Source organism: Maniola jurtina, chromosome 9 (assembly GCF_905333055.1).
Source record: "Maniola jurtina chromosome 9, ilManJurt1.1, whole genome shotgun sequence".
NCBI lineage: Eukaryota > Metazoa > Arthropoda > Insecta > Lepidoptera > Nymphalidae > Maniola > Maniola jurtina.
This window is the reverse complement of record NC_060037.1, coordinates 8,481,116-8,553,204: the sequence shown is the minus strand read 5'-3', so window position 1 is coordinate 8,553,204 and position 72,089 is coordinate 8,481,116. Positions and strand designations below refer to the sequence as shown.

At 34.5% G+C, this 72,089-nt stretch overlaps 1 protein-coding gene and 2 long non-coding RNA genes across 3 annotated transcripts; 2 read left to right on the top strand and 1 right to left on the bottom strand.

Annotated features, from left to right (window-relative positions):
* Positions 1–32,794: 32,794 nt before the first annotated feature.
* LOC123868033 lies at positions 32,795–38,033 on the top strand. Its single transcript, XR_006796567.1, has 2 exons — positions 32,795–32,858; positions 37,859–38,033. It is a non-coding gene; the product is annotated as an uncharacterized LOC123868033 (long non-coding RNA).
* Positions 38,034–41,178: 3,145 nt separating this feature from the next.
* LOC123868032 lies at positions 41,179–42,635 on the bottom strand. Its single transcript, XR_006796566.1, has 3 exons — positions 42,413–42,635; positions 41,707–41,920; positions 41,179–41,454 (listed from the first exon to the last, which is right to left on the bottom strand). It is a non-coding gene; the product is annotated as an uncharacterized LOC123868032 (long non-coding RNA).
* A 9,422-nt stretch (positions 42,636–52,057) lies between these two features.
* On the top strand, positions 52,058–57,423 carry LOC123868181. Its single transcript, XM_045910583.1, has 2 exons — positions 52,058–56,480; positions 57,411–57,423. Exon 1 carries the CDS (start codon positions 52,078–52,080, stop codon positions 55,807–55,809), a length of 3,732 nt encoding a protein of 1,243 aa, XP_045766539.1. The 5' UTR covers positions 52,058–52,077; the 3' UTR covers positions 55,810–56,480; positions 57,411–57,423.
* The last annotated feature ends 14,666 nt before the right edge of the window (positions 57,424–72,089 follow it).

Below are 72,089 nucleotides of genomic sequence, written 5' to 3'. Positions count from 1 at the left end.
GACTATGTGTCTTAGATCTAGTTGCACGACAGGCGGTCAAAGTTAGATTCCTGTTACCATTAAACTATGGCCAACAATGAAAAGCAAAGATGCTTGCACAAGTCAGTTTACACGCTTCTGACATCCGATAAAAAAAACGAGACCTGACAAGTGCAAATGCCCACCATACAACCCATTTTGCTATAATTAACTACTTACGATCACACTAATATTACAAAGTGGAAAGTTTGTGTGTGTGTTTGTGTAAGTATGTCTATTGTCCATGTTTGTAACTTAAGTACTCTTTCAAGCAAAAACTACTGGACGGATTTCACTGTTTGGAATGGAGATATAGTTTATCCCCTGACTTAACACTTAACACATACTTAGGTCTTTTTATTTCTGAATATCAAAGAGCCCCCGAGGGATTTATGAAAACCTATATTCACGTTGTCGAAGTCTCGGATACCATTTTGTTAAGTAAAGGAATGCAATTTTAAACATTATTAGCGTAAGAAATTGCATTTCTTGGTAGGCAGTAAAAAACTCAATGGCGCTATGCGCTAGGCTACCACAAGATACTTTTTTGTAATAGGTAACTAACTACTTAGTTAATTATGTAGCAGTTAAGAGCCGTAACAAAAATTATAAGATAATACATTATTATACAAGTGTAAATTAAAAATTTATAACACCCCCGACAAGTGAAGGTTACAGTAACTAGAAAAAAGCTGATAACTTTCAAACGGCTGAACCGATTTTCTTGGATGATAGCTAAGAACACTATCGATCAAGCCACCTTTCAAACAAAAAAAAACTAAATTAAAATCGGTTCATTCGTTTAGGCGCTACGATGCCACAGACAGATACACAGATACACACGTCAAACTTATAACACCCCTCTTTTTGGGTCGGGGGTTAAAAAGTGATTTTCAACATCCGAATCATAATATTGTAAATCACGCGGCGAAATTATGGCAAGATGAGATTTATGGCTCTTGTTCCGCTAGCAAATTTTCATCGCGCAATAATTTTATCCACAATACAAGTTTATTAATTTATTGTTTTCGGTCCTTTACATCATTTTAAATTTAATTTAATATTAATCGCATAAAGTTCTACATGTGAACCAAAATGTATGAGGACTCCTTACTTCAAAATGTTTTAGGTAGATCTGAACGCAAAATTGAAAAAAAATTTATTCATATACCTAAACTATTACAAGTAGGTACTTTTGAATTGTCAAAAGCATCTACCTACCTTTGGAAAGGGGTTTGGAAAGCCTTTCCTATCGAGAAGAACAGCAAGAAACTCGGCGGTTGCTCTTATAAAAGATTTGATAATATACAATTATGCCATGTAATTGAAGTCCCGCACATTGCTGGAGCGAGCTGCAGGTCAAATCCAGGCTCTTTTATCATTTACACAATCCTCGATTGTTTAATATTCTTTTCTCAGGAGCATTATAGTACTAACACATTCTTGCGAAAACTGTGGCACTAGGCACCTACTCTCCGATAGGTAAGGATTTGACTCAGGACTTGCTTTCAGAGGAAGTATGAACATCAGGCCAGGTTCCGGATAATTTTCCGGATAAAAAGTAGCCTATATCCGTATACGGGATGCAAGTTATCTCTGTACCAAAAAGATTATGCCCGTGACTTTGACCGTGTGGAATTTGGTTTTTTAAAAACTACGAAGGAACTTTTTGGTTTTCCGAGACAAAAAGTAGCCTAGGTAGGTCTACCTATGGTTATCGCCGGGCAACAATCTATCTTCAAATTTCATCAAAACTGGTTAAATCAGGTTAAACGGATGGGCCATGAAAAGCAAGCAGATAGACAGACAGACAGGCATTTATAGTTTTAAATATGGATGAGTCTCAAGCCAGTTAATTAACTCGATGTTCCAAATTTTCTGTCTCATCACAACACAGCCTCGAAAGCAATTTTATTGTTTGCCAAAGGCGGTGTTATTTTAGAAACTTGCCCACTCAAGTTTCTCAATTTGTCACTCTTGTACTTTGTTAGCCTAAAGCGATTGGTTTTGGAAATGATTTTACATTTTTGACTAAACTACTCAGTTACTCACTAATTAGGCAGGTATGTATTCCTGTTAAATAAGGTCTTAAGATAAACTATCGTGTCAAAAAGATCAAAAACAGTTCATTTTTGCATTTTTGTTAATATTCTCTATATGTAGACTTACCTATTATAAATTATGTACGTGTCTATAATAAAAATTTACCACGCAAATGTTCCCATCAGAAAAGATTTACAAAATGCTTAAGTGTCTGTTATTCTTCACCTTTTTCCAGAGAATACCTACTTACTTAATTTTACATATTTATTCATTACATTTACATAATTTAATCTACATAAAAATACCTTTTATATTATATTAAATATCTAGACCCCGTCTAAACAAGTTTTCGTAAACTTAAAAGCTTGTATTGTATACTACATATTATATTGTAACAGAGACTCTGCCATCTAACATCCAAGATGTTGCCGCGAGCAACCACCAACAAGTACACAATGTTGAACAAACTTGAAAGCAATTTGTCTGTAACGCGAATGCTCTGTGTTGACAGCGACCGCAGTTTCATTTCATATTCAAACTAACATACTCGCTGTTTATACACAATTTATCATAAACCTTTTTGTTGCAATGAACAACGCTTTATTGTCCCATCTGTACACGATGAAAAGTAGTTCAATTCAGCGTTTCGTGAACAAAAGATTTCATTTGATAGAATAGGTCTTTAGGCCCTAAGGAAGGATTTAAGAAGTGGAGCCATCAAGATTTGAATTTGAAGTTGAAATACTTATAGAGGAGGAGGAGACCCCTCAGTTTGATCTTAATACCTAGATGCATCAGTTTAAGCTACTAGGTTAAGTTTGGTATCAATTTTGAATAAATCTTTTACACTTTAAAAAAAGTCTTTTGTTCACGTATCGCAGTACAAAGTGTTTTATATATGGGAATACATATTAGAATCATGCAACTTATGCATGTTCTTTCTGTCAATCTTTAACTCTATTTTAATTTGCTGTTTAAACTTGTTAACCCCCGACCCAAAAAGGGGGTGTTATAAGTTTGACGTGTGTATCTGTGTATCTATCTGTGGCATCGTAGCACCTAAACGAATGAACCGATACTTTGGTTTTGTTGTTTGAAAGATGGCTTGATCGAGAGTGTTCTTAGAATCGAATAAAATCGGTTCGGGAAAGTTATCAGCTCTTTTCTAGTTTTCCTATAGAGGTTTTTGTGTCGGGGGTTTTTTAAATTTCAAGTCTTTTTATGTAGTTTTCTAGGTGTATAAGGCCTACACATGTGTTTTCGAGTTTATTTAAGCTAAGTCGAGAGTGTAAACTCAACATTCGTGTGTACATTACAGATTATAGACGAAGCAAAATCCTTTGCCCCCTAAATAGGAGGCTGAAGTATTAACCTGTTTTATATCACCGCTATCACACTAATATTATAAAAGCGAAAGTTTGTATGTGTGTGTGTGTGTGTGTGTGTGTGTGTGTGTGTGTGTGTGTATGTTTGTTACTCCTTCACGCAAAAACTACTGGACGGATTTGGCTGAAATTTGGAATGGAGATAGATAATATCCTGGATTAGCACATAGGCTACTTTTTATCCCGGAAAATCAAAGAGTTCCCACGGGATTTCAAAAAACGTAAATCCACGCGGGCGAAGTCGCGGGCATCGGCTAGTTTAGCATAAAAACTACTTATGTATCAAAATAAACGTACATAATGTATATCGTTGTCAGCAAGATTTGATTCATAGAAAGAGAATTTTAGGAACAAACTTTCTCATTAAGTACATAGAGCAGTTTTTGTTCCATTGATAGCGGAGCCATTCTTTAATTCCTTGAGGATTTCAGCGACGAGTAAAAGCGTTTTCGTGTCTGATTCTAAGAACTCATAGAAACACGGTTAAAAAGGCCGATTCACACCAATTGCGTATGCAGCACGTACACGTGACACGTGTGTAGTGATGCGTGTAAACCCTTAACACACCGGGTTATTCATACGCCCAAACGCTTTACGCAAGCGGTAGGCCATGTTTCATACAGTTCCATACATTACAACGCAATGGTACGCGCTACGTCTACGCTTACGCAGCCTGTGTGAGCGAGCTATAAATGTCAAGTTACTAAACATTACGGGGACAATCTCGTTTGTAGTATCCTACTAATGGAAAAGCAACTTATAGAACTATAAACTCATAGAAACTCGGTTGAATGTTAAGTTACTAAATGTTATACGGACAATCCCGTTTGCAGTGCCATACTGATGGAAAAGCGGGCTATTACTGGTGCTAACGAAATAGCGTTCCTAGAATATCGGTAACTCCAGTTGGAGAAGAGTATTAGCAACACCACTTGTCAACTTAGGATTTATTGTATCTATGTTGCTGCTACCATGATGGCCATGTGGCTTTAATTTATATTGATTATCTAAATACATATATAAAATAAAAGAAAAAGATGACTGAGTGACTGACTAACTGACTGACCTATCAGCGCACAGCTCAAACTAGTAGCTACATACCAATAAGCAAAAAAATTTGCATCACTACCCATATTTTATTATACACGCAAATCCTAAATCTACGTGGACGAAGTCGCGGACCTCAGCTAGTACATAAAAATATTAAATTATAATTAGAAAGGTAGGTACTATTATATATTCTGTGATAATACCTATAGTTTTATCCGAATCCCTATTTCTGTGGGCACGTCTACCTATGCTTTTATGTTTGTGATAAAAGTAAACGACCTGCAAACTTCCCGATATAATAAAAATATATGGATACGATTTTCGATTCCCCGCATGAATCATTAAACTTTAAAAGAACCTTATATGATAGAAAGAAAATGTGGCTTTACAAAACGAAATAGGTATTCCTTTAGTCTATCTACTTCATTATTGCGAATACGTAATTATTAAAACATTTTTCCTTTTGCTTTTGTTTTGAAACCCTCGTAACTTCAGTTTTAAGTATACGTAATTAATTATCACTATTACATCATTATTTTATTTTCATTTTATTAACCTCCGACCCAAAAAGAGGGGTGTTATAAGTTTGACGTGTGTATTTGTGTATCTTTGTACATACACAGATCTGTGTATCTGTCTGTGGCATCGTAGCGCCTAAACGAATGAACCGATTTTAATTTAGTTTTTTGTGTTTGAATGGTGGCTCGATCGAGAGTGTTCTTAGCTATCATCCAAGAAAATCGGTTCAGCCGTTTGAAAGTTATCAGCTCTTTTCTAGTTACTGTAACCTTCACTTGTCGGGGGTGTTATAAATTTTTTATTTACACTTGTTCAGATGCAAGTTAGCCCTTGATTGCATTTTCACCTGGTGGTAAGTGATGATGCAGTCTAAAATGGAAGTGGGCTAACCTGGAAGGGGTATGGCAGTTTTTATTAAACCCCTTTGGTTTCAACACGGCATCGTATCTGAACTGCTTCACTTAGCGGCACGACTTTGCTGGTAGATTATCATACAAATTCCACAACAATTGATACTCAAAAAGTGTTAAATGGTAACCAATTTGTATGATTAATGATTTCAGTTAGAGTTTGAGCTTAGTTTTTATCACAAAGAGAGCCATTATTCTTGTGTTCTTGGAATCGCACTACACTTTTACAACGGCAATTAAAACGAAGCAAATAGGAAAATATTTTCAGTTGCCTATTTTGCAATTCACACTTAATAAAACCCAGACAACTTAATTGAAACTAAATATTTGGAGAACTAAGTTTATAATTTCCCATCGGCCCAGACATTTATTATCAAACAATTAATGTTTTCGGCTCAGTTGACACAAAATGACAATTTAGTACCTCAAGTTAATTAATTGACCCCCCCCCCCTCCCCCCGTCTGCTGCCATCTTTGAGGAGTAGCATGATGGCTCCGTGGGGAGCTCTGCCTTAATTCGCTTTTGTTTGTTAGGAGTTTTGATGATATTGATAATTACTGTGCCTAATTTTGGTAAGCTTTTGAATTTTGTGAAATAAAACACCAAAAAGCTTTTATGAATTTGGCAATAATCAATATCATGTTTTGTACCTAGTAGATCAAACGAAAGATTTATTAATTAATAAAAATTATCTATACATTTCTATCATTATACAGGTCTACCGAAAAACTAGCTTGTGCTCATTTTGTGCTATAATTGTTTTCTGTTTCTTAGTATATTTGTATAGACTTTATAGAAATATAATCCTTAGTTTATTATTCAAAGATAAAATCAATTTAAATAAGAAAAAGCTTCTCTTCTATCGCATTTTCAAACGACAAATTGTCACATTCACCTTGCATTTGAAAGCCTTGAAATATCTATCGAATGTGTCTCGTCCATTATTCAGGAGGCTTGCAAGTGAAGGCTTGACTTGGGTTGGCACTCGTCCAAGTGGAGGATATTTGGCGTCATGTGTCGTCATATTGATACGTAGTATGGTAACATATAACGCGATTTCGTATAATATGCATTATGCAGTCAAAACCTGTTGGTGTTTGGGTAGAGGCAACTGCCCATAGCCGCAAGACTCGTAGAATAGAATAGAATAGAATAGATTTTTATTCAAATAAACTTTTACAAGTGCTTCTGAATCGTCAAATAATAATTTACCACTGGTTCGGAATGCCGTTCCTACCGGGAAGAACCAGCAAGAAACTCGGCGGTTGCTCTTTTGCGGAATCCTCAAGACGCATTTATCAGCATTGAAAATGGGAGTGAAGTCGGCAGCATTATGTGCACTCACTCTCACTCAAAAGGAAAAACCGAACCCTTATAGGATCACTTTGTTGTCTGTCTGTCCGTCGTGTCTGTCAAGAAACCTATAGGGTACTTCCCGTTGACCTAGAATCATGAAATTTGGTAGGTAGGTAGGTCTTATAGCACAAGTACAGGAATAAATCTGAAAACCGCGAATTTGTGGTTATATCATTTAAAAAAAAATTAAATGTGTTTCAATTTTCAAAATAAAGTAACTATACCAAGTGGGGTATCATATCGTAAATTCTAAAACAGATTTTTATCTATTTTTATACATAATGGTTTTTGATTTATCGTGCAAAATGTCGAAAAAAATACGCGAGTACGGAACCCTCGGTGCGCGAGTCCGGCTCGCACTTGGCCTGTGTTTTTTTTAATTAACACAAGAGAGTGTTTCAATTAAAATATATTAAGAAATACCGATATCAAATAAAAGTAAAGTCCCTGCGGGATTATTATCCTACTTCCTAAGGACTGTTACGAGACGAGAGAGGGCCAATTAATTAACTTGAGGTTCTAAATTTTCTACTTCGCTTCTGAGGGTCGAAAAATGTTTCATTGCTTTATGTTACGTAATATGAAAAAGAAATAAAATGAGTTGGATAAACTTAACGTCTTTACTTTTTAACCCCCGACCCAAAAAGAGGGGTGTTATAAGTTTGACGTGTGTATCTGGGTATCTGTCTGTAGCATCGTGGCTCCTAAAGTAATGAACCGATTTTATAGATTAAAAGTTTTTTTTTGTTTGAAAGGTGGCTTGATCGAGAGTGTTATTAGCTATAATCCAAGAAAATCGGTTAAGCCGTTTGAAAGTTATAAGCTCTTTTCTAGTTACTGTTACCTTCACTTGTCGGGGGTGTTATAAATTTTTAATTTACACTTGTTAATACCACACACAAACACACAAACCTTTAACTATTCTTATTTCTTGCTATTCCAAGTGGGTAAGTTTAAAACAATTTTTATTCATAACAATAACTAAGTACTTACATTGTATAAATTTGAAAAGTTTAACTTTCTATTGTCCTAATTTGTGCACGAATTTATCTTAGACCATGTATTATCCCAGAGACAAATTGTTCCATTCACATTTTGGAGTATTAAAATATCCATAGTACAACCTTCTTCCATTATTCAAAAGGCTTGCAGCTGAGGTTGGCTCCCAACCAAATACAGGATATGTGGCGGCGTGTGCAATCATGTTCGTAATTTTGGAAAATAAATCAATTGGGGTGTTCTGGACTTTATTTTTTATTAGGTAGGTAATGCCCACGACGACTTCTTCCGAGTTTTTTATAAATTCTGTGGGAACTTTTTGATTTTCCGTGACAAATAGTACCTACGATGTCCATTTCCGGAACAACATGAGGGTATAAAAAAATCTAACTAGATGATGCGTACAATTTTTAATTCCCGACCCAAAAAGATGGGTGTTATAAGTTTGACGTGTGTATCTGTGTATCTGTCTGTGGCATCGTAGCTCCTAAACTACTGAACCGATTTTAATTTAGTTTTTTTTTTTTTTTTGTTTGAAAGGTGGCTTGATCGAGAGTGTTCTTAGCTATATTTCAAGAAAATCGGTTCAGCCGTTTGAAAGTTATCAGCTCTTTTCTAGTTACTCTAACCTTTACTTGTCGGGGGTGTTATAAATTTTTAATTTACACTTGTTTTCACGTAAATTTAGATTTTTAACTATCTCGTAGGAAATCTTGATTTTCCGGGATAAAAAGTAACTTATGTCTCTTTTCAAGTTGCAAGATCTCTGAAAATCAATGAAAAATAGGCCTACTTTAGAACTACCTGTGTCAAATGTACTAACATTTGACGCCTGCCAGGTCACATCGAAGCCTCGACGTTTTGTTAGAAGTTCCCTATGTCGTGAACACACAGTTATCTAACATTAACTTGAAAAGTTACACTCAAACAGGTTTGCAATGTCACACAATGAAATACTATTCCGAAAATTTAATTTCAGTTCCCAGTAAAATATTATTACAATGAAACATAGCTCTCCGCTGACACCGGTTGTCCATGACACCGCTCGCTTCACTATTTGATTACCCGACAGAGGCAGATGCCGTGCCATTGCAGCTTCATATCTCCTAGCTCGCCAAGATTTAATTAGAGGCTGAATGCTCACCTTTATATAACACAGTTCCTGTCACACTCCGAACGTAGTTTAAGAGTGTAGGAGAATCTTTAATTAAATCTTTTGTTTATTTTGCAAAAACAAATAGGCATCTTCTAGGTACTATGCTATTTATAAGTGTGTGTTTTTTGTGGTCTTATTGGTTTGTTTTTCTATCATGTTGCAATAGAGCAACGGATCATCGTGATTTTTTCTATAAATATAGTTAAAGATGGAAGAAATTGACATACTTTTTATTCCGGAAAATTAAAGAGTTCACGGGATGTTTATAAAACTAAATCTTCGTCGAATTAGTCGTGGGTATCAGCTATTATTATATAACAAGAAACGTCCAGTCTCACTGACCGACTCAGCACCGCCCAAACCAAAACTTCGAACCTAGAAAACTGAAATTTGGCACAGTTGTTTCCTTGATATTGTAGACATGGAATAAGGCCGCATTTTTCAAAATTCCCACGAAATCGAAGCCCCAGGCAGTCGCTGGTTAGACAAACTGCATCATTGCTTTCTACAAGTGGTGGTGAAACGCTAGTAAATAATACAATGAAAATAAACTCGGTCTGTCTAGACAGAACTATATAAATGGTTTTGTTTATTTGTTATAACAGTACTCTCCCAGCTCAGTAACTACCTATGTCTATTACGATAGCAACATGAAAAACAATGACAAAAACCATTGATGAGGTCAAAGTATTAAGTACAAAAATATGTATTTTCTATTTTCAAGACACTTTAGTTTTTAAATTCTTATTTATGTAAGTAATTTATTTTACACACTTTAATGCATACAAGGAGACAGTTAAACGCTTCTGTTCAGTCACAAAACGACCATGCCACAGTTTAGGACAGATAAACAAAACGTTGGGGCTACCTAGCGTCAAATGTTCCTACATTTGACGCTAGGTAGCTTATGAATTGTTTATTTTTCTTTGATTTCACGTCACCCATATCCTAATGTTTGACATATCAAACCGAGAGTTCCCTCACTCTAGTTCTCTCTGACCATGCTGCCGTCGTCCACGTGATGTAAATAGGTATTTCAACAATGTGGAATCTGTAAGTGTGAGGTATTAATTCTTTGCTATTTAATAAAATATTTCAAGACTTTTCTCGTTTTATTGAAGTTTACTTCATAATATATAACATACCTACACCACGCTATAAGACTATCATAACAATTTTAAGAATAATTTTAAAAACAATAGCCTTATAAGGTGTTTCTATTATACTGCAAGGTATATATTATGCCCATCTCTGTACTAATTTCGCCTTAGTTCTGTTACCACGAGGTAACAAATCCATTTCAAATATCTTTACAGACCATATGGAATTTCTAGGATGCGAAAAATGCTAACCACTATCTGGAATGCTGCAGCCGCAGCGTGTCATGTTATCGGAAAAGTATTTTCATGCCTTTTAAATCGCTTTGCACTTGCAGGCTGATACATACCTACAGAATAAGTATGGACTCGTCCATACTTATTTTTAAACGATTTAAAAGGCGAAAATTCAGTTTGTTGGCGTTATGATTTCATATAGGCCTATAGACATAATTATACACATAATACTTAATAATAGGTAATAGGTACACTAGATACGATAGAGCATTAATTTATAAAAAGCTCGTGATAGCCTAGTGGTTAGAATATCTGCCTCCTAATCTGAGGTCGGGGGTTCAATCCCGGGCACGCACCACTAACTTTTCAGTTATGTGCGTCTTAAGCGATTAGAATATCACTTGCTTTAACGGTGAAGGAAAACATCGTGAGGAAACCTGCATGCCTGAAGGTTTTCCATATTCTCAAAGGTGTGTGAAGTCTGCCAATCCGCACTAGGCCAGCGTGGCAAACTATGGCCTAAACCCTTCTCATTCTGAGAGGAGACCCGTACTCAGTAGTGGGGCGGAAATGGGTTGATCAGATTATAAAAGTTTAACTCCTATACTCTATTGCTATGCCGTCTATGTACTCGTATCATTTATCAACACGTCTAGTCTTGCTCCTGAAACGGCAGGCGGCAGCATACATCGTTAGCACCTGCATCAATTTGTTAAAGTGATCATTAATTTGATTCGAGACGTAGCCTGTCCTGGCTATCTTGTTCTCAAAGTATCTTGCCTATATAATAATCTAGCTTATAATATATTATGCACGTTATTTATCCACGTGAATTTAGATTTTTAAAAGATATGCCGTTGGAAATTCTCAAAATGCTTACTAAGTGGGTTATTATTATACAAAATCTTAAGTTTCTAGTAGTTTGAGCTGTAAGTCTTTCCTTACAGCGTGTTCGATAAACATATAACATAAAAAATGAGGTAAGTAGTACCATAGATTCTTTCGCTGTAGTGTATGTTTGTATGTATATCGTACCCGTAAGAATCATGTTTTTGGCAGAACAAGAAGTCCATAAAATTCCTTCTGAAACATGAATAATAACACGCTTACATTACATACAAAATAAAATATAAAGCTCTTTAGATGTTAGACGAGCGTATTACATTTTCTTTTTAACATTTGCAAAGTAAGCTAATATTGTTCTTAACGATCAAAGACTCAGAATAAAATTCTTTCATATTATTTTGCAAGCTTTCTTACACAGAATTTTTTATTACAAACAGTTACCAAACGTACAAAAAATTAAATGGATACTTTATAAAGCAGATCTTTTAGATAATTAGGCACTTACTTGATCAGGCTCAGTAGTCAGTATCTTGACTTTTAACAGCAAACGCTGCCCTTTGCTGTACTATCCAGCTATACCTGAATTACCTAGGGTATCCAAAAGATCGATTTACTGCTGGACGGCCCAAGTATGGTCTTCACTGCACGATCCTTTAAACTTCTTTTGACGACCTTCCTAGCGCTGTGAAGCAGCTGTGCCTGACTCTCTAGTTCATCGGGAAGTTAGTTTAAAATCGATTGCAAAAAAGAGAATGACCAGCACTCTATGGAGTTTGGGCCACTTACAAATATTTTTGTGTCTCAATGAAAGTTTACATATCATAAAGTTTGATATCCCTACTTTCATATAAAAAAAGAATTTTTAATTTATTCCTCCCAGTTTCTGAGAAAAACAGTTTTATGTAAAAGGTTAGGTTAGGTTTGGTAAGTAGGTTTTATTAGGTAAAGTAAAGTAGGTAGTAGTTTCCACATATCACCAGGACGATTTTAGTGCTGCCTATATGGTGCAAGTACATAGTTATTCCCAATGAATCACTATTTGAAGATGTACAAGGTGCCATTGCATTTACCTATACCTATATTTTTATGATGAAGTTATAGCATATACGGAGCTTAATACGAAGGAAATATAGTTCTCAACTCGACGTACAAGGCAACGCGCAACGGTCAACGATATGGGATTAAAATATCTAAATTCGAACCACCCTGAAAACTGCATTCAAAGAGTATGTGAACACCACGACTGCAATTATCGAAATTGACAGAAATCAAAAACCATAGACCTGCAACTAGCACTTATCGTGTTGATTCGATTCGATCAAGATGGTTTGTAAAAAAATATCGATTTTTTTTAATATTACTATGAAAATAATAGTTTTTAATCGATTATAACTCGACCACCACCGATTTTGATCATCGATTTCGTAAAATAACATCACTATGGTATGTTTACCGATAAAAATGGAGACTGGATTTCTGTTTAGTAACAATTGAAGTACTTTTAAAATGAGGAAAAAATCTCGGGATAGTCAGCACTTTATTTTTTATGCCAAACTGAATTATAAAATAAAACATAAATTATGAAAATAATTATCTTCTGACACAAGCGTGGCCCGTGTGTGCATACAGACATAATGAAAAACATGTTTAAAAGAAAGTTGTACCGATTTAGCCTCTTAATTTTACTTCCTCGCCCACAAGTTCTTCAATCTCTTCGATACCTATCTAAATAATTTCCCTAGTGTCTTCAGCTCTACTAAATAATTAAAAAGAATTGTTCACCCTCTTCAAGGATAATTGAGACGCAAAGCTATCAAATAAAACACAAAACTAACTTGTTTCCAAGTTGCATCTTGGATTAGAAACTTGCATCTTATGAATTATTCTGTATGCAATAGTGTGAAAGCACAAGTTAGTAGTTGACAATGTATTTTCTTGGTTCAGCCACACAGAGAATAGGTACCCATCTTACTTGTAATACGTATGCAATATTTACGAGTATTGTACGTATTTACGAGTATAATACTCATAGTCATAAATATTTTTCATCAAGTCCACCTGTCTTATTATTTGTATTTGTTTTTCGAAAAATTGTACGCTTATTAGTACCTACGGTATAATATTCTAAAACTCTTATTTTTTTAACGATACACACAGTATATGGTATTGTTCGATTGTTATAAACAATTTCTAACAATCTATGCCTTTCTTCTTCTTCCGACTATTCTCTTTCTCTCAATTTTGATGGTCTAAAAGAGACGGCACCGGTCATTTCTGATTTTTAAGAACATGTGAAGGTATATAGTATTAGTATGTTATAGTATTAGATAACTTAACTTCCTACGTTACTCCGGCGTTTCGTGGACAAATATAATATTTTGATCATATCAAAATTATTATAAGTACGAGTACATGTCCTATATAAGGTCGCTACAGCTTTAGACGGTTTCGTACCTTACTCTTTTCAGCTCTACGTGCAACAACGGGATGCTTGGCAATGTTTTTTGAAGAACGTATAAGCCTGATCATTGTTATCTTGCAAGCTTTAGGGGTATTTTTACGTTTATGACTATCGAAAAAACATTACCGCGACCTGCGTGAACTACAACATACGCGTTAACATGGCGTTAACGCATAAAAGCTGAAACACACTACTTATACTATATGGACCGCTAAGCTACGGTACAGTTTTTTCGTCTTATAGTATTCATCCTTACTGTGAATTATTTTTTGATGTACCCACGGTACAAAATACTTTTTTAGGGTACCGTACCTCAAAAGGAAAAACGGAATCCTTATAGAATCACTTTGTTATCTGTCTGTCTGTCCGTCCGTCCGTCGTGTCTGTCAAGAAAACCTATAGGGTACTTCCTGTTGACCTAGAATCATGAAATTTGGCAGGTAGGGTGGCTCTTATAGCACAAGTAAAGGAATAAATCTGAAAACCATGAATTTGTAGTTACATCACAGAAAAAAATGTGTTTTAATTTTCAAAGTAAGATAACTATATATATACCAAGTGGGGTATCATAATATGAAAGGGCTTTACTTGTACATTCTAAAACAGATTTTTATTTATTTTTAAGCATAATAGTTTTTGATTTATCGTGCAAAATGTTGGAAAAATACCCGAGTACGGAACCCTCGGTGTGCACTTGGCCGGTTTTTATTTCATGTTCACATTATTTTAATTTGAGTTTTGTGATGGTACGGTGTGATCATCTATACTAGTGGTTAAGATTAGGCATTATGAAGAGATAAAAATAAGAAATAAACTCAGCTGAATTGTAGAAACACCTAGGTATTTAAGTCATGAGTTATTTACAAGTAATTAATTGGTACAGTACGTTGGGTGAACACGTAGACTTCTCGACCAGCTAACAGGTTTACACGGATTGAATTATAAAAAAAATTAATGTAATATTTCAGTTCCTCAAAATAGATATAATGAGTGGAGAGATTTGCTAATTTAGAACGTCCTGTTAGTGTGGAAAATCAGTTGATACGTGTATTTGCCTTATTTAGGCCATCGGTTTGAGACCAACCGGCATTCCTTAAGCACGGGGGAAATACCTACGCTGAAACTTCAGCCTTGATCCATGTTATGCGGGGCACAGCAATTGGACTCTCCTATTTTCGCTGCGAAGCGTTTTCAATTGCCTATTATCTCTTCATAATGCCTAATCTTAACCACTAGTATAGACGATCACACCGTACCATCACAGTTTCACTTTATTTTCACTTCATTTTCATCACTTTTCATTCACAACGTGCAAAGTAGCTTCACGGCGACCTCTCACTACAATCCGCAAAGATGATGACAGCAGCATAGGTCTTACTCTCCTCTATGGGTAATCCTTCATGTAGTTCCTTGTGTATTATAAACTAGTTTGCCGTGTAGAGATGCTAACATCGAGCGTTGTGTGCTTGTGTGTTGTAGGCTTAACAGTTCACGCAGAGTGAACTACCAATTATGGTACGTGTAAACTACCATAATGCCAATATTATACTTTTTTATAGATCACTTACAGATCTGAATTTCATAAGATTTGGGATCGAGAATTTAATGACTCGGCAACTTGCATAATTTAGCAGTTCAAGTTAATAGCAACCGTTTGGTTTTCACCATATAAGTATAATAATGATTTTCTTTCCCCGTAACTTAGTACAGCTTACAGTGACCGGCAAAATCCTGAAAAATGCGTCTCTTTGGTAGACCGAAGGAGGCGCGCGGGGATTTCTACCCCGCGAAAGCAAGCGATTGGTTGATCAGCCGGGCCTTTGTTTTGTGCGTTGAGCCAACTTTCTTCCATTTTGCCACTTAATTCCTAAAATAATTTGCCGGTCACTTTTACAACTACGTAAGGTTCGCAAAAAACAAAAGTTTTGAAAAAAAAGATGAAACAAACTGTTGTGGTTGTTTTTAAGAGGGCTCTCTCCGTCACTCGTTTCATATCATTTCATACAATCGTAGTTCCAATTTCATTTGAATATTAAGCAACCAAAGTCCATGAATTTTTGCAGACATATTCTAGAAACTAATATCTATGTCTGTGGTTTTCCAGATTTCTGTTAAAATATTCGGTTTCATAGTTTCAATAAAAAAAATATTTTAGGTGGCTATTAGTGGTCCTTAAAAAGTCTTGTGGATCCATGAGTATGTCAAAGCATTTGCCAAAGACTATATTATGTTTAACGGAAGAATAAAAAGTCCCAACTCTCAATCATTATCATAGTTGCCAGCAATTGCCAGCGAACAAGGTGCAATTTATATAGCCCGGTGACTAGCCACTTTACAATGTTCAAGTGGTATTCCATTTTCATTAACAGTTTCCTGTGTTAGGAAACTCGGCGAGCTAGTTACTGATTGATATACGATTCCCTTTGCAATGGTCGACTGATGAAAAAGGAGCTGCCTGTGTGTGTCAACTATCACTATTGTTAGTGTAACATAGTTATTTCAAGAAGAAATAGTTACTTCTTAAAGAATATTTAGTAGGTACGTATATTATCAGCATCATCTATACTAATAAATAAAATTGGAGTGTCTGTCTGTAATTTCGAAATAACTACCTCATATTAAGCTCATATGGTTATTTGAACGATACCATAACTGAATCACACGTTTTTAAAATTTTTGTCTGTCTGTCTGTCTGTCTGTCTGTCTGTCTGTCTGTCTGTCTGTTTGAAAAGGCTAATCTTTGGAACGGCTGAACCGATTTTGACGGGACTTTCACAGGCAAGTAGAGGATTGACCAGGGCGTAACATAGGCTACTTTTTTAACCGACTTTTAAAAAGGGAGTTGTGTTTTTCTACCTATGTACACCGAAATCTCCGAGATTTCTGAACCGATTTGCGTCATTTCTTTTTTAATCGATAGAGGAACTTTGTGACATTGTTTCATAAAAAATTTGGAGTCCAACTCCTCAATCCTGATGCTGCAGGGGATCTGACCAATCCACGCGGGCGAAGCTGCGGGCATCAGCTAGTTATCAATAAATAGAAGTCTACTGCTGGACATAGGTCACGTGTACGGACTGCCACGTGCCACAGTCTTTTGAAATTGACACCATAATTAGGAACTCATGTGAAGAAGATGCTGAAGGTAAAGAACCAGCTTCAATAGTTTACAAAAGACTAGTTGAACTAGTGGGAATTCTTATTCCCACTAGTTCAACTCTTAAGAGGACTAAAACGCAGTTGAACTAGTGGGAATAAAAATTCCCACTAGTTCAACGGTTGAACTAATCAGTTGAACTAGTGGGAACGAGCGTTCACCGATTGAAACCAGCGGCTACCTGCGACTAGTTTGATGTCGTTCCATTTCAACCCTTTGCCACTTCAGCTTTGCAACCCGTAAGAGTCATGTCCGTTACTCTAGTACTCCTACGCATCTCTTCATTTCTGATTATACAATATACATACTCGTAAATATTAACGACAAATGTAATACTACAGTTAAAACGATAATCGAGTAAAAATGTATTGCCGATGCAATCGATCTCTGGCATAAGCAATTTAACTTCCAGCGGAACTGCAAAGTTTTGCAGCGACCGACACAAAGCAAAATATTCCTTTGAGCCGCTGTCTGCCTGCCTGTTCTCAAACCGGCATCATTAGGAAATATTTCAAAACTTTTTATATAGTTTGCTGTGTAGAAGTTTTGTTTTATGCCCTGTCTGTCCCGTCAAATCTAGTTCTATGAATCTAGAACTAAAACTATACGCGTAATTTAAACGGTCGTGTCGTGGGCATTGTATCCTCCACAGATTTGATGGACGTACCTACCATACTTTAAGCAGATACGCTTAAAGCTTAGGAAGCGAAAGTAAGAAGGTCTAGATTAGCCTCGCTAACTATAATGATCTGACTGATGAAGCGATCATATCGCGAGCAAATAGGCTAATGGCCAATATTTATAATTATGTAATATGTTGATAAGATTCTTAGCAACATTGTTATCTATCAAAAATTTCATAGTATTTTTTGACAAATAACAAGTAACTTACGCATAGATTGATTAATTATTATATAGCGATACCTGACTCCGAATTTTTCTCATAGAACGATCGTGACAATCTTCTTTCATAAAGACACACAATTCAAATCAACTAACAATTAAATCTTAACATTTAAAAGTTACTAATACCTATCAAGTATAATAAAATCATTTGATTTATATTCACAGTCATTGTGTTTCCGTATTCACCAGAAATTAATTTGGCCAAATTGCTTTGAATGTTCACCTCTGTTCAATTTCGCTCTCCTATCTGTCTATAACCTCTACAATGACGTTAAACTTGTGCGAATTTAGAAGATTAATTTTCATTGAATCTATATAAGTGCCTAACTCGAGTAAGTTTTCATAAAGGCTAATAGAAAATAGGGGTAGTTTGAACTTCTAAAGTTTTAGATCGAATTTTATGTGTTTGTTTGAATCAGGAATATTTTGAGTGTGAATCACACATTATCATCAATCATCATAACATTACCTTAATTAAAATCTAAATAAGTATATAAAAGGAAAAGCTGACTGGCTGATCTATTAACGCACAGTTTAAACTACTGGACGGATCGGGTTGATATTTGGCATGTAGATAGCTATTATGACGTAGACATCCGTTAGGAAAGAATTTTTAAAAATTCGACCTCTAAAGGGCAAAGTAGGGATTTGAAATTTGTGTAGTCCACGCGGACAAAGTCACGAGCTTAAGCTAGTAAACACATGATACGTTAGTAAACAGAGCTCTGTTGGCCCGATCTGCGTTCTATTAAATTACTGCTACGATATTTCAGTAAGAAGATACAATATTTTTGAAAAATTTTATCTCTGTAGCAGCGAAACAAAATATTGAAACACGAGTAGGTAAACAATATTTTTGAAAATTTTTATCTCTCTAGCAGCGAAAAAAAATATTGAAACACGAGTAGGTAAATGCCTACATAAAAAGTTCTAGTAAATAGAGGAAAACTACAAGTTGTTCTATTCTTAGAATTATTAATTGCATCGTTATTATGGTATCCTTTTGCAGGTGAATCTTTTTTTCTCAGAGGTTCTCTAAAAGCTTTGATGGGCGTTATTTTTGTACCGAGAAAACATTTTAATTACAGGAATTTGTAGTTTCATTTCTTAGAAATGAATTGAAGTATTTTTACTGTGTAGTACAAAAGAAGTATTTTCATTAGTAGCACAAAAAATAATCGTAATCTCATTTCTCCAAAGCAAACCACTTATTTAAAAAAAAAATTAAAACGAAATTCACGACCTATTCGGGGTTTAAGTTATAATAGACATTCTCCATAAAATAGGAAGGAATTCTAATAAATAATTATGTGTGTCCGTACACACTATATTGGTACACATATTATTTTAGGAAGATAGGTATACAATATTTTCACTTTTTGAAATTGTGTATATCATCATATTAATCGTATCATGTACCCAGTGGCATGCGCAGGATTTGAAGCTAGGGTAGGCATTACTTAGGTTACCTATTTAAGAGAGATCTCTCCGTCACTCGCTCCATACAAACGTAGTTCCAGTTTCATTTGAATATTAAGCAACCAAAGTCCATGAAATTTTGCAGACATATTTCTAACTAATATCTATGTCTGTGGTTTTCCAGATTCCTGTTAAAATATTCGGTTTCAAAGTTACGCGGTCTTAAAAATTTAAAAAAAAAGAAAAAACTTGGGTAAACAGTGTTTTTACGTCTCTATGAATTGCACGTGAGGTACCTACCCGTTATTTACATTGTAATAATACGCCTTTGTAAAAATTGTTGGCGAGACGACATATTTATTATTATGATTCTGTGTCGCATGCAAATAAACCTCGCTGTAACAATACAGTTTGTTAGTCCCAATACGTAGGGTACGATTGTAGGTGCGGTGCGATTTAAAAATTTGCATGAAAAGAACTTTTGCGGGAATCTGACACGTAGCTGCGGCTGCAGTATTGTTCCAGATAGCGGTGTGCATTTTTCCGCAACGTTGCATTGCATGCAAATTGGTAACCTGTCGAGGCAGAAATAAATGAACTTGATTAAAAATGAAACACGGTGACAGTATGTTGGGTAGAAGCACAAAGGTAAAGAAACATCGGAACGTGTTTTAGCAGAACGGAGACCAATTTTTACTAACCCCCGACCCAAAAAGAGGGGTGTAATAAGTTGAAGTGTGTATCTGAGCATCTGTTTGTGGCACCGTAGCTCCTAAACTAATAAACCGATTTTAATTTAGTTTTTTTTTTGTTTGAATGGTGACTTGATCGAGAGTGTTCTTCTATAAACCAAGAAAATCGGTTCAGCCGTTTCAAAGTTATCAGCTCTTTTCTAGTTACTGTAACCTTAACTTGTCGGGGGTGTTATAAATTTTTAATTTACACTTGTCGGACAACGCCTGATACAGACCTAGAATAGTGTAGAATACAATAGAATAGAATTTTTTTTTTTCATGTAAACTTTCACAAGTGCTTTTAAATCGTCAAAATGATTTACCACTGGTTAGGAATGCTGTTCTTACCGAGACCTAGTGGCTAGTCTTCACTCTGCCTAGATGGTGACAGTCAGTGTCACAGGTAGTAATATTTTTGTCACATATGGTGCAAAGGTATAAGGTTCGTAATAATATTGATTAACTGGCGTCGGTTGGGTTCTGAAAATCTTGTTTTTTTCTGATTTGGTCCCGTATCAAAATCAAAGTCAAATCAATTATTCAAAATAGGTATAATTGTACACTTTTTGATATTTCACTTATAACTGAAGCTACGACGGTTCCCAATGTGGCCAGGGTTCTCACTAAATATCTAGAGTAACTCCATCGCCCGTTGAGTGAATTTGAGTACACTGTCGCGTACTACAGTACGCGACAGGTTGAGATTGCAATTGGGGTATGAGGTGGGGGGACGCCCTGCACATCCGCACGTCACCCGTGCTCACCCGCAGCGGGTTAGCGTCTCCACCCCGGCTGCCACTCAATTCTCAACATATCGCGCACTTTAGTTAGCGACCATGTCTCAGATATACTTATATTATATTATCATACTAGCCGATGCCCGCGACTTCGTCCGCGTGGATTTAGGTTTTTCAAAATCCCGTGGGAACTCTTTGATTTTCCGGGATAAAAAGTAGCCTATGTGCTAATCCAGGATATTATCTATCTCCATTCTTTTCAGCCAAATCCGTTCAGTAGTTTTTGCGTGAAGGAGTAACAAACATACACACACACACACACACACACACACACACATACAAACTTTCGCCTTTATAATATTAGTGTGATTATTATACTTAGCTTTATATTATATTATTATACTATATATAGCTCAATTACCACTCACTGACTCACTGACTCATTGACATAATTGTTCTCCTAGAAGGAGACGGAAAATGATATAGTGATGTAAGGGAGTTGTGTTCGGTTTCGGGAACCCTCTGGGGAAAAATTATGACATTTCAGAAAAACAAGATGGCGGCCGGTGTGATTTTTGCAGCTCCTTTGTTTTTTAAGGGACTCCGTTCAAATTCGCAACTATTAAAGAATGTAGTAAACGGTTAACAAAAAATGTGGAAAAAATTGGAAAAACAAGATGGCGGCCGAGCCGTAGCGTTTTAAAATTTTAGATTTTTCGACCCCGAACCGCGGCGCCACAGATCCGAAACGGGGTAATCGAGGATAATTATTTTTTCTGGTTTCGCCCACGATTATCCTGTATTTTGACAGAACGGGAGTGGTTTTTAAAAATTCAAGATGGCGGCTGTCATGGAGGCCGTTTTGTTCGAGGTACGAAAAAACGCAATTTTAAAAGTTAAATATCTCAAAGTTGGCAACATCGGAGCGATTCGGTTTCTATGAAGCGATTGTACGTATAGACTCGGGGTATAGATTGGAGGAAAAAAATTACCCCACTTTTAGGGAAATTTCAAGATTTTCGGGAAATTGTAAAAAATCGAAATACGCACTTTTAGCAAAATCCGAGTATGAGCGATTACGTGTTTTGCTCGTACAAATGACATTTGGGTAATTTTGTCGCCGGAGACTGGCAACACTGGAATTTATCAAAGAAAAAGTGATTTTCGACACGGTCTTTTTCACGGTATCCCCTTTCGCGTGGGTGCGAGCGAGAGGAAAGATTGAAACGTCATCGGTAGCGGTATATCCTGTAGTTAATAGGAAAATTATGAAACCGTGTAAAATTTTTCTGTGAAACGAGTTGGCGGCCATTTTGTATTTTTTTTTATTTTTCGAAATTTTGACCACGTTTTTGAGGCAGTTGGCAACATTTTGGAAAGTCGACATATATCAATCGATTGTGTGACTCAACCAGCAGTATCGAAATATGTAAACAGTGTTGCCACTTTTGGGGAGATTTTCGAGATTTTCCCCAAAATCTCCTCCTGTAAAATTTTGTATGAAATTATTTTTTTTCACTGATGGTTTCGTATAGAAAACAAAAAAAAAATCGAGGAAAAATTTGGAAATATCTGATGATCGAGGATGTCGGAGACGGGTGAAGGGTCCGCTCAAGGTATTGAAGATAGGTAGGGGGTGCTCGACCAAATGTCATTCATGACGTCATCCAATTGCCAAAAAGCTGAAAAAAAATTCAAAATGGCGAAGAAAAGATGGCCGCCATACAAATTTCGCCGGCGTCCAGCTCGGAGGGTATAAAAGATGGAGGTGCGGTTTCGTGGCAAAAGGTGATCAGGATCCGAAGGTCTACTCGATGAATAGAAAAAAAATTCAAAATGGCGGATTTTTTTTTCCCATACATTTTGTATGGCGAATATTGAATGTCTCATTCTCCTAGAAAGAGACGGAAAACGATACGATAATGTAGGGGAGATGTGTTCGGGTGGGGGAGGCGAGTAGGGAAAAATTATGACATTTCAGAAAAACAAGATGGCGACCGACGTGATTTTTGCAACTCTTTTGTTTTCCAACCGATTTCGTTGAAACTCACAATCTTTGAAGAATGTAGTAAACGATTAATAGAAAAAGTGGAAAATTTTGGAAAAACAAGATGGCCGCCGTACAAATTTCGTCGGTGTCTATCTCGGAGGCTATAAAAGATGGAAGAGTGGTTTCTTGGCAAAAGATGATCAGAGTCCGAAGGTCTACTCGGTGGAACAAACCCCGCATGCTCGCGGACCACTTTAGTGGTCCGCGCACCCACGCAACCTACTTTATTAACCTCAACCACCCCGTTTTTACAAAAAATGATATGGATGTCGTTTTCAGGGTTTTCCAGGGTGCTGATTTTGATAATGACATTTATTTTGAAATCCAAGATGGCGGACATGCACTTTTTAAGAAAAAAATCGATATGGGTATCGTTTTATGGTGTTTTTGGGGTGAATTTTGTATCTTAATAAAAAAAATCGGTTTAATACAACTCATAAACCTAACCACGTCACGCGAGCTGCTTTAGCAGCTCGCGCACCGAGCAAAACACTAGTTATACTATATATAGCTCGATTACCACTCACTCACTGACTGACTCATTGACATAATTGTTCTCCTAGAAAGAGACGGAAAATGATATAATGATGTAGGGGAATTGTGTTCGGATTCGGGAACCCTCTGGGGAAAAATTATGACATTTCAGAAAAACAAGATGGCGGCCGAGGAGATTTTTGCAGCTCCGTTGTTTTCCAACCGATTTCGTTGAATTTTGCAACCTTTGAAGAAAATAGTAAACGATTAATGGGCAATGTCGAAAAAATTGAAAAAACAAGATGGCGGCCGAGCTGGAGCGTTTTCAAAATTTTCATTTTTCGACCCCTAACCGCGGCGCCACAGATCCGAAACGGGAAATTGAAACTAATAATTTTTTTCTGGTTTCGTCTACGATTATCCTGAATTTTGACGGAATGAAAGTGGTTTTTAAAAATTCAAGATGGCGGCTGTTGTGGCGGCCATTATGTTAGAGGTACGAAAAAACGCAATTTTAAAAGTTAAATATCTCAAAGTTGGCAACATCGGAGCGATTCGGCTTCTATGAAGCGATTGTACGTATAGTTTCGAGGTATAGATTGAAGGAAAAAAATTACCCCATTTTTTGGGGAAATTTCAAGATTTTCGGGAAATTGTAAAAAATCGAAATACGCACTTTTAGCAAAATTCGAGTATGAGCGATTACGTGTTTTGCTCGTGCAAATGACATTTAGGTATTTCCTTCGCCGAGAACTGGCAACACTGGAATTTATCGAAGAAAAAGTGATTTTCGACATTGTCTTTTTTCAGGGACGATCATTTCGCGTGGGTGCGAGCGAGATGAAAGATTGAAACATCATCGGGAGCGGTATATCCTGTAGTTAATGGGAAAGTTGTACAACGATGTAATTTATTTCTGCAAAACGAGTTGGCGGCCATTTTGTAATTTTTTGAATTTTTCGAAATTTTGATCACGTTTTTGAGGCAGTTGGCAACATTTTGGAAAGTCAATATGTATGAATCGATTGTGTATCTCGGCTGGCAGTATGGAGATATGCAACCGGTGTTGCCACTTTTGGGGAGATTTTCGAGAATTTCAACTAAGAAACTCCTGTAAAATTTTGTATGAAAAATTTTTTTTTCACTGATGGTATCGTATAGAGAACAAAAACTTAGTAAGCCAAAATTATGGAGAGAGCTGATGATTGAGGGTTTCGGAGACGGGTGGAGGGCCCGCTTAAGGTATTGAAGATAGGTGGGGGGTGCTCGAGCAAATGTCATTCGTGACGTCATCCAATTGCCAAAAAGCTGAAAAAAAATTCAAAATGGCGAAGAAAAGATGGCCGCCATACAAATTTCGCCGGTGTCCAGCTCGGAGGGTATAAAAGATGGAAGTGTGGTTTCTTGGAAAAAGAGGATCAGGATCCAAAGGTCTACTCGATGAACAAAAAAAAAATTCAAAACGGCGGAATTTATTTTTCCATACATTTTGTATGGCGAATATTGAATCTCTCATTCTCCTGAAAAGAGACAGAAAACGATACATTGATGTATGGGAGATATGTTTGGATGCAATATGAGTAGGGGAAAATTATGACATTTCAGAAAGACAAGATGGCGGCCTATATGATTTTTGCAACTCTTTTGTTTTCCAACCGATTTCGTTGAAACTCGCAATCTTTGAAGAATGTAGTAAACGATTAATAAAAGAAGTGGAAAATTTTGGAAAAACAAGATGGCCGCCGTATAAATTTCGTTGATGTCTATCTCGGAGGCTATAAAAGATGGAAGAGTGGTTTCTTGGCAAAAGATGATCAGGGTCCGAAGGTCTACTCGGTGAAACAAACTCTGCATGCTCGCGGACCACTTTAGTGGTCTGCGCACCCACGCACCCTACTAAATTATTATCCTAATTTACAAAAAAATGATATGGATGTCGTTTTCGGAGTTTTCCAGGGCGCTAATTTTGATAACGATATTTATTTTGAAATCCAAGATGGCGGACATGCACTTTTTAAGAAAAAAATTGATATGGGTGTCGTTTTGTGGGTTTTTGTGGTGAATTGTGTAAATTAATAAATAAATTCGGTTTAATACAATATAGTAAAACCTAACCACGTCACGCGAGCTGCTTTAGCAGCTCGCGCACCGAGCAAAACACTAGTTATACTATATATAGCTCAATTACCACTGACTCATTGACATAATTGTTCTCCTAGAAAGAGACGGAAAATGATATAATGATGTTGGGGAGATGTGTTCGGTTTCGGGAACCCTCTAGGGAAAAATTATGACATTTCAGAAAAACAAGATGGCGGCCGACGTGAGTTTTGCAGCTCTGTTGTTTTTCAACCGATTTTGTTTAAACTCGCAACTATTTAGGAAAGTAGTAAACGGTTAACAGAAAATGTAAAAAAAATTGGAAAAACAAGATGGCGGCCGAGCCGTAGCGTTTTGAAAATTTTCATTTTTCGACCCCGAACCGCGGCGCCACAGATCCGAGACGGGGTAATCGAGGATAATAATTTTTTTTTGGTTTCACCCACGATTATCCTTAATTTTGACAGAATGGGAGTGGTTTTTAAAAATTCAAGATGGCGGCTGTCATGGCGGCCGTTTTGTTTGAGGTACGAAAAAACGCAATTTTAAAAGTTAAATATCTCAAAGTTGGCAACATCGGAGCGATTCGGTTTCTATGAAGCGATTGTACGTATAGGCTTGAGGTATAGATTGAAGGAAAAAAATTACCCCATTTTTAGGGAAATTTCAAGATTTTCGGGAAATTGTAAAAAATCGAAATACGGACTTTTCGCAAAATCCGAGTATGAGCGATTACGTGTTTTGATTGTACAAATGACATTTGGGTATTTTTGTCGCCGGAGACTGGCAACACTGGAATTTATCAAAGAAAAAGTGATTTTCGACGTGGTCTTTTTTTAGGGCCGATCGTTTCGCGTAGGTGCAAGCGAGAGGAGAGATTGAAACGTCATCGGGAGCGGTATATCCTGTAGTTATTGGAAAAGTTGTACAACGATGTAATTTATTTCTGCAAAACGAGTTGGCAGCCATTTTGTATTTTTTTTAATTTTTCGAAATTTTGATCACGTTTTTGAGGCAGTTGGCAACATTTTGGAAAGTCAATATGGATGAATAGATTGTGTATCTGGGCTGGCAGTATGGAGATATGCAACCGGTGTTGCCACTTTTGGGGAGATTTTCGAGATTTTCAACTAGAAAACTCCTGTAAAATTTTGTATGAAAATTTTTTTTTTCACTGATGGTGTCAGATAGAAAACAAAAACTTAGTAAGCGAAAATTATGGAGAGAGCTGATGATTGAGGATATCGGAGACGGGTGAAGGGCCCGCTTAAGGTATTGAAGATAGGTGGGGGGTGCTCGAGCAAATGTCATTCATGACGTCATCCAATTGCCAAAAAGCTGAAAAAAAATTCAAAATGGCGAAAAAAAGATGGCCGCCATACAAATTTCGCCGGCGTCCAGCTCGGAGGGTATAAAAGATGGAGGTGCGGTTTCTTAGCAAAAGAGGATCAGGATCCAAAGGTCTACTCGATGAATAAAAAAAAAATTCAAAATGGCGGAATTTTTTTTCCCATACATTTTGTATGGCGAATATTGAATGTCTCATTCTCCTAGAAAGAGACAGAAAACGATACGATAATGTATGGGAGATATGTTCGGATGCGCAATATGAGTAGGGGAAAATTATGACATTTCAGAAAAACAAGATGGCGACTGACGTGATTCTTGCAACTCTTTTGTTTTCCAACCGATTTCGTTGAAATTCGCAATCTTTGAAGAATGTAGTAAACGATTAATAGAAAAAGTGGAAAATTTTGAAAAAACAAGATGGCCGCCGTATAAATTTCATCGATGTCTATCTCGGAGGCTATAAAAGATGGAAGAGTGGTTTCTTGGCAAAAGATGATCAGGGTCCGAAGGTCTACTCGGTGGAACAAACTCTGCATGCTCGCGGACCACTTTAGTGGTCCGCGCACCCACGCACCCTACTAAATTATTATCCTAATCTACAAAAAATAATATGGATGTCGTTTTCAGGGTTTTCCAGGGTGCTGATTTTGATAATGACATTTATTTTCAAATCCAAGATGGCGGACTTACATTTTCTACAAAAAAATAGAAATGCCTGTCATTTTATGGGTTTTTTCGGGGTGAATATCTTAATAAATCAATTTGGTTTTATAAAAAAGTTAACCTTACCACGTCACGCGAGCTGCTTTAGCAGCTCGCGCACCGAGCAAAAGCTATACTATATATAGCTCAATTACCACTGACTCATTGACATAATTGTTCTCCTAGAAAGAGACGGAAAATGATATAATGATGTAGGGCAGTTGTGTTTGGTTTCGGGAACCCTCTGGGGAAAAATTATGACATTTCAGAAAAACAAGATGGCGGCTGAGGTGATTTTTGCAGCTCCGTTGTTTTCCAACCGATTTCGTTGAATTTTGCAAACTTTGAAGAAAGTAGGAAACGATTAATGGGAAATGTGGAAAAAATCTGAAAATCAAGATGGCGGCCGAGCCGTAGCGTTTTCAAAATTTTTATTTTTCGACCCCGAACCGCGGCGCCACAGATCCCAAACGGGGTAGTCGAGGATAATTATTTTTTCGTGATTCGCCCACGATTATCCTGAATTTTGACAGAACGGGAGTGGTTTAAAAAAATTCAAGATGGCGGCTGTCATGGCGGCCGTTTTGTTCGAGGTACGAAAAAACGCAATTTTAAAAGTTAAATATCTCAAAGTTGGCAACATCGGAGCGATTCGGCTTCTATGAAGCGATTGTACGTATAGACTCGAGGTATAGATCGGTGGGAAAAAATTACCCCATTTTTAGGGAAGTTTCAAGATTTTCGGGAAATTGTAAAAAAATGAAATAAGGACTTTGTGCAAAATCCGAGTATGAGCGATTATGTGGTTTGGCCGTACAAATGACATTTGGGTATTTTTGTCGCCGGAGACTGGCAACACTGGAGTTTATCAAAGAAAAAGTGATTTTCGACATGGTCTTTTTCCAGGGGCGATCGTTTCGCGTGGGTGCGAGCGAGATGAGAGATTGAAACGTCATCGGGAGTGGTATATCCTGTAGTTATTGGAAAAGTTGTACAACGATGTAATTTATTTCTGCGAAACGAGTTGGCGGCCATTTTGTAATTTTTTGAATTTTTCGAAATTTTGACCACGTTTTTGAGGCAGTTGGCAACATTTTGGAAAGTCAATATGTATGAATCGATTGTGTATCTCGGCTGGCAGTATGGAGATATGCAACCGGTGTTGCCACTTTTGGGGAGATTTTCAAGATTCGAGACTAAGAAACTCCTGTAAAATTTTGTATGAAAATTTTTTTTTTCACTGATGGTGTCGTATAGAAAACAAAAACTTAGTAAGCCAAAATTATGGAGAGAGCTGATGATTGAGGGTTTCGGAGACGGGTGGAGCGCCCGCTTAAGGTATTGAAGATAGGTGGGGGGTGCTCGACCAAATGTCATTCATGACGTCATCCAATTGCCAAAAAGCTGAAAAAAAATTCAAAATGGCGAAAAAAAGATGGCCGCCATACAAATTTCGCCGGCGTCCAGCTCGGAGGGTATAAAAGATGGAGGTGCGGTTTCTTGGCAAAAGAGGATCAGGATCCGAAGGTCTACTCGATGAATAGAAAAAAAATTCAAAATGGCGGAATTTATTTTTCTATACATTTTGTATGGCGAATATTGAATGTCTCATTCTCCTAGAAAGAGACAGAAAACGATAAAATGATGTATGGGAGATATGTTTGGATGCGCGATATGAGTAGGGAAAAATTATGACATTTCAGAAAAACAAGATGGCGGCCTATATGATTTTTGCAACTCTTTTGTTTTCCAACCGATTTCGTTGAAACTCGCAATCTTTGAAGAATGTAGTAAACGATTAATAGAAAAAGTGGGAAATTTTGGAAAAACAAGATGGCCGCCGTACAAATTTGGTCGGTGTCTATCTCGGAGGCTATAAAAGTTGGAAGAGTGGTTTCTTGGCAAAAGATGATCAGGGTCCGAAGGTCTACTCGGTGGAACAAACTCTGCATGCTCGCGGACCACTTTAGTGGTCCGCGCACCCACGCACCCTACTTTATTAACCTCAACTACCCCGTTTTTACAAAAAATGATATGGATGTCGTTTTCAGAGTTTTCCAGGGTGCTGATTTTGATAACGACATTTATTTTGAAATCCAAGATGACGGTCATGCATTTTTTAAGAAAAAAATCGATATGGGTGTCGTTTTATGGTGTTTTTGGGGTGAATTTTGAATCTTAATAAATAAATTCGTTTTAATACTTATCAACCTAACCACGTCACGCGAGCTGCTTTAGCAGCTCGCGCACCGAGCAAAACACTAGTTATTATTATACTATATATAGCTCGATTACCACTCACTCACTCACTGACTCATTGACATAATTGTTCTCCTAGAAAGAGACGGAAAATGATATAATGATGTAGGGGAAATGTGTTCGGGTGGGGGATTCGACTGGGGAAAAATTATGACATTTCGGAAAAACAAGATGGCGGCCGACGTGATTTTTGCAGCTCTTTTGTATTCCAACCGATTTTGTTGAATTTTGCAATCTTTGAAGAAAATAGTAAACGATTAATGGGAAATGTGGAAAAAATTGGAAAAACAAGATGGCGGCCGAGCCGTAGCGTTTTGAAAATTTCGATTTTTCGACCCCGAACCGCGGCGCCACAGATCCAAAACGGGAAATTGAAACTAATAATTTTTTTCTGGTTTTGTCTACGATTATCCTGAATTTTGACGGAATGGGAGTGGTTTTTAACAATTCAAGATGGCGGCTGTTGTGGCGGCCATTATGTTAGAGGTACGAAAAAACGCAATTTTTAAAGTTAAATATCTCAAAGTTGGCAACATCGGAGCGATTCGGCTTCTATGAAGCGATTGTACGTATAGTTTCGAGGTATAGATTGAAGGAAAAAAATTACCCCATTTTTTGGGGAAATTTCAAGATTTTCGGGAAATTATAAAAAATCGAAATACGCACTTTTAGCAAAATTCGAGTATGAGCGATTACGTGTTTTGCTCGTGCAAATGACATTTAGGTATTTTCGTCGCCGAGGACTGGCAACACTGGAATTTATCGAAGCAAAAGTGATTTTCGATATTGTCTTTTTTCAGGGACGATCATTTCGCGTGGGTGCGAGCGAGATGAAAGATTGAAACGTCATCGGGAGCGGTATATCCTGTAGTTAATGGGAAAGTTGTACAACGATGTAATTTATTTCTGCAAAACGAGTTGGCGGCCATTTTGTAATTTTTTGAATTTTTCGAAATTTTGATCACGTTTTTGAGGCAGTTGGCAACATTTTGGAAAGTCAATATGTATGAATCGATTGTGTATCTCGGCTGGCAGTATCGAGATGTGCAACCGGTGTTGCCACTTTTGGGGAGATTTTCGAGATTTTCAACTAAGAAACTCCTGTAAAATTTTGTATGAAAAATTTTTTTTTCACTGATGGTGTCGTATAGAAAACAAAAAGTTAGTAAGCCAAAATTATGGAGAGAGCTGATGATTGAGGATATCTGAGACGGGTGAAGGGCCCGCTTAAGGTATTGCAGATAGGTGGGGGGTGCTCGAGCAAATGTCATTCATGACGTCATCCAATTGCCAAAAAGCTGAAAAAAAATTCAAAATGGCGAAGAAAAGATGGCCGCCATACAAATTTCGCCGGCGTCCAGCTCGGAGGGTATAAAAGATGGAGGTGCGGTTTCTTGGCAAAAGAGGATCAGGATCCAAAGGTCTAATTGATGAATAGAAAAAAAATTCAAAATGGCGGAATTTATTTTTCCATACATTTTGTATGGCGATTATGAATGTCTCATTCTCCTAGAAAGAGACGGAAAACGATACATTGATGTATGGAAGATATGTTCGGATGCGCGATATGAGTAGGGGAAAATTATGACATTTCAGAAAAACAAGATGGCGGCCTATATGATTTTTATAACTCTTTTCTTTTCCAACCGATTTCGTTGAAACTCGCAATCTTTGAAGAATGTAGTAAATGATTAATAGAAAAAGTGGAAAATTTTGGAAAAACAAGATGGCCGCCGTACAAATTTCGTCGGTGTCTATCTCGGAGGCTATAAAAGATGGAAGAGTGGTTTCTTGGCAAAATATGATCAGGATCCGGAGGTCTACTCAGTGAAACAAACTCTACATGCTCGCGGACCACTTTAGTGGTCCGCGCACCCACGCACCCTACTTTATTAACCTCAACTACCCCGTTTTTACAAAAAATGATATGGATGTCGTTTTCAGAGTTTTCCAGGGTGCTGATTTTGATAATGACATTCATTTTTAGATCCAAGCTGGTGGACATGCACTTTTTAAGAAAAAATTGATATGGGTGTGGGTTTTATGTGTTTTTGTGGTGAATTGTGTATCTTAATAAATAAATTTGGTTAAATATAATAAAGTCAACATAACCACGTCACGCGAGCTGCTTTAGCAGCTCGCGCACCGAGCAAAACACTAGTTATACTATATATAGCTCAATTACCACTCACTGACTCACTCACTCATTGACATAATTGTTCTCCTAGAAGGAGACGGAAAATGATATAGTGATGTGAGGGAGTTGCGTTCGGTTTCGGGAACCCTCTGGGGAAAAATTATGACATTTCAGAAAAACAAGATGGCGGCCGGTGTGATTTTTGCAGCTCCGTTGTTTTCCAACCGATTTCGTTGAATTTTGCAAACTTTGAAGAAAATAGTAAACGATTAACAGAAAATGTAGAAAAAATTGGAAAAACAAGATGGCGGCCGAGCTGTAGTGTTTTCAAAATTTTGATTTTTCGACCCCAAACCGCGGCGTCACAGATCCAAAACGGGGTAGTCAAGGATAATTATTTTTTCGTGTTTCGCCCACGATCATCCTGTATTTTGACAAAACGGGAATGGTTTTTAAAAATTCAAGATGGCGGCTGTCATAGCGGCCATTTTGTTCGAGGTACGAAAAAACGCAATTTTAAAATTCGAATATCTCAAAGTTGGCAACATCGGAGCGATTCGGCTTCTATGAAGCGATTGTACGTATAGACTCGGGGTATAGATTGGAGGAAAAAAATTACCCCACTTTTAGGGAAATTTCAAGATTTTCGGGAAATTGTAAAAAATAGAAATACGCACTTTAAGCAAAATCCGAGTATGAGTGATTACGTGTTTTGCTCGTACAAATGACATTTGGGTATTTTTGTCACCGAAGACTGGCAACACTGGAATTTATCAAAGTAAAAGTGATTTTCGACACGGTCTTTTTCACGGTATCCCCTTTCGCGTGGGTGCGAGCGAGAGGAAAGATTGAAACGTCATCGGGCGCGGTATATCATGTAGTTAATAGGAAAATTATGAAACCGTGTAAAATTTTTCTATGAAACGAGTTGGCGGCCATTTTGTATTTTTTTTCATTTTTCGAAATTTTGATCACGTTTTTGAGGCAGTTGGCAACATTTTGGAAAGTCAATATGTATGAATCGATTGTGTATCTCGGCTGGCAGTATAGAAATATGCAACCGGTGTTGCCACTTTTGCGGAGATTTTCGAGATTTTCAACTAAGAAACTCCTGTAAAATTTTGTATGAAAATTTTTTTTTTCACTGATGGTGTTATGTAAAAAACAAAAACTTAGTAAGCCAAAATTATGGAGAGAGCTGATGATTGAGGATATCGGAGACGGGTGAAGGGCCCGCTTAAGGTATTGAAGATAGGTGGGGGGTGCTCGAGCAAATGTCATTCATGACGTCATCCAATTGCCAAAAAGCTGAAAAAAAATTCAAAATGGCGAAGAAAAGATGGCCGCCATACAAATTTCGCCGGTGTCCAGCTCGGAGGGTATAAAAGATGGAAGTGTGGTTTCGTGGCAAAAGAGGATCAGGATCCGAAGGTCTACTCGATGAATAGAAAAAAAATTCAAAATGGCGGAATTTATTTTCCCATAGAAAATGTATGGTGAATATTGGATGTCTCATTCTCATAGAAAGAGACAGAAAACGATACGATAATGTAGGGGAGATGTGTTTGGGTGGAGGAGGCGAGTAGGGAAAAATAATTATGACATTTCAGAAAAACAAGATGGCGACCGACGTGATTTTTGCAACTCTTTTGTTTTCCAACCGATTTCGTTGAAACTCGCAATCTTTGAAGAATGTAGTAAACGATTATTAGAAAAAGTGGAAAATTTTGGAAAAACAAGATGGCCGCCGTACAAATTTCGTCGGTGTCTATCTCGGAAGCTTTAAAAGATGGAAGAGTGGTTTCTTGGCAAAAGGTGATCAGGGTCCGAAGGTCTACTCGGTGGAACAAACTCTGCATGCTCGCGGACCACTTTAGTGGTCCGCGCACCCACGCACCCTACTTTATTTACCTCAACTACCCCGTTTTTGCAAAAAATGATATGGATGTCGTTTTCAGGGTTCTCTAGGGTGCTGATTTTGATAACGACATTTATTTTGAAATCCAAGATGGTGGCTATGCACTTTTTAAGAAAAAAATTGATATGGGTGTCGTTTTGTGGGTTTTTGTGGTGAATTGTGTATCTTAATAAACAAATTTGGTTAAATTTAATAAAGTTAACATAACCACGTCACGCGAGCTGCTTTAGCGGCTCGCGCACCGAGCGAAACACTAGTTATACTATATATAGCTCGATTACCACTCACTGACTGACTCATTGACATAATTGTTCTCCTAGAAAGAGACGGAAAATGATATAATGATGTAGGGGAGTTGTGTTCGGTTTCGGGAACCCTCTGGGGAAAAATTATGACATTTCGGAAAAACAAGATGGCGGCCGACGTCATTTTTGCAGCTCCTTTGTTTTTTAAGGGACTCCGTTCAAACTCGCAATTATTAAAGAATGTAGTAAACAGTTAATAGAAAATGTGAAAAAAATTGGAAAAACAAGATGGCGGCCGAACCGTAGCGTTTTGAAAATTTTGATTTTTCGACCCCGAACCGCGGCGCCACAGTTCCGAAACGAAGTAATCGAGGATAAATATTTTTTTTGGTTTCGCCCACGATTATCCTGTATTTTGACATAACGGGAGTGGTTTTTAAAAATTCAAGATGGCGGCTGTCATGGCGGCCGTTATGTTAGAGGTACGAAAAAACGCAATTTTAAAAGTTAAATATCCCAAAGTTGGCAACATCGGAGCGATTCGGCTTCTATGAAGCAATTGTACGTATAGGCTCGAGGTATAGATTGGAGGAAAAAAATTACCCCATTTTTTTGGGAAATTTCAAGATTTTCGGGAAATTGAAAAAAATCGAAATACGGACTTTTCGCAAAATCCGAGTATGAGCGATTATGTGTTTTGATCATACAAATGACATTTCGGTATTTTTGTCGCCGGAGACTGGCAACACTGGAATTTATCAAAGAAAAAGTGATTTTCGACACGGTCTTTTTCACGGTATCCCCTTTCGCGTGGGTGCGAGCGAGATGAGAGATTGAAACGTCATCGGGAGCGGTATATCCTGTAGTTAATAGGAAAATTATGAAACAGTGTAAAATCTTTCTGTGAAACGAGTTGGCGGCCATTTTGTATTTTTTTTAATTTTTCGAAATTTTGACCACGTTTTTGAAGCAGTTGGCAACATTTTGGAAAGTCGACATGTATCAATCGATTGTGTGACTCAACCAGCAGTATCGAAATATGTAAACGGTGTTGCCACATTTGGGGAGTTTTTCGAAATTTTCCCCAAAAACTCCTCCTGTAAAATTTTGTATGAAAATTTTTTTTCCACTGATGGTTTCGTATAGAAAATAAAAAAAAAATCGAGGAAAAATTTGGAAATAGCTGATGATCGAGGATGTCGGAGACGGGTGAAGGGTCCGCTCAAGGTATTGAAGATAGGTGGGGGGTGCTCGACCAAATGTCATTCATGACATCACCCAATTGCCAAAAAGCTGAAAAAAAATTCAAAATGGCGAAGAAAAGATGGCCGCCATACAAATTTCGCCGGCGTCCAGCTCGGAGGGTATAAAAGATGGAGGTGCGGTTTCTTGGCAAAAGAGGATCAGGATCCAAAGGTCTACTCGATGAATAGAAAAAAAATTCAAAATGGCGGAATTTATTTTCCCATACATTTTGTATGGCGAATTTTGAATTTCTCATTCTCGTAGAAAGAGAGAGAAAACGATACAATGATATTCGGGAGATATGTTTTGGTGCGCGATATGAGTAGGGAAAAATTATGACATTTCAGAAAAACAAGATGGCGACCGACGTGATTTTTGCAACTCTTTTGTTTTCCAACCGATTTCGTTAAAACTCGCAATCTTAGAAGAATGTAGTAAACGATTAATAGAAAAAGTGGAAAATTTTGGAAAAACAAGATGGCCGCCGTACAAATTTCGTCGGTGTCTATCTCGGAGGCTATAAAAGATGGAAGAGTGGTTTCTTGGCAAAAGATGATCAGGGTCCGAAGGTCTAATCGATGAATAGAAAAAAAAATCAAAATGGCGGAATTTATTTTTCCATACAATATTTTGTACGGCAAATATTGAACGTCTCATTCTCTTAGAAAGAGACAGAAAACGATACGATGGTGTTCGGGAGATATGTTTGGGTGCAGGATAGGAGTTGGGAAAAATTATGACATTTCAGAAAAACAAGATGGCGGTTGACGTGATTTTTGCAACTCTTTTGTTTTCCAACCGATTTTGTTGAACTTCGCAACATTTGAAGAAAGTAATAAACGATTAATAGAAAAAGTGGAAAAAATCGGAAAAACAAGATGGCGGCCGCACAAATTTCGTCGGTGTCCATCTCGGAGGGTATAAAAGATGAAAGAGTAGTTTCTTGGCAAAAGAAGATCAGGATTCGAAGGTCTACTCGATGAATAGAAAAAAACATTCAAAATGGCGGGATTTAGTTTCCCGTAGAAAATGTATGGCGAAGATTAAATGTCTCATTGATGATTAGGATCCGAAGGTTTACTCGGTGAAACAAATTCTGCATGCTCGTGGATCACTTTAGTGGTTCGCTCACCCACGCATCTTACTAAATTAATATCCTCAACTACCTCGTTTGTACAAAAAGTAATATGGACATCGTTTTCAGGGTTTTCCAGGGTGCTGATTTTGATAATGACATACATTTTCAAATCCAAAATGGCGGACTTACACTTTTTACAAAAAAAAATTGGTTGTCTGTAAAGTCGGTTTACTGACGATAGTTGAACGTGACAACAAAGGCCGATTGTGCTTCTTTGTCGCTCGATCCGCGCTCTCGCTTGCACTTCAAGCCTTACATGGAACGCCTCAGAGCGAGGTAACGCTGCATGAGTCATGTTTTTTCGTGCGTGCAGCCGGCTCTATCGAATTATAAGACGTTGTCACGTCAATAGATATTGGTATCGTTTTCAGGATTTCCAGGGTGCTGATTTTGATGATGACATTCATTTTCGAATTCAAGATGGCGGACATGCATTTTTTGGAAAATTATATATGGGTATTGTTTTCAGCGTTTCGTGTTGATTTTGATGGTGGCATTTATTTTCAAATTAAAGACGACGAACACGCATTTTTTATAAAAAATAGATATGGGTATCGATTTCTGGGTTTTCCGGCAAGCTGATTTTGTTTATGACATTTATTTTGAAATCCAAGATGGTGGTCATACACTTTTATCAAAAATGGATATCGGTGTCGTTTACTTGGTTTTGTGGGGAGCTGATTTTGATTAAGAAATTTATTTTGGAATCCAACATGGCGGACATGCACTTTTTACAGCAAAAAAAATATATATGGGTATTGTTTTATGGGGTTTCCAGGGTGAATTGTGTTTCTTAATAAATAAATTCAGTTTAATACAGAAATTTTGAATTTTTTTTAGAATTTTTTGAAATTTTGATCATGTTTTTGAGGCAGTAGGCAACATTTTGGAAGGTCGACATGTATGAATCAATTGTGTGACTCAGCTGACAGTATCGAAATATGCAAACAGAGTTGCCACATTTTGGGGTGATTTTCGAGATTTTCTCCAAAATTTCCTTCTGTAAAATATTGTATGAAATTTGTTTTTTTTCAATTGGAAAATTATATATGGGTATTGTTTTCAGCGTTTCGTGTTGATTTTGATGGTGGCATTTATTTTCAAATTAAAGACGACGAACACGCATTTTTTATAAAAAATAGATATGGGTATCGATTTCTGGGTTTTCCGGCAAGCTGATTTTGTTTATGACATTTATTTTGAAATCCAAGATGGTGGTCATACACTTTTATCAAAAATGGATATCGGTGTCGTTTACTTGGTTTTGTGGGGAGCTGATTTTGATTAAGAAATTTATTTTGGAATCCAACATGGCGGACATGCACTTTTTACAGCAAAAAAAAAATATATGGGTATTGTTTTATGGGGTTTCCAGGGTGAATTGTGTTTCTTAATAAATAAATTCAGTTTAATACAGAAATTTTGAATTTTTTTTAGAATTTTTTGAAATTTTGATCATGTTTTTGAGGCAGTAGGCAACATTTTGGAAGGTCGACATGTATGAATCAATTGTGTGACTCAGCTGACAGTATCGAAATATGCAAACAGAGTTGCCACATTTTGGGGTGATTTTCGAGATTTTCTCCAAAATTTCCTTCTGTAAAATATTGTATGAAATTTGTTTTTTTTCAATAATGGTTCCGTATAGAAAAAAAAAATCTTTCGGTGAAAAATATGGAGAGAGGGCACGCTTAAGGTATTTAAGATAGGTGAGGGGTGCTCGAGCAAATGTTACTCAAAACGTCATCCGATTGGCAGTGAGCTGAAAAAAAAAAACAAACAAAATAGCGAAAAAAAGATAGCCGCCATTTCGAAGGGTTTAAAAGATCGAAGACTGGTTTCTTATCAAAAGATGATCAGGATCTGAAGGTCTACTCGATGAATAGAAAAAAAAATCAAAATGGCGGAATTTATTTTTCCATAGAAAATGTCACTATAGAGATTAGACTGATCAAATAAAAATTACATTTTGAAGCGTCAATTTTCACTGCATATAACAGTTACTCTACAGTCTATACCAGGCTGTTTTTTTAGAGTTCCGTACCTCAAAAGGAAAAACGGAACCCTTATAGAATCATTTTGTTGTCTATCCGTCTGTCTGTCTGTCCGTCCGTCCGTCCGTCCCTCCGTCCGTCCATCGTGTCTCTCAAGAAAATCTATAGGGTACTCGTAGCATAAGTAAAAGAATAAATCTGAAAACCGTAAATTAGTGGTAGGTACATTAAAAAAAAATCAATTTTCAAAGTAATATAACTATACCAAGTGGGGTATCATATAAAAGGGCTTTACCTGTACATTCTAAAACAGATTTTTATTTATTTTTATGCATAATAATTTTTAATTTATCGTATAAAATGTCCGAAAAAATACCCGAGTACGGAACCCTCGGTGCGCAAGTCTGATTCACACCTAACCGGTTTTTTTAATTTTTAATTATGACATTAAAGGAGTGATATCCAGGGCCGAAAAAAATATTTAATTAGATGCAGTAAAGTGACGTTTCGTATTTTACTTAGTTCCAATAAATCTCCTATTTTTTCTTGGATGGATCTTTAGAAATCCCGTGCGACCTCTTTGATTTTTCAGGACAAAAAGTAGTCTATGTCCATCCACGGGATATAAGGTAAATCTATACCCAATTTCGTCCGAATCTGTTAAACTATTGGGTCGTGAAAAGGTAGCAGACTGACAGACAAACAGACACACTTTCACATTTATAATATTAGTACTTATAGATGTGAGAGTAAGTAATCCAAGACAAAAACCTTGCAGTCCTATGTTTCTCGGAGAATAAAAGGACCTAATCAATCATCATTATCAATAATTTTAAATTATTTAAACGAACTTACTAGATTACATAATATTATAATATATCTTTTGATTTAATAAACCAATTTAAATAGGTAAGTAATTATTTCTAAAAGGTTTCCAAGGTTTCATTCCATTCGTAGTCATGAATGAGTCATGGCGTTGCGTTCTGTACCCTCGTGCAAGATGAACCGATATAAAAAGGGTGGCAAGATGAGAAAGGTAGAGGACGAGACTGAAGAAATAGAACTAAACTATGACAAACAGAATGAAAAAAGCATCCCATGTACCTACCTATACTGAAAAGTGAAGTGACACGAGCTATCCTATCTCAAAAAACCGGCCAAGTGCGAGTTAAACTCGCGCACTAAGGGTTCCGTACTCGGGGTTTTTTCCAACATTTTGCACAATAGCTCAAAAACTACTATAAGTACATAAAAATAAATAAGAATCTGTTTTAGAATGTACAGCTAAAGCTCTTTCATATAATACCTACTCCACTTGGTATAGTTCTTACTTTGAAAATTGAAACACACAGTTTTCAAATTTATTCCTTTACTTGTGAAATCAGACCTACCTACCTGCCAAATTTCATGATTCTAGGTCAATGGGAAGTACCCTATAGGTTTCTCGACAGACACGACGAACGGACAGACGGACAGACAGATGGACAAACAACAAAGTGATCATATAAAGGTTCCGTTTTTCTGTTTGAGGTGCGGAACCCTAAAAATGACAAATCCCCAGGAGACGATGGCATAACAAACAAGCTTCTTAAAGGTACTAGGTAGGTACCTACCAGATGTTCTTACTTCTCTCCTCGCCACACTTTTTAAGAAAATTTTAAATACGGAAGAAGTTCCAATACAGTGGACACAAACAAAAATAATTCTAATTCATAAAAAAGTATGTAGAGACCAAATTAATAACTATAAATTCACCTATAAGTCTTACATCTATCTAATATATATCTATAAAGTCTTTACAAAAATCCAATAATCTTGATAAAAATCAGCCAAGAGAACAAGGTTTCCACATTGAATACTCAACCATTGATCATATTCATGTCTTATAGATGGTAGAAAAGTATAATGAGTAGGTCGAGTAGGTATAGTATACCATTTTATATAACCTTTATAGATTACAACAAATTTGACTCAATAAAATACAACAAGATATGTGAACAATTCTATTAGAACAAGGTATTGCCAAAAAATACATACAAATCATAAAAGAAATATACAAAAACAATACGGCAAAAATAATACAACTTGAGCAGCCGGGAAGAAAGTTTAGGATTCTAAAAAGCATGAAACAAGGAGGACCCATTATCATCAAAGCTTTTCTCGAAAGTACTTGAAAATAATTATATCCAGATTTATTTGGGGCAACTATAGTTTAAACATAAATGGAGAAAAACTGAATCACCTAAGGTTTGCTGATGACCTGATCCTATTATCAAATAATGCACAATCGCTCCAGATTATGGATAAAAAAATAAGACACAGAAAGTGAAAAGGATAGGTTATCCATGAATAAAAACTAAACCAAGATTAGGTATGACAAACTCCCAAAAAGAAACTATCAAACTAAGATCTTGCTAAGATCAAATATACTGGAATATATTGATGAATACATATCTAAGATATCTAGAACAAACAATATCACCAACAGATCAAACATCAAAAAAATTAAACAGGAGTTAAATTATGCAATACATGGAAAAAATACTGGGCTCTAAAGGAAATTATGAAAAACAAAGATATTCCCATATCTAAAAAAATCAAAGTACTCAACATATGCATCCTTCCATGTCTGACTTATGGTTGCCAGACAGAGTCTAACTGATAAAAACCTTAGCTTAGGATTTGTCAAAATAGTATAGAGAAGTATGCTTCAAATTAAAACAAAACAGGCTCTCTACTATTAGAAACAGAACAAAAGTGAGAGATTTGTCAGTCATCATTTAAAAACTGAAGTGAAAATGAACAGAGCACTTTATGAGAGACAAGAGAAATAAGTGGACAAAAGCAGTTACAGAATCGTACCCAAGAACGAGAAAAAGAAGTCATCCTTGTCATGAAATGGGAGGTTGACATACGGAACATAAGGAAATACATGGCGAAGAAAAACCAACGATAGACATGGAGAACCCTGGAGGAGGCCTATCCCATGGGCACACTAAATAAAGAGAAAAAGAAAAACAAATAAAACACCAGTGTCAAAAACTAAAATATTATTTATTTGTTTGAAATATAATATTATGTACATAGCATTAATGTAATTTAATTCAGTTCATAAAGGCTTATCTTATCTAATAATAATCTTTCCAGTGAGTTAGTCTAGAAAAAAATAATGGCCTTGGGTATCTGATCTTCTTTTCCAGTTCGGTAAAACAATAACTGGTAAGTAACTGTTGAAGTGATTCAAGAGCATGTGCTCTCAATCGATCACTTCTTTGTCAACAGGGGTGGCAGATTTCATCAGATCCATGCAGCTAAAATAAACAGATAAGCTTAGAATACCATATCATGTAATGTACAAAAATAAAAGTATTTATTTATTATGATAACAGAATGAAGTTAGGCTTTTTAACTATATTAAATGAATCCTCTCAACCTTATGGCTGCTTACTGAGCATGTCTCTTCTCAGAATAAGATAAGGTTTGGCCATAGCTCACATAAATGCCCAAATATAATAAACATTTGTTTACTTTTTAATTAATACTAAATATAATAATATATCTACCTGTTATGGCATAATCATCTCTATTATTATGATTTATATGCATATTTCCCGTTTTAGGTCAGTACGTAGCCTGTGAGATCTTGTTCTCATCAAAGAGCATCCACAGCTAATACAAAGACGACAACGGTGACCATCATTAGTAGGTTAATCATCATTAGTCCCATTGGAGTGACTAGGAGTCCAGCAAAAAAGGCACACTGGTGGTCTCAGTCACCTGTTAACAACGAAATTTTGTCACACTAAAAAAATAAGAATAACCTAAGTAGGTACCTACTATCTTTATTATGAAATATGAATAACTAGCTGATGCCCGCGACTTCGCCCGCGTGGATTAAGGTTTTTAGAAATCCTGTGGGAACTGTTTGATTTTCCGGGATAAAAAGTAGCCTATGTGCTAATCCAGGATATTATCTATCTTCAATCCAAATTCCAGCCAAATCCGTCCAGTAGTTTTTGCGTGAAGGAGTAACAAACATACACACACACACACACACACATACAAACTTTCGCCTTTATAATATTAGTCTGATGAAGTCGATGTTACTACACACGTATAATATGCATTTGCCTTCAATTGAAAATGTTAGTAGGTATCATCCCCTGACAATAACCATGTATTCATTCACAACTTATTCAGCGACGTAACTGCGACTTTATCCTAAATAAACATTTGTGTAAAATAGAAATAGCTGCACTGTACACTTACCACTTGAGGTGCAATCCAGTGTTATATTACTAACATAATCTCTATTAATTCAAGGCTACTATGCCTACTCCTTTGATTTACATTGATGCCACAATTAACACATCTCAATTCAGAGGGATTCATGGGTTTCGTATTCAATTCATGGTCAATAGTAAAACTTCGATTACCTACTACCAGTAGGAATACCAGGATCTTCGTAAATAGCGTTATCGATGTTCCATTATTAATAGCAGTCGAGATAAAAAAGTCCGTTCCGATTGAATTCATGAATTGATCCAAAACATAAACAAACACACCTTTTCGCCAACACGTAACTTCGTTAACACTTCTTCAGATGATAAAACAGTTAAAAATACGCACAAACGCCTTGCGGTCCACGAACAACATCTTAAGTAAATTATAAACATAACATTCATTCAATTTATCCATGATTTTATCAATTTTTTTTAATAAAAACTAGATGAAAACAAAAATTTAGATCCACAGAGAAAACTAAAATGCTAATTTTGACGTTTCGCATTCTTTAATTTCTTAAGTGTTGTGCAGAAATGATATTGCGACCACAGACTAAAAATAAAAATGAATGAATGTGAGGGACTGTATACATCGATAGTTCGTTTAGAATCGAAAACTAATCGAATTATCTAAATAAAGTTATTTTAAGTTAGCGTTGTTTGCTAACCCATCAATAAATATATTATAATGCTGTTTTATACTGCATTTACGTTATAATATTTTATTTTAATCTGGTTAACATTGGCTAATTTGTATTAACAAAAAAGTTTTGACATGATAGTTGACACCTAGAGCTAAAATGACGTATAAGTTCTCATTTTCAGGGTTCCGTACTTCAAAAAGAAAAATGAAAGCCTTATAGAATCACTTTGTTGTCTGTCTGTCTGTCTGTCAAGAAACCTATAGGGTACTTCCCGTTGACCTATAACCATGAAATTTGGCAGATAGGTAGGTCTCATAGCCCAAATAAAGGAATAAATGTGAAAACAAGCGCGAAATCTAAAAATCATGACCAACTCGTCACCAGCTCATTATTGAGCACGGCTCTTTTCTCAGAATGAGAAGAGTTTAACCATAGTCCGTTACGCTGAGCAAGTGCGGTTTCGCAGATTTCATATAACTTAGAAAATACTATGCGCAAGTTAAAACGTGTTATTTAATTAAAAATTCAAAATAAAACTGTTTCTTTATTTTAAATTCAATGTAAAGATATTTTTGAATCGATGATTTGTTAATAAATAATTGTTTTTTTAAGCTGGCAACGATACATATAATTAAAAATCACCAACCAGAAATAAACCGGAACTAAATAATTAATGGATTAAAATACTTAAAAACTAAAACTTTTATCAGTTTATACTGATACAACTGAAAATCGCAAATAATCATGATTTGTTTTACGATAGTTTTTGATATAATCGTTTTTAGGAAAATCGTTTTTCACTCAAAAGGAAAAACGGAACCCTTATAGGATCACTTTGTTGTCTGTCTGTCTGTCTATCCGTCCGTCCGTCGTGTCTGTCAAAAAACCTATAGGGTACTTTCCGTTGACCTAGAATCATGACATTTGGCAAATAGATCTTATACAAGTAAAGAAATAAATCCGAAAATCACGAATTTGTAATTAAATTTTAAATTTAAATATTAATATTTAAATTTTCAAAGTAAGATAACTAACTATACCAAATGGGGTATCATATGAAAGGACTTTACCTGTACATTCTAAAAAAGATTTTTATTTATTTTTATGCATTATAATTTTTGATTTATCGTGCAAAATGTTGAAAAAAATACTCAAGTACGGAACCCTCGGTGCACGAAACCAACTCGCACTTGGCCGGGTTTTTTTGTATAAATTCTATTCACGCCTAGCTAATATTGTACAATTCCCTTTATGACTGTTAACGTAACAAATTAAATCTCGATTTTCTAGCGGAAGTTTTTGATCGATTTTTCGATTAATCGATTTTAAGTAGGAAAGTTCCCGTCTCTAGATAGCGTCCTTTATTTAAAATTTTTTGTGGTTGGTGAAGATTTCATTTTTATAAAAAATGCAAAATTCGTCAGTAAAGAAACCGGTTAACAAAACCATCCAATCCGTAAGTGCGACGGCGACTTTGGCCATTGTAAAAGGTATCTAATTAAATAACTTATTAACTTTGCATTCAGACATTTTAAAGTTTACATCTGAAGATGCTCATGCTATGCTCCCGTGTCAGGACGAAACGTACGTCGAATGGTTTTGGGATCTGTATGGTGTTGCGTGGTACCATATAAATCTGTCTGGTTTAGCCGATTATAGCAAACTAAGCTTTTGGTTCCTTGTAACTTATATGTAATTAAACACATTCACAGATTATTTTGAGTTTTGATGATTCAAAAGCACTTTGAAATGTATAACTGAATAAAAATATTCTGAATTTGAATTTGAAGTCATATCTACTTTACTATGAAATACTACTGAAATAGATAATACTTGTATAATATGAAATAATAAAACAATACTTGTATAAATCATTTAAATCTAAACACTACTCACAGAATAATAATATAATAATAATATACTTAGAACCATGATATCTTAATGGTTAAAAGTTAAAACGTCCGCCTCTTATTTGAGAGGTAAGTGCAACCCCAGACATGCACCTCTAACTTTATGGAGTAAGTTAAGTAAGTTTGTTAAGCAATTAAATATTACTTAGGTATTTTTCTTTTAATGAAAACATTGTGAGGAAGTCTACATACATAAGAATTTTCCTTACATTAGATCCTAACAACTCACTCTGGCTTCGAATGGGTGCAATGCTGATACTAAATATACAACAAAATATCTTTATATACCTACAATTAGTGTGATGTTCACAGCTTGTTTGTCATTAAACAATACAAAGATGTTTTTTAGAGGTTACTTAGAGATTGGATGAAGATTAATACTATATTGCATAAAACTGCTTCATAAATAAACACTTATTTTTTGTAAAAAGTAAAGGATAAAAAATGATGATTGTGGATTATTTCTAAGAGATACACATATACCATCGCAGACTTTTTGTAGACCTTTTTAAGGTGTACAATATTGAACTACCTAAATTGTTTTGATCTATCTCCTAGGGTTCAGCCAGCGTTTGCATGTAAGCGCAAAAAAATGATTTTATTTACAATAATCACATGAATAACCTCTAAAATTACCAATGTTTCTTTAATATATTATAGTGTAGTGATATGTGTGAAGTCTGCCAATCCACACTTGGCCACTGTGCTGAACTGTGACCAAACCCTTTCTCATTCCGAGTGGAGATCTATGCTCAGCAGTGAACAGTGGAAGTCGGGGGTTTTTTTAATAAATATTTTTTAATTTTAATCTTTTTAGTGTTGTAGTAGTCGAAGTAGTCATTACTTGGTACACCTAAAATATCTATTTATCAGCAAAACATTACAAATCCATACAGTTTAGAAGTTCAATAACTTGCAGCATTAGGATTGAAGAGTTGGAACTTGAAATTCAATAACAGAGAATATGTTCAGCATTTACAATATTATTTCACCAGGATGAATTCCTAAATCTATGTTGTTTAGGAGTAATGTACCTTGCATCATCAAGTTTAAGGAATTCAGACACTTACTCTAAATTAAACCTCCCCCTTTTTTTTTCTTTAGTCCCACCCTGCTAAATAATGAAAAAAGAAGAAAAATGTTAACATTTAATTTTGCAGAGTTACATACTGCTATACCTATACAAAATTTTAAACTAACAGATTAGAGTTACCATAACTACAGTGAAAAGGAAACTTTGTTGTCTGTCTGTCTGTATGTTTATCCATCTGTCTGTCTGTTGTATCTGTCAAGAAAACCTATAGAATACTTCCCATTGATCTACAATCATAAAATTTTGTAGGTAGGTAAGTCTTATAGCACAAGTAAATGGAAAAATCTAAAAATCGTGAATATTTTACATTATATTAATTATAAATTACATGACAAAAAAAAAATTAATGTGTTTTAATTTTCAAATTAAGATGACTATACTAAGAAGGGTATCATATGAAAGAACTTTACTTGTACATTCTAAAACTGATTTTTTTAATTTTTATACATAATAGTTTTTGATTTATAAATACCTAAGTATGGAATCCTCAGTGCAGAAGTCTGACTCGCTCTTGGCCAGTTTTTAGGGTTCCATACCTCCAAAGGAAAAACGGAACCCTTATAGGATCACTTTGTTGTCTGTCTGTCTGTCTGTCTATCTGTCTGTCTATCTATCCGTCTATCTATCTGTCTGTCTGTCTATCTGTCTGTCTATCTATCTGTCTATCTATCTGTCTGTCTGTCTGTCTATCTGTCAAGAAACCTATAGGGTACTTTCCGTTACCTAGAATCATGAAATTCGTTAGATAAGTAGGTCTTATAACACAAGTACAGGAATAAATCTGAAAACTGCAAATTTGTGGTTACCTCATTAAAAAACAAATTAAAATGTATTTTAATTTTCAAAATAAAATAACTATACCATAAAATAACAATATTTAGAGTTCCCTGTGATCCTAAAAGAGAAAACTTTTGTCAAAATAAAAAAAAAGTAGTTTTTTTTGTTGTTGGACCGGTTTGTTTAAAAATCGATATCTAGGGTTCCCGTACAAGAGAAAACTTTTATCAAAATCAAAAAAAAATGCCAACTATTTTGTTTTTTTTTTTTTGTTATTGGACCGATTTCTTTCAAAATCGGTATTTAGCGTTCCCTGTGATCTTAAAAGAAAAAACTTTTGTTAAAATCAGAAAAAATTGTAGCTTTTTGTTTTTTTTTATTGTTAGACCAGTTTCTTTAAAAATCGATGTCTAGGGTTCCCAGTGATCGTACAAGAGGAAACTTTTATCAAAATCAGAAAAAATGCCAACTACTTTTTTTTTTGTTATTGGACCAATTTCTTTCAAAATCGATGTTTAGCGTTCTATGTGACCTTAAAAGAGAAAACTTTTGTCAAAATCAAAAAAAATGACATCTATTTTGTTTTTTTTTTTTGTTATTGGACCGGTTTCTTTTAAAATCGATATTTAGAGCTCCTTATGATCATACAAGAAAAATCTTTTATCAAAATCGAAAAAAAAGACGGCCATTTTGTTTTTGTTTGTTTTATTGGACCGATTTCTATCAAAATCGATATATTATTTTATTTGCTTTAGAACCGCCCATAGAATTACACATTTAAATTATACATGTTATTTCTTACATTCTATAACTCTTATATAACTCCACTTATGGGCAACTAACCGATGCCCACGACTTCGCCTACGTGGATTTAGGGTTTTCGAAACCCCGTGAGATCTCTTCGATTTTCCGGGATAAAAAGTAGCCTGTGTCCAGGATATTATCTATCTCCATTCCAAATTTCAACCAAATCCGTCCAGTAGTTTTTGCGTGAAGAAGTATCATGCGACGATTTTTTTCGTACAAAAATCGTCGCATGATTTTTGTACGGCGTTGCGGATCCCCCCCGGTTAATCACCCCTCGGACCACGGAAAGAAAGAGGGTTGCAACCCCCGATTTTTTCCCCTTGTCGCATAATTTTTGTACAGCGTTGCGGAATAATGGATTAGAAGCTGTATTGAAACAGTATGAAACTAATGCCGTACAGAATGAAATAACCAAATTTACCCTGGGAATTGTCAGAAAATCAAAAAATTTACAGACTTTGTGGCGCATCATTTTTTTACGGCCCTACGCGCTTTCTTATTATTTTTCATGGATTTATCGATGGTGAAAATGCCGTACAAAAATATATGACCAAAATGTACTCACTCTACCTGCACTTTTAAATTCTCACCAGCACTCAGTTGGACACCTTACAAGTGACGGCATAGTGCTGAATCTTATTATTTTATGCTCTTATATCGTCCTATATACGTCACCTGGTGGTTCATATGACCCATAAATTTTTTGGGCATGGGCCAGTAGTCTAATATATTGGATGCCGTAGTTTGAAATGAGCTTTATAGGATCACTTTGTTATCTGTTTATCAGTCCATCTATCGTGTCTGTCAAGAAAATCTATAGGGTGCCTCCCATTGACCTAGAATCATGAAATTTGACAAGTAAGTAGGTCTTATGCCAAAAATAAAAGAAAAATCTGAAAACCGTGAATTTTTGACTATTTATTTTTGATGTATTCACAAACAAACACTTAGTACTTTCAAATTAAGATAAACTATACCAAGTGGAATATTATATAAAAGGGCTTTACGTGTACATTCTAAAACAAATTTTTATATATTTTTTGAATAATAATTTTTGATTTATCGTACAAAATGTCGGAAAAATATCCGATTATGGAACCCTGTGAGTCTGATTCGCACTTGCCCATTTTTTCAAAAATCGTTTGAATTTTCAGTTTATCCGTTACAAATAAACAATCAAATTTTTTCTGTTTATAATATTAGTTTATTTCTACTCTCAGTTCTTTCGACATTTTTAACCGTATTCCAAAAAGAAAGGTACACAAATTTTCTCAAAGTTTCTTGACAGTTTTGCAATTTAAAAAAAAAATGAACAGTAGAAGTTCCGTAGTGATCCCATAAAAATTCTGGATCCAACTCCTTAATTCTGATGCTGCAAGATTACTTCCCGCCTAAGTTATCAAAATTCAGGAAGCACTCATAGTGAATTAATATTGTAGGCACCAGAAAACGACTTGATGCTTGGACTCCAAGTTCCAACTCCTCAACCCTGATAATGCAGGATTCAGTACTCCTAAACTATAGTAATTCAAAAACTACGGATAGTGCAATATTATTTTAAGTTCCCAACTCATCAATCCTTATACTGCAAGATACTGAACTCTTAAACCGTGAGGATTCGGGAATATCTGACGGTAAACTGATATTTTAGTTATCAAACAACAGCTTCATGACTACACTCGAAGTCCGTCAAACTTGATGATACAAGATATAGCACTCCTAAACCAATGAAAATCAGGAACTATTCCTGATGAAATAATAGTGTAAATGCGGAGCATAGACTTAGTTATTGAATTCCAAGTTCCAACTCTTCAATCCTGATGCTGCAAGGTACTGAACTCCTAAGCCATGTATATTTGGGGTTAAGGTGCCAAACAATGACTACTTACATTAAAAAGATTAAAATAAAAAATATGTAAAAGAACCGACTTTCAAAACAACTACAAATTATAAAAATAATTTTTGTTTCTACACGTGTTATATTATTGTACTAGCGACCCGCCCCGGCTTCGCACGGGTGGACACTACCACGAAAAATCCTATCTATTTTCCGGGATAAAATATAGCCTATACGGATTCGGAAGAATCCCTCTAAGTAATGGTAAAAAAAATTTGAAATCGGTCCAGTAGTTTTTGAGCCTATTCAGTACAAACATACAAAAATACAAAGGTTTCCTCTTTATAATATCAGTATAGATGTATAAAGTCGGGCGAGCATAATAAAAGAAACTAAAAATCTAAGCATGAAGCTAGCCCGACTTCATACATACATACACGTGTAAAAAATATTTTTTCTTCGCAGTAGTTTTGAAAGTCAGTTTTTTAAATATTTTATTTTGAACAATTATCGTCATATTTCAACAAATTAATACAAAACAACATACATTTGAAACTTCTTCTTGAATAATTGCATTTATTTGTGAAAACCGTATTAAAATTTGTTGTGTAATTTAAAGGATACGCTTACATAAATACAGACAGCGGGAATCGATTTTATTTTATATACTATGTAAACATCTCACATTTATGACGACAAAATTTCAAAACCTGTGGCTTCCTATCATAAATAAAATATGAAAATTATTACCATTCACGCAATACACCTTTGTAGTAATTGCATGCATCACAACATTTATTTTAATTTATAGGTTCGATGCATCAGGCACAATTGCGTTATGATTCATCAACTGGCAGAATGGTCAACGCGCAATGTGTTGCTATCTCAACATATGCGGCCATTTATTCAAGTCTCAAAAGGAGACTCAATTTTACCTCCAATGAAATTGATTTAATTTTACGTTGCGGAGATGAACTGTACGCGCGCATCATTGACGATTTGAAGAATACAAATAGATTTCAAAGCATTTACTTAGATCCTGAATCAGATTTGCCTTCTGATATCCGCGTCGGAAATTTTTTGGCTCACATAAGCAACAATTGGGTTGCAAATAGTTTATTTCCAATAAATGGAAATAATTTAAACGTTAGAAATTCGATACTTACGTTAAAAAACCTTTTAACTGATGAGATTTTTAACGAAACTCACATTGACGCCACGGATAATTATTTGATAACAGGCCAATTAAAAACAATGTCGTTTTGGCGTCAAAACGGCAATTATTACTTATTTAACAGCCACGGAGTAGACGAGACAAACAAAAGAAACAACGTCGAAAATTTGAACGTCGCACGGCTTTTTTGTTCAGAAAATGTAGAAGCATTGGCTACATTAATAATTAAAAGTTACTCGTACTCAAATGATCAATATCAGATCAATAAAATTCGCGTACAAAATCTATCCGATTTTACTGAAAATTTACCTACAAGACAGTTAGAGTCAATGCTTAATCACCCTAAATTTACAGTTTTAAAACCAGTCGTAGTTCTAGAAAAATTAGATACGCATAAAATTAATATTTCCAAATCTCTTAAACGAAAGGCGTCAACCGAGATACCCGCGAAAAAAATTACAGTTGACAAAATAAATGACATAAAATTAAATATGAACCCAGTTGTTGTTTTAAACAAAATTGAAAATGTTGATTGCAAAAAACAAGTCGGTAGACCTAAAAAAGAACAACGGAAACCCGCGAAAAAATTGACAGTTGAGAAATTAAATGACGTTAAATTAAAAATGAACCCAGTTGTCGTTTTAAACAAAATTGAAAGTGTTGATTGCAAAAAACAAATCGGTAGATCTAAAAAACAACAACGGGGACGTAAAACAACCAAACAAAATGCGCATTTAGATGCATCAAAAAAGTATAACAAAAACAACCCAGCAACAAATAAAACCGCAGTCAAAATTTATACGACTAAAAAACCACAAATACATCAAAAAGCCGTGAAAATTTACACAGAAAAAAACCCCGAAATACACCAAAAGGCCGTTAAAATATATAACACTAAAAAACCAGAAATAAATCGCAAAGCTGTGAAAAATTACTCGATAAATAATCCGGAAATAAACACAGCTTCCGTTCAGCGGTATAATACAACAAACAGAAACGTCGAGCATGAGTTGCGAGGATTAAATTTAATTGCCCAAAAACGCGATGAAGAACTTAATATAATTAAATTGTTTTCGTTGAGAAATTCGTCACTGTTGGGTCCTGATATATACGTGTGTTCAATCTGTCAAACTCGACTCTTTTTTGAAGAGAAAACTCGCACAAAATGGTGCTGCGGACAAGGCGCCTACAATGTCCAAAATTTAGAACCCCTTACCGAAGAATTTTATAGCCATACGTCATTTTTAAATAGACCGCGCGCTTACAATAACTTATTCGCTTTCTCTGCGTTAGGCGTCTCTCATGGATACCAGCAACCTAACACCGGAATAACATTTTTAAAAATTCAAGGTCGTATTTATCACAGAGTATTCGATTTAGGTTATTCGGACAGTACTAATCCTATCGGAATGTATGTGCACGACGATAATGAAACTCGCGAACGACAAGCCCAAAATCTAAATCTAGATATGCAAGTGATTCGTTCAATAACAAATTTTATGCACAATGTAAATCCATACATTGAATGTTTCAAACGGTTAAATCGCGAAACATCCGAAAATGCTCACATTATTTTTGAACAAACGTCACGTAGCTCGCATGGAAATATTCTAGGAGATTTGCCATTAGGCAGGGAAGTGGCCGCCATTATTAGAACAGAAGTAGAACAATTCACTCCTCATTGTATCGCTATTTGGAAAGAAGGCCACCGTAGCCCCCACACAGTTGATATTTTACATCCGTGTTATGAAAGTTTTCAATATCCTTTACTGTATCCATATGGTAACCCCGGTTGGTACCCAAATAAATTAGACAACAAAGGCAGTAAGCTGACACAATTAAAGTACATTAGGTGCTTATTACTTTCAGAATCGCGATTTTCGGAATTTAATCGTCTCTCAGAGGAGTGGATTATAGATATGTTTAATAGGATTTCTGATGAACGCTTACGCTATATTAGCAATATGCAGACTAAAAATTCCGATTCTGCTTTAAGGTCAGCGCCTCTTCATGAAATTGAAGCATTAAATAATGACGAAACTATTCAAGGCGAAGGTGGTGTTGTCCCTGGAAAAATATATCTCCCGTATAGTTTTACTGGGAGCCCCAGATACATGAAATTAAAGTATCTGGATTCCATCGCTTTAGTGAATAGATTAGGACAACCTTCTTATTTTATTACAATTACTTGCAATCCGAATTGGGTTGAAATTAAACAGTCGGTCCCTTCAGGACAAAAAGCTAACCCATTAATTTGTGCCAGAGTTTTTAATTTAAAATTAGCACAATTAATTAAAGATATCCGTTCCGGAAAATGGTTCGGAAACTTTGTATATCTCATGCACGTCATTGAGTTTCAGAAAAGAGGCCTACCTCACGCACATATTTGTTTCCGAGTTGAAGGCGGAGGCCCGGTACATAATACCGATATTGACAAATTTGTCAGGGCTGATATACCTAATCCATCTGAAGCCGAAGGGAGGTTGCGCAAAGCTGTACTTGATCACATGATCCACGGCCCTTGTGGCCCTTCTAATAGAACTGATCTTCCTTGTTGGAATGATGAAAAAAAAAAATGCTCAAAATTTTTTCCAAAATGTGAAACAAACACTACCTTCTGTGATGATAGAGGCTTCATCAATTTAAAACGCAATAGTAAAAACGAAGCCGAAATAACATACAGAGGTAGAAAAATTAAAATTAATGATCGTTGGGTAGTTCCATATAACGCCGCCTTACTCCTTAAGTACGATTGTCATCTTAATGTCGAAGTGTCCACAGCTACTGCCGTTGTCAAGTACTTATTTAAATATATTACGAAAGGCGCTGATCATTCTCGCGTAGCAGTTGTTTTGGATGAAAATCGAAATGACGAAATCGAAAACTACGTCACTAAAAGATATTTAGGTTCCTGCGAAGCGACGTGGCGTATTTTAGAATTTGATTTGGTTTGCCGCGAACCGAATATAAAACAACTCGCTGTTCATCTGGAAGGGCAACAATACGTTTATTTCAAACCCGGGACTGAAACGGAAGCTGCAAATAGAACGACGTCAGATTTGATAACATATTTTAATCGACCTGCTGGGTTAAATTTTGACAATTTAACGTACCAAGATTTTTACGAAAAATATATTATTCACGCCACACGTCCCCGAACTAAAAACGTCGAAATTTTAGAAACTTCAAATAACCGGTTCGTAACCCGGCGACAACGAGGCGAACTCGTGGCGCGATTATTTTTCGTTGCACCAAATAGAGGTGAACAATTTTATTTGCGTCTTTTATTAGCTTCATATCCCTGTCGTAGTTACAGAGACCTTTTAAATTTGGGTGGTCCAGATTGCATGACGTTCCAGGAAGCTGCCAAAACGGTCGGGCTCGCGAACGATGAAGCTGAGTACGAAAAAGCTATGACTGAGGCTTGTGCTTTTTTCACTGGACCGCGTCTGCGTAACTTTTTCGTTCTTTTGGCTGTGAACGGTATTCCAGTCGCGTCTCTCTGGTCAAAATTCCGCAATCAAATCAGTGAAGATTTCATCCATCGTCAACCCGATGATATTGACCGCGCGTATCATTCATGTCTTGTAATAATCGATCGCCTTTTGAGAAGACACGGTACGTGTCTAATCGAGCAGGGTTTGCCAGACGTCGCCGACGAAACGACCGAGTTAGGGCGCGAGCAAACAGAATATAACAGGAATGTTTTGAAAAACTTTGTCAATGATTGGTTACCTAAATTATCACCGGAACAAAATGAAATATTCGAGTATGTAAATAAACTGGTAACCAATCAAAACTTTCGGGAAAGTCATAACAGCGCAATTTTCATTGACGGCCCCGGCGGCACCGGTAAAACATTACTTTTAAACGTTATTACTGCACATGTTAGGGGTAATTTAAACGGTATTGTTTTATGCACTGCATCGTCGGGTATCGCCGCGCAAAATCATGAAAATGGTACAACCGCACATAGCATGTTCCGGTTTCCACTAAATCTTGTAGACGATCTTGGGTATTGGAATATTACAAACGGTTCGCAAAGGGCAGAACTAATACTCAATGCGAATCTAATAATTTTTGACGAAGCTCCGATGGCTCACAAATGGCTAATTCATTTATTAGAACGATCTTTACGCGATCTAACAAAAATCGACAAAATTTTTGGTGGAAAAATTATTATTTTTGCAGGTGATTACCGCCAAATTCCACCAGTAGTAGTTGACGCAAAACACAATTCGGACGTTTTCAATGCATCAGTTAAATCATCACCTATTTGGCAAAAATTAAAAACATTCTCTTTGGTAACGTCACAAAGATGTAGAGATGACTCCGAATTTTCTGAATTTTTACTAAAATTGGGATCAAATCAATTAACTTCTGTAACTTTGCATACAAACCGAACTGTTGAAAATTTAGTAAATCTCTCAATGATTTCATTTGTTTCTAAATTAGATGATTTGATTGATTTTGTTTATCCAAATGTCATATTAACTGAACCTGATGTTTGCGTTCACAGGGCTATATTATCAACTCATAATGCAAGCGTATACGAAATTAATGCTAAAATATTAGAACTTTTACCTGAAGACCCTTTGCATTTTTACTCGATAGATGAAGTAGTAAGTGACAACGCGGACCAAATCTTTCTAGGTGTCGACGCTTTAAACCGAATGCAGCCAAAAGGAATACCGGAACATGATTTAACTTTAAAAGTAGGATGTGTGTGCATGGTTATACGAAATTTAAATTTTTCCGATAAATTAGTGAACGGGACCAAAGTCATTGTAGTAAATACGTCTCCTCGCCTAATAACCGTTCGCAAGCCAGGACTATCCGATGATTATTTAATACCAAGAATTATTTTTAAAGCGCCCGTCGAGCCAGGTAGCCCTATCGAAATGTGCCGCCGTCAATTTCCATTACAAGTTTGTTACGCAATGACTATTCATAAATCTCAGGGTCAAACAATATGCCGTGTTGGGGTAGACTTGCGTTCGGATGTTTTCAGTCACGGCCAACTTTATGTCGCTCTTAGCCGCGCTCAACATCGACAAAATATCAAAATACTTGTAAATGAAGAACGCGTTATAAACGGCAACCCGCTCGCAAATAATGTAGTTTATCCGCCGTTATTGTAAATACAGACAGCTTTCTGAAAATTGTTCACCACGTCAGATGGCAAATCAAGAATCATGATTATATTTTTTAAATTTAGTTATAAAATCAAAATCATGTTGAAATAGCAACTATATTGCGCGTTTTTTATATTTTATTTTTTGCATAAGTAGTTAGTTTATAGTTTACATTTACACACATGCACTGTGTTACTATTCACCGAAATGAAATTAAAGATTTGAAATTGGATCAATTACTGAAGTAAATTACTTTGCTTGTGTATTTATGATCTGTTTGTAAATGATGGACAATATAGTGAGGACAGTACTGAAATTTATCATAGCACATGTTGGGTATGGGAATAACAATATTCGTTAATCTTTGTGTTAAACAATATTATTAATATTTGCAATGCAACTGACTTGTGAACTCCTTTGAATCGGAACTGATGAGGTTAGAATTGCTGTAAAAGGATCCGAAAGATGATAGAAGGCTGTGTACAGTGTGGATGAGTGATTGTCCAGTGAGAACGCGTGGTCAGTACTTTCCAGGACGCAGCAGACCGGGAAATGAGGAAGATGAGTTAAAGTGACGGGGAACTTACCATTTTTGAACTCAGGATTCGCAAACGCGAATGTGATGTTGTATTCAAGAGTAACTACTTATAGACTTGGAGCCGAGAAGTTTATTCCATGTAACTTCGGGGGCCAATAGACAAAAGTTATTTCCCACTTTGAATTCTCCCTAATAGACTACTGGCCCATGTCCACAAAAATTATGGGTCATATGAACCACCAGGTGACGTATATAAGACGATATAAGAACATACAATAATAAGATTCAGCACTACGCCGTCTCTTGTAAGCTGTCCGAGTGCTGGTGAGAATTCAAAAGTGCAGGTAGAGTGAGTACATTTTAGCCATATATTTTTGTTTAGATTTGAAAAAGTACGACTTTGGTTCCAAAACATTATCTAACACACAAAAGTACTATTAAAAATAATGCCGTCAAAAAATTATTGTTCATTTGAATGTTTATCGATAATCTTAATTTCATGGTATACTTGATTTTTAAAGCTGTAAATTCATTTGACTCTGTACAGCAACTTCTTTTTTAACATGATATTGTAAAATACTATTGTTTTATAGTGTTGCCCTTCAAAAGAAACTGTTCTAAAAAAAAAATAGAGAATTACAAAAACTGTTTTTTTTTTTTAAATTATTGCAAAAGTTTAAATATTCATAGATTAATAAAATATAGCAATTTTCTACACTTTTCCCTTGTTTTAAATAGTAGTAAGATAAATAAATTTGAAAAAAATTATGTCGTACATTTTAATGTAGACTTTTAATAATATCTTAACTTTTTTTAATATCTTTTAGGCTAATTAATGAAAATGACGCTACCATTTTAAGAGTGTAATACCATTACACTCTTTACCATAATTATGGCCATCTGATACTGTACGGCATTAACATATTTTTGAAGAGAACAATTGATAATATGATAAAATCATTATAACGTCTAACTGACGTTAAAGGGTGTGTATATAATATCCACAAACCCTACAAACCTTTGGACCAACGAAAATGTATGACATATAAAAAAAATATTATTTATGCAGGTATGTATTTTAATACTTTCAAAATAAATTAATTTTATGTTGTTTCAAATCACCCCCCGGACCACGGAAAGAGAGGGGATTGCAATCCTCGATTTTTCCCCCTTGTCGCATAATTTTTGGACAGCGTTGCAGAATAATAGATTAGAAGCTATATTGAAACAGTATAAAACTAATGCCGTCCAAAATGAAATGCCCAAATTTACCCTGTAAATTGTCAAAAAATCAAAAAAAAATTACCGACTTTGTGGCGCATCATTTTTTTGCGGCACTACGAGCTTTCTTATTATTTTTCATGAATCTATCAATAGTAAAAATGCCATACAAAAATATATGACCAAAATGTACTCACTCTACCTGCACTTTTGAATTCTCACCAGCACTCAGTTGGACAGCTTACAAGTAACGGCATAGTGCTGAATCTTATTATTTTATGCTCTTATATCGTCCTATATACGTCACCTGATGGTTCATATGACCCATATTTTTTGTGGACATGGGCCAATAGTCTATAAATGTAGCTTTTAGGAAGATAATTTTCAAACCTGTAATTAATTAATATTCATGTTCCTCAATCATAAGCCTCAGTTCAATTTTGCTTTATGCCATTAAAGAAATCACAAAAGTCCGCGAACTCAACCAAAGTAATCTAACGTTAGTTTAAGTTACTTTGGTAAAATTGAATGATCTGTCTTTTCGCTATGATCATAAATAAACTTCAGTAGACAAGCTATTATCTCATAGTTCTAGAAGTCATCTCACCGCTTTTTCCTAAATTTTCCATCAAGTTGACTGTTGCCTTTCATACTTATTTAATTAATTCATCTATCATATGCATCCCACCAATAGATATCACTCTTTTAACAAATTTTTTCTTTTTTATAATATAATATACAGGCTATAAACAGAACGCTAACAAAAACGCATTATTATAATGCTACCTTAACACAATCCAACATCAATAACCATTTGCCTTATAGTTTTGTTGATTTTGTATTTTTCAAACCCACATTATATAACGACCAAAACTCGGATCAATGTCCCACCTACGACACGGCTTTGACTTCGAGTGACCTATTTACAGAACATTCATTGATCTCTAGCGTCAGTCAAATGTTTCATTTGTAATGTATTGTAAACACACACATTTTAAAAATAAAGGATTTTTAAATTTTTTTTCGTAATTTTTTTATAATATCTTATTAGTAATCATTGGTATTATCATCTGTCTTCATATTTGCTAGCGTTCTGGTTACACCCTATTTATGCAAATAATAAATAAATTTTAATAAATTGATTGTAATTATGACATTTTCTATAACATATCTTCTATTATGTATACAATTTATTCAATATGAAATTTATTAAATTTAGAAATTAAAATTACAAATAAATTATTATTGTATGATACTAAATATTAGTTACTAAGACAAAATATAAAATAATGAGAATGCAAGTTCTCATTATTTTATATTCTAAAAAATTATTATTTGTAACATTATTGTGAAAGAAGGCTAATTATCGGTTTTATATTTTCAAATTATTAACATTATTCCATAAACAATGACCGAATAGTTACCATACGTTGTAAAACCAACAATGAAGTTCTTTTTATTCAGTTCCATATAACGTTTTGACTGATTAACGTACAAAATAAGGACAAATGTTAATAATAGTAATTACAATTTGTGAAATTATGATACTACTCTTGTATTTTAAACATTTATTCTTTATTAAATGGAAATTTTACATCAGATACTAAATAGATTAATTTTTCATTGAAATTTTATGTTTAAAAGTAGATTCAATGCTTTCAAAAGACAATAATAATATAATTATTCCATTGCATCAATATGGTTAACGCAAATTGAAGATTTCAACATATTGAAGAATTTGAAAAAACCAACAGTTCATTTATCGTTCTACCAAACGATATAATAAAGATTCAAGCATAGAAAAAAGAAAAAGAAGTGGCTTTCCTCGCTCAACTAGGTCTCCTGCAGAGATGGAAGTTGTTAATGCACAAATTCAAAAAAATTCCATAAGTAAGCAGAAATTGTTCACCCTTTTAATAAGAACCACCATAAAAAGGCTATTGATGTTAAACTTGTCAAAGAAAAACATCATTTAAATACGCATTTAATGAACATGAAATTTAAAAGAAAATATACCTCGAAATTCGTCTGTATATATATTCATCAGCCCATATAGAAAGCTACAATAAACAATATTATGAAATACCAACAACAGTCAAGAAAGTTAGAAACTATATTCTACGAAACCAATTTTCATCCTCACTCGTGGTATAAGTGTTGTACTGAGGCTAAACCGAAGTATGTTTTTGTAAGAAAGATGTTAAAACGAATGGATCAGCTCCAAGTCTTATCTTACTTTGTATAACTCTTACATCAATAAGAAAATTTTTAATCAAAGCAACAACCTATGTTAATATGAACTTCGTTTGGTGATTGCTATGAACGACTGGTCACGCAGGTTGAAGAATCACTCGGATGAAGATCTACGGAAAAAACTTTATTAGCATAAGAATCTATAATTTAGTATAATACTTTTAGAATATGGTTAAGTACTGTAAAAACATGTAAGTTTCAATAATTTAGCAATAAATATATATCCATATAATGTAATACTTATAAATATATATTTTTATTTTTTCAATACCATGAAATGACCCTTACATAAAATTAAGTCAATCGGCATCAAACAATATTTTGTCAATTTCATTGATTTTTATGAACAACTCACATTTGACCAAAAAATTGAACATATCAAAATTATTTTAACAAAAAAAGAACTGCAGTTTCTTTAGACAGTTTCCCTGTATCTCCTTTAATTTTAGATTTCTTCATAATGTTCCAGTTAAAAAAACATACTGTATATTCTGGACTTATGATGTACTAAAAATAAATTTTACGCAATATAATAAAATTTTATGTTCGTTAAAAAATATTAATAAGTAATTTTAAGATATACATTAATCACATTTTATAATAAAAAATCATTTATGTAAAGCAGGTTTAAAAAAGTCTATATGAACAACAAAAAGAATACTCACAAAAAAAACATAGAAAATGAACAATTAAAAAAAAACAAAAAAAAAATTTAAAACCCAAAAAAATACATTCCTTAAAAAAGAAAAAAAATTATATTAAAAAAACTGATAAAAAATTTGTGAAAAAAAAACTCACATAAAACCTGCTACACAAACAATTCTTTGTATTTAAAAATAATATTATATGTTTCAAAATGTTTTAATTGTAAATTTTTAATATCCTATGTATATTAAATTTTATTTGCTTTCCTTCATACAGTTTTATTAACTTTTATACTGCTCCTATGACTTTAAATGAAGCTATACAATATGAATTACATTTTTGTTTTATAGTAGTACTCTATTATTTTCTTCATTAAAAATAGATTAGATGTAAATACTATCCTATTTACCTTTAAAGCGCGTTACACACGAGGAAAATGCTATAATATTTTATCTTAAGATGAATATCGCTCTCCATACAAATCGCGAAGAAAAAATATATATTATAATATTATCATTTTCGCCATGTGTGATGATTCATTGGAAGCATAGTTATTTTAATACTTTCATAGTTTTATATCATGTTTCACTTACTTCTTCTTCACACAGTTTTTTAACTTTTAAACTACTCCGATGACTTTAAATTAAGTTATACAATGTGAGTTACGTTTTTATTTATTTTATATATCAGTGTAATAATTTAAAAAAACACCTATTTACCTTTAAAACACATCACACAGGACAAGATATTATAATACGATGACACAGTGCTCTTCTATTTTCTTAATTGAAAATTTAAAAGATGCACCTCTTTACCTTTAAAACGCACCACACACGGGCAAGATATTATAATATTTTACCTTAAAATAAAATATATCTCTCACCATACAAATTACGATGACACAGTGCTCTTCTATTTTCTTAATTGAAAATTTAAAAGATGCACCTCTTTACCTTAAAACGCACCACACACGAGCAAAATATTATAATATTTTACCTTAAAATAAAATATATCTCTCACCATGCAAATTACGATGACACAGTGCTCTTCTATTTTCTTAATTGAAAATTTAAAAGATGCACCTCTTTACCTTTAAAACGCACCACACACGGGCAAGATATTATAATATTTTACCTTAAAATAAAATATATCGCTCACCATACAAATTACGATGACACAGTGCTCTTCTATTTTCTTAATTGAAAATTTAAAAGATGCACCTCTTTACCTTAAAACGCACCACACACGAGCAAAATATTATAATATTTTACCTTAAAATAAAATATATCTCTCACCATGCAAATTACGATGACACAGTGCTCTTCTATTTTCTTAATTGAAAATTTAAAAGATGCACCTCTTTACCTTTAAAACGCACCACACACGGGCAAGATATTATAATATTTTACCTTAAAATAAAATATATCTCTCACCATACAAATTACGAAGACACAGTGCTCTTCTATTTTCTTAATTGAAAATTTAAAAGATGCACCTCTTTACCTTTAAAACGCACCACACACAGGCAAAATATTATAATATTTTACCTTAAAATAAAATATATCGCTCACCATACAAATTACGATGACACAGTGCTCTTCTATTTTCTTAATTGAAAATTTAAAAGATGCACCTCTTTACCTTAAAACGCACCACACACGAGCAAAATATTATAATATTTTACCTTAAAATAAAATATATCTCTCACCATGCAAATTACGATGACACAGTGCTCTTCTATTTTCTTAATTGAAAATTTAAAAGATGCACCTCTTTACCTTTAAAACGCACCACACACGGGCAAGATATTATAATATTTTACCTTAAAATAAAATATATCTCTCACCATACAAATTACGATGACACAGTGCTCTTCTATTTTCTTAATTGAAAATTTAAAAGATGCACCTCTTTACCTTAAAACGCACCACACACGAGCAAAATATTATAATATTTTACCTTAAAATAAAATATATCTCTCACCATGCAAATTACGATGACACAGTGCTCTTCTATTTTCTTAATTGAAAATTTAAAAGATGCACCTCTTTACCTTTAAAACGCACCACACACGGGCAAGATATTATAATATTTTACCTTAAAATAAAATATATCTCTCACCATACAAATTACGAAGACACAGTGCTCTTCTATTTTCTTAATTGAAAATTTAAAAGATGCACCTCTTTACCTTTAAAACGCACCACACACAGGCAAAATATTATAATATTTTACCTTAAAATAAAATATATCGCTCACCATACAAATTACGATGACACAGTGCTCTTCTATTTTCTTAATTGAAAATTTAAAAGATGCACCTCTTTACCTTAAAACGCACCACACACGAGCAAAATATTATAATATTTTACCTTAAAATAAAATATATCTCTCACCATGCAAATTACGATGACACAGTGCTCTTCTATTTTCTTAATTGAAAATTTAAAAGATGCACCTCTTTACCTTTAAAACGCACCACACACGGGCAAGATATTATAATATTTTACCTTAAAATAAAATATATCTCTCACCATACAAATTACGATGACACAGTGCTCTTCTATTTTCTTAATTGAAAATTTAAAAGATGCACCTCTTTACCTTTAAAACGCACCACACACGGGCAAGATATTATAATATTTTACCTTAAAATAAAATATATCTCTCACCATACAAATGACGAAGACACAGTGCTCTTCTATTTTCTTAATTGAAAATTTAAAAGATGCACCTCTTTACCTTTAAAACGCACCACACACAGGCAAAACATTATAATATTTTACCTTAAAATAAAATATATCTCTCACCATGCAAATTACGATGACACAGTGCTCTTCTATTTTCTTAATTGAAAATTTAAAAGATGCACCTCTTTACCTTTAAAACGCAAGACACACAGGCAAAACATTATAATATTTTACCTTAAAATAAAATATATCTCTCACCATACAAATTACGATGACACAGTGCTCTTCTATTTTCTTAATTGAAAATTTAAAAGATGCACCTCTTTACCTTTAAAACGCACCACACACGGGCAAGATATTATAATATTTTACCTTAAAATAAAATATATCTCTCACCATACAAATGACGAAGACACAGTGCTCTTCTATTTTCTTAATTGAAAATTTAAAAGATGCACCTCTTTACCTTTAAAACGCAAGACACACAGGCAAAACATTATAATATTTTACCTTAAAATAAAATATATCTCTCACCATACAAATTACGATGACACAACAGTGCTCTTCTATTTTCTTAATTGAAAATTTAAAAGATGCACCTCTTTACCTTTAAAACGCACCACACACGGGCAAAATATTACAATATTTTACCTTAAAATAAAATATATCTCTCACCATACAAATGCCGAAGACACAGTGCTCTTCTATTTTCTTAATTGAAAATTTAAAAGATGCACCTATTTACCTTTAAAACGCACCACACACGGGCAATATATTATAATATTTTACCTTAAGATAAATATCACTCACCATACAAATGACGAAGACACAGTGCTCTTCTATTTTCTTAATTGAAAATTTAAAAGATGCACCTATTTACCTTTAAAACGCACCACACACGGGCAAGATATTATAATATTTTACCTTAAGATAAATATCACTCACCATACAAATGACGATGACACAGTGCTCTTCTATTTTCTTAATTGAAAATTTAAAAGATGCACCTCTTTACCTTTAAAACGCACAACACATGGGCAAGATATTATAATATTTTACCTTAAAATAAAATATATCTCTCACCATACAAATGCCGAAAACACAGTGCTCTTCTATTTTCTTAATTGAAAATTTAAAAGATGCACCTCTTTACCTTTAAAACGCACCACACACGGGCAAGATATTACAATGTTTTACCTTAAAATAAAATATATCTCTCACCATACAAATGCCGAAGACACAATGCTCTTCTATTTTCTTAGTTGAAAATTTAAAAGATGCACCTATTTACCTTTAAAACGCACCACACACGGGCAAGATATTATAATATTTTACCTTAAGATAAATATCACTCACCATACAAATGACGAAGACACAGTGCTCTTCTATTTTCTTAATTGAAAATTTAAAAGATGCACCTCTTTACCTTTAAAACGCACCACACACGGGCAAAATATTATAATATTTTCCCTTAAGATAAAATATATCTCTCACCATACAAATGACGAAGACACAGTGCTCTTCTATTTTCTTAATTGAAAATTTAAAAGATGCACCTCTTTACCTTTAAAACGCACAACACATGGGCAAGATATTATAATATTTTACCTTAAAATAAAATATATCTCTCACCATACAAATGACGAAGACACAGTGCTCTTCTATTTTCTTAATTGAAAATTTAAAAGATGCACCTCTTTACCTTTAAAACGCACCACACACGGGCAAAATATTATAATATTTTACCTTAAGATAAAATATATCTCTCACCATACAAATTACGAAGACACAGTGCTCTTCTATTTTCTTAATTGAAAATTTAAAAGATGCACCTCTTTACCTTTAAAACGCACAACACATGGGCAAGATATTATAATATTTTACCTTAAAATAAAATATATCTCTCACCATACAAATGACGAAGACACAGTGCTCTTCTATTTTCTTAATTGAAAATTTAAAAGATGCACCTCTCTACCTTTAAAACGCACCACACACGGGCAAGATATTATAATATTTTACCTTAAGATAAATATCACTCACCATACAAATGACGAAGACACAGTGCTCTTCTATTTTCTTAATTGAAAATTTAAAAGATGCACCTATTTACCTTTAAAACGCACCACACACGGGCAAGATATTATAATATTTTACCTTAAGATAAATATCACTCACCATACAAATGACGAAGACACAGTGCTCTTCTATTTTCTTAATTGAAAATTTAAAAGATGCACCTCTTTACCTTTAAAACGCACAACACATGGGCAAGATATTATAATATTTTACCTTAAAATAAAATATATCGCTCACCATACAAATTACGATGACACAGTGCTCTTCTATTTTCTTAATTGAAAATTTAAAAGATGCACCTCTTTACCTTAAAACGCACCACACACGAGCAAAATATTATAATATTTTACCTTAAAATAAAATATATCCCTCACCATGCAAATTACGATGACACAGTGCTCTTCTATTTTCTTAATTGAAAATTTAAAAGATGCACCTCTTTACCTTTAAAACGCACCACACACGGGCAAGATATTATAATATTTTACCTTAAAATAAAATATATCTCTCACCACACAAATTACGATGACACAGTGCTCTTCTATTTTCTTAATTGAAAATTTAAAAGATGCACCTCTTTACCTTTAAAACGCACCACACACGGGCAAGATATTATAATATTTTACCTTAAAATAAAATATATCTCTCACCATACAAATGACGAAGACACAGTGCTCTTCTATTTTCTTAATTGAAAATTTAAAAGATGCACCTCTTTACCTTTAAAACGCACCACACACAGGCAAAACATTATAATATTTTACCTTAAAATAAAATATATCTCTCACCATGCAAATTACGATGACACAGTGCTCTTCTATTTTCTTAATTGAAAATTTAAAAGATGCACCTCTTTACCTTTAAAACGCACCACACACGGACAAGATATTATAATATTTTACCTTAAAATAAAATATATCTCTCACCATACAAATTACGATGACACAGTGCTCTTCTATTTTCTTAATTGAAAATTTAAAAGATGCACCTCTTTACCTTTAAAACGCACCACACACGGGCAAGATATAATAATATTTTACCTTAAAATAAAATATATCTCTCACCATACAAATGCCGAAGACACAGTGCTCTTCTATTTTCTTAATTGAAAATTTAAAAGATGCACCTCTTTACCTTTAAAACGCACCACACACGGGCAAGATATTATAATATTTTACCTTAAAATAAAATATATCTCTCACCATACAAATGACGAAGACACAGTGCTCTTCTATTTTCTTAATTGAAAATTTAAAAGATGCACCTCTTTACCTTTAAAACGCACCACACACAGGCAAAACATTATAATATTTTACCTTAAAATAAAATATATCTCTCACCATGCAAATTACGATGACACAGTGCTCTTCTATTTTCTTAATTGAAAATTTAAAAGATGCACCTCTTTACCTTTAAAACGCACCACACACGGACAAGATATTATAATATTTTACCTTAAAATAAAATATATCTCTCACCATACAAATTACGATGACACAGTGCTCTTCTATTTTCTTAATTGAAAATTTAAAAGATGCACCTCTTTACCTTTAAAACGCACCACACACGGGCAAGATATTATAATATTTTACCTTAAAATAAAATATATCTCTCACCATACAAATGACGAAGACACAGTGCTCTTCTATTTTCTTAATTGAAAATTTAAAAGATGCACCTCTTTACCTTTAAAACGCAAGACACACAGGCAAAACATTATAATATTTTACCTTAAAATAAAATATATCTCTCACCATACAAATTACGATGACACAGTGCTCTTCTATTTTCTTAATTGAAAATTTAAAAGATGCACCTCTTTACCTTTAAAACGCACCACACACGGGCAAGATATTATAATATTTTACCTTAAAATAAAATATATCTCTCACCATACAAATTACGATGACACAGTGCTCTTCTATTTTCTTAATTGAAAATTTAAAAGATGCACCTCTTTACCTTTAAAACGCACCACACACGGGCAAGATATTATAATATTTTACCTTAAAATAAAATATATCTCTCACCATACAAATTACGAAGACACAGTGCTCTTCTATTTTCTTAATTGAAAATTTAAAAGATGCACCTCTTTACCTTTAAAACGCACCACACACGGACAAGATATTATAATATTTTACCTTAAAATAAAATATATCTCTCACCATACAAATGACGAAGACACAGTGCTCTTCTATTTTCTTAATTGAAAATTTAAAAGATGCACCTCTTTACCTTTAAAACGCACCACACGCGGGCAAGATATTATAATATTTTACCTTAAAATAAAATATATCTCTCACCATACAAATGACGAAGACACAGTGCTCTTCTATTTTCTTAATTGAAAATTTAAAAGATGCACCTCTTTACCTTTAAAACGCACCACACGCGGGCAAGATATTATAATATTTTACCTTTAAATAAAATATATCACTCACCATACAAATTACGATGACACAGTGCTCTTCTATTTTCTTAATTGAAAATTTAAAAGATGCACCTCTTTACCTTTAAAACGCACCACACACGGGCAAGATATTATAATATTTTACCTTAAAATAAAATATATCTCTCACCATACAAATGACGAAGACACAGTGCTCTTCTATTTTCTTAATTGAAAATTTAAAAGATGCACCTCTTTACCTTTAAAACGCAAGACACACAGGCAAAACATTATAATATTTTACCTTAAAATAAAATATATCTCTCACCATACAAATTACGATGACACAGTGCTCTTCTATTTTCTTAATTGAAAATTTAAAAGATGCACCTCTTTACCTTTAAAACGCACCACACACGGGCAAGATATTATAATATTTTACCTTAAAATAAAATATATCTCTCACCATACAAATTACGATGACACAGTGCTCTTCTATTTTCTTAATTGAAAATTTAAAAGATGCACCTCTTTACCTTTAAAACGCACCACACACGGGCAAGATATTATGATATTTTACCTTAAAATAAAATATATCTCTCACCATACAAATTACGAAGACACAGTGCTCTTCTATTTTCTTAATTGAAAATTTAAAAGATGCACCTCTTTACCTTTAAAACGCACCACACACGGACAAGATATTATAATATTTTACCTTAAAATAAAATATATCTCTCACCATACAAATGACGAAGACACAGTGCTCTTCTATTTTCTTAATTGAAAATTTAAAAGATGCACCTCTTTACCTTTAAAACGCACCACACACGGGCAAGATATTATAATATTTTACCTTAAAATAAAATATATCTCTCACCATACAAATTACGAAGACACAGTGCTCTTCTATTTTCTTAATTGAAAATTTAAAAGATGCACCTCTTTACCTTTAAAACGCACCACACACGGACAAGATATTATAATATTTTACCTTAAAATAAAATATATCTCTCACCATACAAATGACGAAGACACAGTGCTCTTCTATTTTCTTAATTGAAAATTTAAAAGATGCACCTCTTTACCTTTAAAACGCACCACACACGGGCAAGATATTATAATATTTTACCTTAAAATAAAATATATCTCTCACCATACAAATTACGAAGACACAGTGCTCTTCTATTTTCTTAATTGAAAATTTAAAAGATGCACCTCTTTACCTTTAAAACGCACCACACACGGACAAGATATTATAATATTTTACCTTAAAATAAAATATATCTCTCACCATACAAATGACGAAGACACAGTGCTCTTCTATTTTCTTAGTTGAAAATTTAAAAGATGCACCTCTTTACCTTTAAAACGCACCACACGCGGGCAAGATATTATAATATTTTACCTTAAAATAAAATATATCTCTCACCATACAAATGACGAAGACACAGTGCTCTTCTATTTTCTTAATTGAAAATTTAAAAGATGCACCTCTTTACCTTTAAAACGCACCACACGCGGGCAAGATATTATAATATTTTACCTTTAAATAAAATATATCACTCACCATACAAATTACGATGACACAGTGCTCTTCTATTTTCTTAATTGAAAATTTAAAAGATGCACCTCTTTACCTTTAAAACGCACCACACACGGGCAAGATATTATAATATTTTACCTTAAAATAAAATATATCTCTCACCATACAAATGACGAAGACACAGTGCTCTTCTATTTTCTTAATTGAAAATTTAAAAGATGCACCTCTTTACCTTTAAAACGCAAGACACACAGGCAAAACATTATAATATTTTACCTTAAAATAAAATATATCTCTCACCATACAAATTACGATGACACAGTGCTCTTCTATTTTCTTAATTGAAAATTTAAAAGATGCACCTCTTTACCTTTAAAACGCACCACACACGGGCAAGATATTATAATATTTTACCTTAAAATAAAATATATCTCTCACCATACAAATTACGATGACACAGTGCTCTTCTATTTTCTTAATTGAAAATTTAAAAGATGCACCTCTTTACCTTTAAAACGCACCACACACGGGCAAGATATTATGATATTTTACCTTAAAATAAAATATATCTCTCACCATACAAATTACGAAGACACAGTGCTCTTCTATTTTCTTAATTGAAAATTTAAAAGATGCACCTCTTTACCTTTAAAACGCACCACACACGGACAAGATATTATAATATTTTACCTTAAAATAAAATATATCTCTCACCATACAAATGACGAAGACACAGTGCTCTTCTATTTTCTTAATTGAAAATTTAAAAGATGCACCTCTTTACCTTTAAAACGCACCACACACGGGCAAGATATTATAATATTTTACCTTAAAATAAAATATATCTCTCACCATACAAATTACGAAGACACAGTGCTCTTCTATTTTCTTAATTGAAAATTTAAAAGATGCACCTCTTTACCTTTAAAACGCACCACACACGGACAAGATATTATAATATTTTACCTTAAAATAAAATATATCTCTCACCATACAAATGACGAAGACACAGTGCTCTTCTATTTTCTTAATTGAAAATTTAAAAGATGCACCTCTTTACCTTTAAAACGCACCACACGCGGGCAAGATATTATAATATTTTACCTTTAAATAAAATATATCACTCACCATACAAATCACGAAGACACAATGCTCTTCTATTTTCGTAATTGAAAATTTAAAAGATGCACCTATTTACCTTTAAAACGCACCACACACGGGCAAGAAATTATAATATTTTACCTTAAGATAAATATCACTCACCATACAAATCACAAAGAAAATATATATTATATAATCATTTTCGCCATGTATAATAGTTCATTGGAATGTATAGTTGTTTTATTACTTTTATATTTTTTACAATATCCTATGTATATCAAATTTCATTTTCAGTGTTAAGGTAGCACTATAAAAACGCGTTTTTGCTAGCGTTATAGCCTGTATACCTATTATATTATTAAAAAAAAAGAAAAAAATAGGTTGAAAATCTAGGGTAGTTTATCTACTGAAGTTTATTTATGATCATAGCAGAAATACAGGTCATTCAATTCAACCAAAGTAACCTAAACTAACTTTAAGTTACTTTAGTTGAATTCGCAGACTTTAGCGAGTTCTTTGATGGCATAAAGCAAAATTAAACTAGGGCCTATGATTGAGGGACATGAATATTAATTAATTTTACGTTTGAAAATTATCTCCCTAAAAGGTCCATTTAGAGGAAATTCAAAGTGGGAAATAACTTTGTCTATTGGCCCCCGAAGTTACATGGAATAAACTTCTCGGCTCCAAGTCTATAAGTAGTTGCTCTTAAATACAACATCACATTCGCGTTTGCGAATCCTGAGTTCAAAAATGGTAAGTTCCCCGTCACTTTAACTCATCTTCCTCATTTCCCGGTCTGCTGCGTCCTGCAAAGTACTGACCACGCGTTCTCACTGGACAATCACTCATTCACACTGTACACAGCCTTCTGTCATCTTTCGGATCCCTTTACAGCAGTTCCATCCTCATCAGTTCCGATTCAAAGGAGTTCACAGTTTCTTGCATTGCAAACATTAATAATATTGACAACACATAATGATTGATGAATATTTTCATTTACATATTCAACATACATACGCTATAATAAATTTCGGTAAAATGCCCTCATCTATACCTTCAGCATTTACACACACTTCATATACTCAGGTCAAAGTATTTTACTAAGCAATTGATGCATATTCAAACTTTTTTTTCCTTTCACACATCAACCACTCACAATAGAGGACATGTAATTGTATTTAAGTAGTGACTTTTAATAAAAGACTGACTGACTGTTTTGCATGTTTTGTATTTTAATTGTAACTAGATGATGCCTACGACTTCGTCCGCATAGATGTTTTTTTTAATCCAATGGGAATTCTTGAATTTCCCGGTATTAAAATTTGCCCATCTCATTTTCTGGAACGCAAGCTACCTCTGTGCCAAATTTCATATAAATCAGATAAACAGATGGGCTTTTAAGAATCCCGTGGAAACCCTTTAATTTTCTGGAATTAAAAGTAACCTGTGTTCATCCCCAGAATGTAAGGTAACTCTGTACCAAATTTCATCAAAAGCGATTAAACTGTTGCTTTAAAAAGTTATCAGACAGACAGACAAACCAAGCGACACACTTTCACATTTATAATAGTATAGATTATTTTTCCAAATTGTTTTTATTTTATTTTTTTATTTACTTATTATTAAATTTAATTAAATTGTTTTGTTATTTACTTGTTGTTATTTTAGTATTAGTAGTAGTTTAATAGTAGTTGCTTAATTATTAACTTGTTATTATTTTAGTAGATCGTAAATAGTTTTCGTTTACACTTTATTGTTTTGTATGTATATTTCATAATTTATTTATAATTTGCTGTTATCTTTATAAATTGTAACTTT

What these genes read in the sequence shown, in the direction of transcription:
- LOC123868181 (XM_045910583.1), top strand. Translation starts at nt 52,078, where the DNA reads ATGTATGTGCACGACGATAATGAAACTCGCGAACGACAAGCCCAAAAT.